Source organism: Antechinus flavipes, chromosome 3 (assembly GCF_016432865.1).
Source record: "Antechinus flavipes isolate AdamAnt ecotype Samford, QLD, Australia chromosome 3, AdamAnt_v2, whole genome shotgun sequence".
NCBI classification, from domain to species: Eukaryota; Metazoa; Chordata; class Mammalia; order Dasyuromorphia; family Dasyuridae; genus Antechinus; species Antechinus flavipes.
Window position 1 is genome coordinate 90,141,461 of NC_067400.1, and position 52,126 is coordinate 90,193,586.

Sequence of the window (52,126 nt, forward strand, 5' to 3'; positions counted from 1 at the left end):
TTCTCTATTCCCCCTCCTTTTCAATGGCTGCGCTCTTATAAAGGTAAAGTCTCGGTTATTAGTTGTGTTTCTACTTTTGTCCTTGTCACTTATAATACTCTGGGGCTCCATCTTTTCCCGCCGTTCTCTCTGGGGGGAATGAACTGCCAAAATGACCCCAGATTTCCAACCCAATAGCCTTGAAACTTGTGGGGATCAAAGAGGGTTCTGGGAGGGCTCCCCAGAAATGAAAGTGACCCTTTGATTTGATGTGAGAGAGAGCTGTTGAGATGGCGAGGATGGCTGTCACTTAAGAGGTCTGGGGCCCTTGCCACACTCTGGAGCAGCTCCCCTGTGTAATTTCCCTTTTCACGTGTTAGTTTCACAAGAAGGACTCGGAAAGCTTTGCAGAGGTTGCATTTCCATTGCTTCAGCTTTTCAGGCTCCAGAAGGAAAGTTAATTACTTCATGAGTGGGACTGAAAGACTGAGTGATTTCTCCTCCTGGGGGACCTGCCCGCCTCTCACTGCTAAGAACACTGCATCTCACGCCAGCCTCTTGCGGATGAGGCTCCCCTCCTGCACACATGAAGGGCTTAAGCTTGGCTTGTCAGAAGTGATGCAAAATGGGCTGTCCGCACCCAAGCATCCTGCTGTAGGACAGCCTTGTATTCTTTAGAAGCAGAGGTTCTCTATTTAACGTGTATAGGCCTACTTGCCATCTGGGGGAGGAGGTGGAGGGAGGGAGGGGAAAAATCGGAACAGAAGGGAGTGCAAGGCATAATGCTGTAAAAAATTACCCTGGCATGGGTTCTGTCAATAAAAAGTTATTAAAAAAAAAAATAGAATCAGAGGTTCTTCATCTAGTTGGGGGCGAGTACGGGAGATGCCAGAATTTTAAAACAAAATCATAATTATTTTAATATAATTGGCTTCCTTTGTAAAGCCTGCACATTTTATGCAAAATAGTATTCTGAGGAGTCGTCTATAGAATTTCACTCGACTGCCAAAGAAACTCTTAGTTCTAGATTTTAGAATAATTATAGTAGCTTATGTTTCTCATCAGTGAGGTCTCATCCTGACTTTGAGGAGTCTCTAGGTCTACAATCACTCCTGAAAACCTGAAATAACATTTTAAAATATATGGTTCCTTCCTTTTTTTTTTTTTTTTTTTAACCTCTGGTGCAAGCGATTGTCTAAGAGTTCTTGGGACAGAGCTATTTACATTTACTTGAGGCCACTGTAAAGCAGCCCAGAAATTTCAGCTGTGGTTTTGAGTAGTTTTAATTTTCAATTTCCTGCTAGTTCTTTTCCATCGTTGGTTATAGGCTCCTTCTAATGAAATTTAATTAAAGATAGTAGTAATATGAAAAGAGCTCTACGCTTGAAATCAGATAGCCTGAATTTGATTGAGTCTTGTAGGTACTTTAAGCTTTTCTGAATCTCAATTTCCCCATCTTTAAAATTGGGAATAATAGTTCAGTCTACCCCACAGAGTTATTGTGGTAGTCAAATATCTGTTCAATCAATTTGTTCATTAAAAATAATTTATTATGTTGATTGCTTTGCAATATATAGAGTATTCCATACATATTACCTTTTATGTATCATATTATGTAAATATAATATATAAACCATTATATAAATAGGAGCTGATACTCTATGTTAATCACAGAACCCTACGTAGTTGATTTCTGATTAACTTTGTATTTCTGAGTTATATTTTTCCTGTGATTCAAATCAATTTGCTTTTGTCTATTAACTCCATCAACATATGAATTCTGGGTTCCAGATACAATATATTTTTCTTATTTTATCCATTTCCATAAAATTTTATTCTTTTTATTGTCCTATGAAACCATTGTGTTATACATAAGTTACCTATTATAGTAATAAGTGATAATTGCTCCTACACAGAAAATCTTCAAACTTCATTATTAACAATTTTTTTTTCACTCACTAGTCTCAAAACATCCTCTACCAGGACTATTTTCACTAGAACTTTCTTCTCTATTGACTACATTCCGCCTAAGAACTGGGAACTCTTACAGTGGAAAAAGGATAACAGAATGGGAGAAATTAAAGAAGCAGAAAATCATTACAATAAAAGGGAAAGAATTCTGAACTCTGAATTTGAGTTTTTTGTATACTACATGTCAAATATTTTCCAATTGTTCACCCATGCAGTAAGATCCAGTCTTTGGAATTTGGAGGTAATTTTAAAATAGCTGTTTCTAATCTTTTCTGCTCATTAGTTTGTTAGTGAGAATCACTATAGAAAAAGTGTTATTTATAAACCTCATAACCCTAAATAAGTAGTCCTCTTCTATCAGTAGCCCTAATCATTTGATTAAGTTGATTAGCAGAAATGGGCAGAGAGAAAATGAAGTTGCTTTCAATCAATTGATTACTCCCATTTTACTACTTGAAGTATGAAGGAATTATTTTAGGGGTTGGTAAGTATTAAGACTTTAGGTGGCAGAAACTAGAAGAGATTGTTGAGATCCATTTTGTTTTGTAATTTTCTTGCTAAAGTAATAGAAGCAGTAGATTTTGTTTCAGTGATTGTACTTATAAAATTTCAGGTGCTGAGATGAATCGTTACCTGAATTTTTGGATACTTTCAGCTAATTATTACCAGCAATGTCACTTTTACCATCTTTCTCATCTATCCAGAAGAAAAAGGCTTAACCTAAAGCAGTACATTTTTAGGCCAAATTGGAACCATATATATTATTCTCCATTACAAAGAAACTGGTCAAGGCAATATTGTCAGCAAAATACCAGGATACTGTGGAAACATAAAGCACTACAGAAATATGTGGAGGACTTGAGTGGAGAATATCAGAAACTTGATGGATTATTGCATCATATTTCTGTGAGTGAAGGTGATCGAAGGACTATGAGTAAAAGACATGCTGAGTTGGCTCAGTTTACCACCATCTATAAGGAAATTCAAGAGTCTGAAAAAGCAATTGAAGAATTAGAATCAATGTGTAAAAGTAAGTAAATTACATATATATGCACAAATATATATTACACATATGCATTATTATTCTTATCACATCATTTCTTCAAAAAAATTTCAAAAGTCCCTGTTACATATTTTTAAATGATTTTTATTGTCAATTTAACACTTAGCTTTAATGTTAATAAAACATTTTACAAATCTTTATCCTCTCAACAACTCTGGGAGTTTGATTTTCATCATTTTACAATTGAGGAAACTAAGACAATCAATTTAAATTATTTGCCCAGAGACTTGGCACAACTAATGTCTGAAGACCCATCTGTAGTTCTATCCACTATTGCCTTATATAGTCAAATATAGGACCTTTTGAAATTTATTCTATCCACTGTTGTCTTATATAGTTTTAACTTTAAATTAATTTAAAATTTTGAATTTTTAAATTTTTTAAAGCCTCAAAGTACCAAAATTATTAAAAGCTTCTAAGATAAGTGGAGAGAATATAAATTCTGACAGGAAAAGGCATGTGTTCTCTGATTAACACATTAAGGATATGCTGTGACTTACAGGAATCCAGAAGACCTGAGTTCAGATAGGATCTCAGATCTTTACTAATGGTGTGACCCTGGGCAAATCTCTTAATCTGTTTGCCTGTATCCACTGGAGAAGAAAATGTCAAATCAGTTCAATATCTTTGCCAAGAAAGTGCATAGACAAGTATTGACCTACTATAATCCACAATCACAAAGACTTGGATGTTACTAAACAACAACAATGCATTGTCTGTCACAGTATAAATATTCTACATTACCTAATGATAGTGCTGATGATTACTGTAATAAAATTAACATTTTTCTGAGTTTTCCATTTAGACTTCATGCATTATAACCTGGGACAACCAAACTGTCACATTTACCAAGATTCAGAACTACATAAATATTGCATACTTTGTGGTCAACCAGTCAGTTCCTATAATTGACTCTATGATTTAAGCCAAATGAATGAAAAAAAAGCATTTATGAAGAGCCTGCTACATGTCAATCACTATGGTAAATCCCAGGGATACAGAGAAAGGGAAAATCAGTCTCTGCTCTTAAGGATTTCACAGTCTAATGGGGGAGACGATATGTAAATAACCACGTAAAAACAAGCTCTATACAGAATAAACTGGAGATAATTTTGGAAAGCATTAGTATAAAGAAGCAGAAAAAGGCTTCTTGTAAAAAGTGGAATTTTACCTCATACCCAAAGGAAGGCAGAGAAGCTAGGAGGTAGAAATGAGAAGGGAAAGCACTATAGGCATAATGGACAGCCATAGAAAATGCATGGAGTCAGGAGAATATTTTATACAAGAAATATTGTGGATTGTTTAAAAATTTTATATCACTGCAACATATCTAACATATATAGGACTGCTTACCATCTAGGGGAGGAGGTGGAGGGAGGGAGGGGAAAAATCGGAACAGAAGCGAGTGCGAGGGATAATGTTGTAAAAAAAATTACCCTGGCATGGATTATGTCAATATAAAGTTATTATAAAATAAAATAAAATATAAAAAAAAATAAAATAAAAAAATAAAAAATTTATATCACGGCCCATTCAGAAAAATGGCAAAGCACAGATGCTGCAAGTTTAGATATTAATAAGGACTGGAACTTGGGAGCCTGATAATAGCTATGTAGAGACAATTTGGCCAAAATGGTGCTATACTGAAAGGTGGGAGAAATAGATTTTGTTTAGTCCCCGTTTTAGGATCTTGGGCAAGTCCCCAGAAAAGACTTATTGATCCAGTCCAAACTCTTCATGCTACATATAGATAAGGAGGCTGGGGGTCCTAGAAGGTGAAATTGTTTGCTAATCTTTCACAGTGAGCTAATAGCCAAACTAGAATTAGAATTGGTTTGATAGGTTCATAGTTGAGAAATGGAAGGCGTTTTCCAAGTCCAAACCCTTCATTTATAGATGAAAAAACTGAGACTTAGAATCGATTAGATCTAGGTAGAAAAGGCAGAGCCACTTGCACCCATGACCATAAGTTAGAATCTCCTTCATGTTACAGATGAATCGAGAGGTCAGTGACCTGCCCAGGATCAGACAACAAAATAGGTGTCCGGGGGATTTGAACCGGACCTTCCCCATTCTGAGCCCAATGCTCCAGCCTCCAGCCTCCAGCCTCCAGCCTCTCTTCTCAGAAGCTCTTTGATGGCATCCCTAGCGCCATGTTGGTCACTGCTTTCCACTGCCCCATGCTTCCTCCTTGGGTTCCACATCTTTACTATGAAGAAGTTGGACCAAAAACTTGTAACTAACATTTCTGTTGTTGCTTTTTAGGTTTAGACAAACAAGATGAGAAACAGCTACTTGAACTTGCTTTGGAAGAAAGAGAAGTCATTAATCAAAAGATCAACAGGTTGTGCAGAGAGGTAATCTCTAATCTCATGGACATCACACAGTTCAGTGCTTTTACTAAGAGTTCTTGACTTTGGAGTTCATTTTGTCTTACAGAGACTGCATGATTTTATGTCATTTTTATCGCTATTCTCATCAGTAATAATAACAATTGGTCATATTTGGTACTTGTAGGTTTGCAAAGTGCTTTACAAATGTCTCATTTTATCTTCACACCAGCTCTAGAAGCAGGTACTTTTACTAATACCTTGTTATATTTGGGAAAGCTGAAGCAGACAAGGAAGAAGCAACTTGGCCAGTTTCATGTAGTTATTTAGGATCTGAGGAAGGATTTAAATGTGGGTCTTTCAGACTCCACATGCAGCTCACTCAAAAGGATAAAAGCAGGACAGTGGGGATGGATTTAGTACAGTCTAGTGGAAAGAGCAATGGATTTTGAGTTGGAAGGCCTAGACTTGAATCCTGACTAGGTCATTTACTACCTGTATGAGCTAAGCTAGAGCATATCTTTGGTCCATTTTTTCAACTGTAAAGCAGACTGCATCAGAATAACTCCAAGGACCGCGTCCTCCCACTCCCTCCTCAAATTTACCAGTAATGAATCCCTTCTTTTTCAAGAGCTGGCTTGGCTTAAAAAAAAAAAAAAAAAGAGTAGAAAATATGATCTGCTGCCCAATGGCCGCCAACCTACTTTTATTTCCCATCAAACTAGAAGTCCTGGAAATGGGATGAAGTAGAGATAGCAGAGTTAATTTATTATTATCACAGATTTAAAAATGAGTATAAAATCAAGACAGTGAAGATTTCTGGCTTTCAATACAGTGTTCTTTACAGTGTGGTTTACAATTTAAACTCTATAATCTCGAAAAATAGCTGGGAGAATCTCAATTACTTCTGGTAGCTCTTATTAGTTTCATTTGGTAAGGTGACTGGGCAGCTGTGAAATGTTTTCCCTTCTGCTCTGGTTTTTTTTTTTTTTTAATTAGGGTTTCTCCATTTCTAGTTGTACCTCAGAAATTCTCTTTTTGAGTCTGAGGGTAGATTCCAAGAACTCTTTTCAAGCAGAAAGTAAATGTGAGAAGAAGTCAAGGCAGGGTACCCTGATCTCACCCAGGGGAAAAGATAATGAACAGTCATATTAAAAAAGTCTTTATCTCCTCCAGGGAAGGGTTTTTGAAGCTTTATTTTTTTTTCCTTTGGGTGAATGAAGCTATCGTTTTGGAAATAATTATAATAAATCCAAACTAAGATTAATTGAATACAAAATTTTGTCTTTTAAACCAGGGTCTTAACATTTGAGAAAATTAAAATGAGAGAATAGCAGGGAAAGAGAATCTCTTGAATTCATTGTCAATGAATTGTCAATGTGAAATGACCACTTATTTCATATTCAGAATCATCTTTATCACAGTCTATTTGGCATTTAGAAATAATGAACCCTAGTTACCTTACTAATTAAGTGCTTTGAGATTATTGTACAGGACCTCTTAGGTGCAATTATTTGAATAATTAATTCAAATTAATTCAAAACATTCACTTTGAATAAGTGAGTGAGGGAAAAATAGACATATTCATAGCACACAAAAATTACAATGTGTTTTCCCCATCTTTTAGCTTTTCCAGTCTCTAGTGCCAAAGGAGAGAGATGACAAGAATGATGTTATTTTAGAAGTAACATCTGGAAGAACAACTGGAGGTCAGTAAAATCATTTCATGGAAAAAATTCAAATTCTCAAGTATCAAGTATTTTTCTTTCATTTGTCTTCACTCAGACTTTTAAGATATCTCTTTGAAGGAAGGTAAACTTTTAAAAATTAAATACATGCTTTAAAAGTTTTTTTTTTTTAAACTAATGGATGCAAATCAAGGCAATATGTGACTTGTGAAAACTGATGTGAAATACATTGCACAATTTCTTCCTATGTTTCAGCACTTTAATATATTTAAAATCAGGTTAAGGCAAGCACCAAAGGCACCTTTAAGGAGGGATCAAGAAAAATATCATATAGTGGTTTAGTGCCTTGTTTTCAGAGCAGTTTTATAATAAAGGGGTAGCCTGAAAGGTGAGTGGCAAACAAGGAAAGGTAATGGCATCTGCTTTCTCTTGGGCTCTGCTGGATTATGCTCAGGAACTGGAGCTCAGCTGTAATCAGTCAGTGATAGTTGATATAGTTGACCTTAAGAACACTGGAGGGGAAGAATGTGTGAAGGATGAAGGCAGAAGTCTACTTGATTATCCTACTGAAATTATTCCCTAGGAAAATACCAAATTGCCCCATCATTTGGGGGAAGTTAAGCTGAAATGACACATATAGAACTCTGCTTAAGTAAAGTGCCTAGGGGGAAAGTCCCTGTGAATTTTATGTATATGGGTGTGTAGGTGTGGGATGTATATATAGATATTTAGATATATCTAAATATAGATATAGATACACATGAGAGAGAGTACTGACTGAATTTTTCTTCAAGCCTACACTTTTTAGCACGTTAAGTTTTCCCTCCAATTCTTTTTTTTAATTGTTTATTTGTGTTTTTTAAAAAGCACTCCAGATTTTATATACACTAAAATTTAGATTGAATCCTTATTTAAAGAATAGGTTTTTTAAAAAAATGACCTGATTTATGGGACTTTTTTCCAAGGAAGAAAAGGTGAAGTAAAAGGAGGAAGAAGTTGTTCTGGAGGGTAGGACAAAAAGAGTTTCCTAATTGACCTCCTACAAGATTCTTAAGTCTTCCCTGTTTTATTTGCCCTAGTGCCTTGCTTTGTTTCACCAGTGATGGTGGCAGAGAAAATAAACAAAGTTTTCCTATCTTAAGCCCACCTAATACTACTTCTTACAGAAGCAAAAGAAACTTTAAGGGCTTCCCTTTCAGATGTTTCCCCATTATTTACCTTTTTTTATTTTCTTTTTAAAAATCTTCCTATACATATATTGAATTTAACATTTCTTTTAAACATGTTTAATATATAATGGATTACTTGCCATCTAGGTGAGGGGGGGAGTGGGGCGGAATTTGGAACACAAGGTTTTGCAAGAATCAATGTTGGAAAATTATCCATACATATGCTTTGAAAATGAAAAGCTTTAATAAAAAAAAGAAAAAAAATTATAATAATTATTTTTTGAGAACATTGGTTTCACGTCCCAATAATCATCACTTTGCCACAGAAGCCAAAAAACACTGACCCTGTTTGATGTGTGTTCCATTCCACACCTATTGTTCATCACTTCTTTCCTAAGAAAATAAGACATGTTCCCTCTTGAAGCACTATTCCTCCAGTGTATCTGATTCTATTGTTTTTGTCACATAAAATTTCTTTTTTTAAAAGCTTTTTATTATTTTATTATTTTAATTTTCCAATATTGACCCTTACCAAACCTTGTGTTCCAAATTTTACCTTCCTTCCCCTCACTCCCACCCCTAGATGGCAAATAACCCAATATATGCTAAACATGTTAAAATAGATCACATAAAATTTCTAAAACTTTAACTTGCATTTTAAAAACCTTTCTCTATGAGCCACCTCTGAGTCCTGCCTGTTCAGTCACTGTGGAAAGCTAACAGGTACAAAACCAACAGCAGAAATAGAGATAATAAGAGCTAAGACTTGTATAGCATCTGCTATGTGCCAAACACTATGCTCAGAGCTTTTACCCTTTGCTGTACCTGACAAAGGTCCAACCAATCTGTAAAGACTTCCAGGCTAGTCCCAGTAATTTTTTTTTTCCCCTGAGGCAACTGGGGCCAAGGGACTTGCCCAGGGTCACACAGCCAGGAAGTGTTAGGTGTCTGAGGTCGGATTTGAACCCAGATCCTCCCAACTTCAGGGCTGGAGGTCCTTCAGCTCTCTCCACTGGGCCTCCTAGCTGCCCCCAGCAATGTATTTTTGATATGCAGAGCTTAGCCCAGTACCTGGCTAAGTGCTTCCAACAGGCTCATTGCCTTGACTTGGTGACTGAGAGCCAGATTTTTAGCCATGGCCAAGGTCATCTTTAAGACTAGAGAGACTGCAGTCTGCCCAAGGGGCCCAGAACTCACACCAACAAAACCTTGGGTCCTTTCAGGTAAGCGGGGACCGCAGAGGAGGAAGGTATGAAAAGCTCCGGTTCGGTTTGGTTTTTCCTAAAAACTTGTGCTGCTGCTGTGCTTTTTTTTAGGTGATATCTGCCAACAGTTTACCAGAGAAATCTTTGAAATGTACCAGAGCTATTCCTGTTACAAGGGTTGGGACTTTGAGACTCTGAACTACACTGCAGCTGACTATGGTACGCGCTATTGCTCCTTGGAGTCTGCCCCCCTCGCTCTGATTTTTATCATCACCTCGACTTGAACAATTTTTGAACAGGAGAATTACAGAAACTTTACAGAACCAGGAGAAAACATGACTCTTTCCTTCTAGGAGTTTGTCGTTTGAATAGGAAAGACATTAAATAAGTATGAATTGAATGCCCAGTGTGTTTGACGCTGGGCCAGTGGTTCTGGACATAGGAATGCACGCGTGGACAAGGCCGTCCCTCTAGAAACTTAAAATTCAATTAAAATTTGTCGGACACCGTCTGACTCTGTGAGTCTGGACAAGTCACTCGCCTCGCAGAGCTCTAGGAAATTCTGAGTCTGAGCCCGCTTGTGCCCGCCTGTCCACCAGCTGGTTCTGGACAGCAGACTGGGCGGGTATCTGACCATCGGCCTGCTCCTCCCTGTGGGCCCCCCGGGCTTCTCCCAAACAAAACACCACTGCCCATTAGGTACTGTCCTCCCAGTTAGAATGCAGGCTCCTGAACCCGGGGACTGTACGGCCTCATTCGTATCCTTAGCACTTTGCACAGCGCCCAGTCCACAGTCATCTTAGAAAAGATGCTGATTTGCATGGATAGTGGGAGTTTCTTCTTGAAGGCGGGTCCTACGATAATGAAATCACAGGGATGATAATAATGACAGCAATCATTCAATCATTTATATAGTACCTACAAAGTGCCAGGCTCTTTGTACTAGTACTAGTACTAAGCACTTTGTAAACTTTTTCTGGTTTGAGCCTTACGTCTCTGGGAAATACATGTGATTATTTTCCTCTTTTTACAGTTGGGGAAACTGAAGCAAAAAGAGGTCAAATGGCTTGCCCGAGATCCCACAGCTAGTATCTGAGCTTTCTGACTCCAAGCTTCGTGTTCTGTCCACACACCACTAGCTAAAATCACAGCTCCAGTTCCTATCCCTATCTTTTGTTTTATTTGTGGAAAAGAAGACTAAACATGAAACTATGGTGAATAATCCTAGACATAATTATAAGCTATGTACTGAATTGTATATGTGAAATAATAGCAATACTTAAGTTAAAATTTGGCTTCAGACATTTGCTAATTGTGGGACCCTTTGTTAGCCTCAGTTTCTTTATTAGTAAAATGGAGATTATATAGCACTTACCTCCAAGGATTGTTGCAAGAATAAAATAGTTAATGTTTATTTTTAATGTGTTTTGCATACCTTAAAAAACTATATTTATACTGGTTTTGATGATGATGATGATGATGGTAGTGGTGGTGGTGGTGATGATATTTGTAATGACTGAAGAAGTCAGCCCTAGCTAAATGCTATTAATTTTTCTCTTGATCTAGCTGGAAATAGAGGGGCAGCCAGTTGATGCAGTGGATAAAGCACCAGCCTTGAAGTCAGCATGACCTAAGTTCAAATCTGGCCTCAGAGACTTAACTCTTCCTGGCTGTGTGATCCTGGGCAAGTCACTTAACCCCAATTGCCTCAGCAAAAAAAAAAAAAAAAAAAAAAAAATATATAGCTGGAAACAATCAGGAATTGATTGTACTGTAGTTCATTTAAAAGTTTTAATTCTTATTAGATTAATTGACATTATCAAATAGTGTTACTGAGCATCCCTCTTGCATCCAAGTCCCCTGTCAACAGAGCAACTCCATTCAGACAAAGCCCTGGCTTTTAAGGGTTTATCATATACTAAACTAGATCTTAAGTAAGAATTACTGAGATGTCAAATCAGTGTGCTTTTAGAGGTGAATTAATGCATTTCCTTGGAATTTTTTTGTATTTGAAGGTGGCTTGCACCATGCAGCAGCTCGAATTTCTGGTGACAGTGTCTATAAGTATTTGAAGTATGAAGGTGGGATTCATCGAGTTCAAAGAATTCCTGAAGTTGGCCTTTCCTCAAGGATGCAGCGCATTCATACTGGAACAATGTCTGTTATTGTTCTTCCTCAGCCAGATGAGGTAACCTCACTATGAAGCCAGTCTAAATAGACATTATGTACAAAATTTTCCTTTTTTGGAGAATTGGTTGTTTTCATGATCTCAAAAAGTGCCCCATAACCCAAAGGAGAGCCTTCAGCTTTTTCCAATGTGAAGGATATTGTCAGTGAGCCAGGAAACATTTGTGAAAGGCTCAATATATGTGAGGCACTGTGCAAAGTTCTCAGGGTGCAAATCAAGGTAAAATTATGATCTTTATCTTCAAGGAGCTCACGTTCTAATGGGGGAGACAACCAGCAAACAGTTGTAAACATACAAGTTCTAATCAGTGTAAAGGGGAGGTGATCTCTGAGGGAAAGCCATAGTGAAGGGAATGGGGAAAGCCCTTTACAAGAAGGTGGGACTTGAGCCCAGTGTGGAAGGAAGTCAAGGAAACTGAAAGGCAGAGATAAGGAGGGAGAGAATGTCAGGCACAGGGGACACTTTATACTTTCTCAAAAGCTCCATATTAGCCTTTATCATTTTTATTATTTTATTTTTATTGTTATTTTATATTTTTAAATTTTAAATTTTATTATTATTATTATTATTTTATAATACCAGGCTCTATACAAACCCTAGAAGGCTAGAAAGTCGCCAGCGGGCCACATGTGGCAGCTGAGGACAATTATCCCCCTCAAACAGGGCTATGAAGTTTCTTTATTTAAAGGCCCACAAACCAAAGTTTTTGTTTTTACTATAGTCCGGCCCTCCAACAGTCTGAGGGACAGTGAACTGGCCCTCTATTTAAAAAGTTTGAGGACCCCTGCTAGAGAGGGTTGTGATCTGCTAGGTGAAAAAATTGCACATCATTGAAATTACAGGGTTATTTTTAAGCATTGATGCAAATTTCAGCCTTTTAGATTGGGCAAATCATTTAATTTACTTTTTAAAATTTAATTCACTTTAACTTAATTTATTTTAAAAAATTTTTGAAGTATTTTAGGGTTTGTTTGTTTGTTTGTTTGTTTTTGGGGGGAGACAGCTAGGTGATGCATTGGATACAATGCTAAGCCTGGAGTCAGGAAGACCTGAATTCAAATACTCAGAGATTTATTAGCTGGGTGACTGAGCAAATCACTTAATCTCTGTCTGCCTCAGTTTTCTTTACTGTAAAGTAGGGAAAATAATAGCATGTCCTTCCCAGAGTTGTTGTGAGAATCAAATAAGATAATATTTGTAAGAGCTTAGCATCTATTAGACACTTGATAAATGCTTGTTCTGTTGTTCTCACCTTCTGTTTTGCATCACTATTAATATAAACCAGATATGGCTCCCTTTGTACTCCCTTGTAATAAAGAATAGTATATACAATACTCCATACCCATAGTCTCTACCTCTTCACTGAGCAAGGTCTGTGTTACCTGTTTTCCATGATCAAGATTAATCACTACAATCACTCAGAGTTTGCTAGCCCATCCCCTTGAAGATTACATCAGGAGCTTTCTAAAAACCCCTAACCCATTTTTCTTTGATGGTTATAATCAGGTAGAAAAACAGTTCCTTTTATTACTTTCTCTAACTTTTCAAGAAGGAAAATATCAGTAAGAATAGTCAAGATTTTATCTCTCCATAAATCTCATCTTTCTTAATGTGAATTTCCTATTATTCAATTTTGTTCTATCCTTAGTCTGAAGAATATTTTCTTTATTTAGAAAGCAAATAAAATAAAATTTGTCTAATTCTACTTTTTCTCTCTAGTCCATTATCATTATTCCATCTGCCCTGAACAATGGTCTATTCCTTCTGTGACTTTCACAGTTACTTATATGCAAGCATATAATTATAGGTCAGAAACACAGTGACCTAGTCAGTCTAATAGAATGAAGGCTACTTGGCCAAATAAGTATCACTAAGACTTAGTTGGTTGGAATTTATGACTATAATTTGGCTCTGGAAGGTTTTATGGGTGCATGTATATCAAAAGATAGAATAGATACAAGAGATGGGCTTTTAGAGTAGCATAGTATATTATGACTATCTCCTTCTTAGAAGACATGTTAGAACTTGAGAGAGAAACATGAAAAGCATTTGGGTGAGGATTAACAGGGTAGCAACAAAAACGCTTGTCACAGGAGTATTCTGGAGACTGACAGAAGAACAGAGTGAGATGAGAAATTTGGGAAAGATTATAAACAATATTGCGTGTTACAGTATTGAAGTGTCGGAGCATCAACTGATGTTCTGTCTGCCAAAAAGCAGAGGAACTAATCAATTTGTGACTTGCCTTAATGATAAATTCATCCTTTAAAAGATAGAAGAAGTAATGAAGGGAATGGCTATGCTATTCTCAAACCCGACCAAGAGAAAGAAACCTATTTTTGAATTAGGAATTATAGTGGGGGGGCACATGAGCATCCCCTCATAGAGTTATGGATTGAGGGAGAAGCTGGTCATAATCTCCTGCTCTTGAGATGTTAGAGCCAATTCCAAAGACAGGCTAGTGGAATCCAGTGATATACTTTTGCAGGGCAAGTTGGCTAAAAAAAAAAAAAAACAACAACAGCAGAAAGCTCTCAAAAAAATAAATTCTGAAGACAAGCAGAAATAATTTCTCAACAGATAAAAAAGAGGAGCTGGTTGAAAAGGCGGATTTGCATAAACTGGACAAAAAAGTAGCATCAAAGTAGATTGTAACCTATTCATCCACCAAAGCAGTTCTCTGCCCATCTTGTGCCATTCTTGTCATATCCTCCTATAAATCCACCACATTGCTTTCCCCAGTATCTGGGGAACCAGCTTCTCATTCTCTTGCTATTGGGTGGATATTAGTTAAGCCTGTTGAGACTTCACTGGTTATTCCTTGCTCTTGTTGCATGATTGGCTTACCTTTTTTTCCTGGGATCATAGAATCATAGATTTAGAGCTGAAAGGGACTTAAGAGACCATCTAGTTCAACTCTTTGATTTGATTTGATTTGATTATTTTATTTTATTTTATTTTATTAAAGCTTTTTATTTACAAAACATATGCATGGGTAATTTTTCACCATTGACCCTTGCAAAATCTTCTGTTCCAAATTTTCCCCTCCTTCTCCCCACCCCCTCCCCTAGATGGCAGATAGTCCCATACATGTTAAATATGTTAAAGAATATGTTAAATCCAATATATGTGTACATATTTATACAGTTATCTTGTTGCACAAGAAAAATTGAATCAAGAAAGGAAAAAAAAAAAACCTGAGAAAGAAAACAAAATGCAAGCAAACAACAACAGGAAAGTCAATTATTTAATTTTATAAAATAACTGAGAAGCAGAGAAGTGAAATTACTTGCATGCAGTTAGGAAAGGGCAAAGTCAGAATTTGGACCCAAGTCTTCTAACTGAACCCAGCACTATTTCTACTGTACCACATTATTTACACTGCTTCTGTATTTTCATTTGTAATGTGTTGTCAATTGTTTAGGATGTTCATTCACCTCTTTATTATCCTTCGGGTTACTCTTAACTTCAATTCTTTGAAAGAGAAGAAAGGGAGAGGGAGGAAGAAAAGAAGGCAGAATGAAGGAAGAAAACAAGTATTTATTAAGTGTCTATTATGGATTTTAGATATAGTAATATCACTAGAAGACTATTGATATACAAAAATACTTTGATATTTAGGAGTATAATGTAGTATTCTTCATTATAACTTTGTAAAGGACAGAGAAGCAAAGTTTATGTAATATTAGATTAATTTGATAACATTCAAATTTTTATTTTATTTCATTTATTTATAATATAAATTGCTTTATGAATCATGTTAGGTGAGAAAAACCAGAGCGGGAGAGAGGGAAAAAAAAACCAGAAAAAAGAAGTGAACGTAGCATATGTTGGATTTAGTCTCCTTAGTTCTTTTTCTGGGTGTAGATGGCACTATCTATCTAAAATCTATTGGGTTTGCTTTGAATCACTGAACCACTGAGAAGAACCATATCTTTCATAGCTGACCATCACACATTCTTGTTATTATTGTGTACAATAATAGAACAGCACTGGTTCTGCTTCTTTCACTCAGCATTAGTTCTTGTAAATCTTTCCAGGACTTTCTAAAATCAGCTTGTTCATCATTTTATATAGAGCAACAATATTCCACTGCATGTACTATAATTTGTTTATCCATTCCCCAATTGATGAGCACTCAGTTTTCAGTTCCTTGCCACTACGAAAAGAGCTGGGTCCTTTTCCTTTATGCTTTCCTTGGGATACTGACCCAGTACTGTCACTGCTGGGTCAAAAGGTTTTATAGCCCCTTAGGTATAGTTCCAAATTGCTCTTCAGAATGGTTGGATCAGTTCAAAGTTCCACCAACAATCTATGTGTCCCAGTTTTCCCACATCACCTTCAACATTTATTATTATCTTTTCCTGTCAGCCAATTTGATACCTGAGATTTGCTTTAATTTGTATTTCTCTAATCAATAGTGATTCAGATTATTTTTTCATATGACTATAGATAGCTTTAATTTCTTCATCTGAAAATTGTCTGTTCATATCCTTTGACCATTTATTATTTGGGTTTTATTCTTATCTTGTGTTCTTCTAAATTTGACAAAGTTCTTTATATAGTTTAGATGAGACTTTTATAAGAAACACTGTAAAAAATTTTTCCCAGCTTTGTACTTCCCTTTAAATCTAGTTTCTATTGGTTGATAACATTCAAAACTAACATCACTAAATAGCAAGAAATTGGAATGCAATGCTTACGGTAAAAAAAAATTTTGTGGATTTTTTTTTCTTATTAGTCTCAAGTAATGGTAATAAATTACTTTATTGCAAAGCATCAGTTTACTGAAAAAGTTTTAGTAAAAAATTATTATTATTGGGCAGCTAGGTGGTGCAGTGGATAGAGCACCAGCCCTGAAGTTAGGAGGACCTGAGTTCAAATGTGGTCTCAGACACTTAATACTTCCTAGATGTGTGACCCTGGGCAAGTCACTTAACCCAATTGCCTCAGGGGAAAAAAAAGAAAAAAATTATTACTATTATTATTATTACATAGAAAATCTCATTAAGGATAGCACTTATAAATGTCTTTGATTTTAGATAGACATTAAAGTGGAACCCAAGGACTTGCGTATAGATACATTCCGAGCCAAAGGAGCAGGAGGGCAGCATGTTAATACAACAGACAGTGCTGTACGAATTGTTCATATTCCCACAGGTAAGTATGTCTTTGTTCTTTTGGATGCTATACTTTTTTCCCAGTTAGAATTCAGTGAATTCCCAAGGTATCTGAGCTTCTATAAAATTCTCTCCTATTAATTGAATTCAACAAATATTTGTTTGTTTTTAATCTTTTTTTAAAAATTGTTATAGCTTTTTATATACAAAACATATGCATGGGTAATTTTTCAACACTGACCCTTGCAAAACCTTCTGTTCCAACTTTTCCCCTCCTTCCCTCCATTCCCTCCCCTACATGTTAAATATGTTAAAGTATATGTTAAATATAATATATATATATATATACATATTGTACAGTTATCTTGTTGCACAAGAAAGATTGGATTTTGAAAGAAGATAAAAATAACCTGAGAAGAAAAAAATAAAAATGCAAGCAAACAATAACCAAGAGTGGAAATGTTATGTTGTGGTCCGCACTCATTTCCCAGTGTTCTTTCTCTGGGTGTAGCTGGTTCTGTTCATTACAGATCAATTGAAACTGATTTGGATCCTCTCATTGTGAGGGCCACGTCTATCAGAATTGATCACATATAGTATTTCAACTAATATTTATTAACCACCAAGGGTGATCAAGGCATGGTACCTGACACTATCCAGAGGAGGAAGTACCTTTACCAGAGATACAGACAGGATAGATGCCTGATCAGAGATCCACAAAGGCCCTTTAAATATTGAAGGATTGACCAGGCAACATGGGGATAAAAAGGCAGTTTAAGCAGGGCTTAAAAGACACAAATCTTTCTGGTAGTTATTGGAGTATGTCTTACCATAGCTGCTTGACTTAGCTCCAAATGCCTCTTCTATACCTTTCCTCTGATCGAACCCTAAACTTTAGACTTCCTAGAAATTCCTCCTTAACAAGGATTAGTTTGGGGTTCTTAGCTTTTTTGTGTCATAGATAGATACCTTTAATACTCTGGTGAAGCCAGTGGTCTCCTCAGAATATTTTAAAATGCATATAGCAAAATAAGTAGGAGATCAAAAATCAGTGAAAATAAAATGAAATAAAATAAAGTGAAAATAAAATACTGTTTTTTTCTTAACCAAGTTCAAAGATTTCCCCTAAATCTCTCAAAAACTCCACTATTTAAACTGATCAAAGGTTAAAAACCCCAGGATTAGTGTTATCTTATCTATTCCCTAACCGTGGACTTAGACCTGTCCCAAATTTGAACAAACGCCAACCTTAGACAAGGAAAATGGAAGTCCTATGATGGATTCACCATCAACACAATCTTATTTTAATCTGACTTTGGTCTTGGCACAGATTATATGTTTATTCTCTGTAAACTTCAGCCTTCTAACGGCTGGACCGTTCCACACTTCCTGCCCGACTTCTCTGACATAGACTCTGTGTCTGTTTGAACCCCAATAATTGTTGGCTCCTGGAGCCTCAGCCAACCCCATGCCCCATTCTTGCATAGATACACGCCCCTGATCATGGAGTATTTTTAGATCTTGGCTAGCAGCACTCACATTCCAGCTTTCCTTTCCCTGATGAATTGATGTCTTGCTGTTACACCTCCTTTTAGATTTAAGCCTTCATGATCCACCCTGGGAATACCAGTTCCCTAGCTGTGATCTCACATTTAAATCCCTGGCTTTTACCTAAACCTGCAAGGTGGCCTGAACTCTGTTCCTAACTTTCCTGATTTGTTTCCTAATTCTGGAAGTTCCCAGGCTTTGCAAACAATTTCTAATGAATATTTATTATATCATATATGATACGTATTATGATTTTAATTTTAGGTATTAGAGAATATAGGCCTGGAAGAGTTCCCAGAAATCATTTTGTCTAACACTTTTACTTTATAGAAGAGAAAGTAGAAACCCAAAGACTTTAACTTTTCCAAGTCAAAGTTAATTGTCTAAGTGAAACTAATCCCCATTTTCCAAATTCATTCTCTACCTCCATGTTTTAAAAATTATTTACTTTCTCTAAAAAAGAAAAATTCCTCCTTTTAGGGAAGTTTTACCAATATTTCAATGTCTGCTAGCCCACATATTGAAGCTCTTGGCCAAATATTCTGAAGTACTGCAGTGTTTATCATGAAATAGAAGATTACCTTTTTATGCGTTTTTAAGGTTCTAGGGTGGGGGGAGTATCAACTATAAATTCTCCCCCCCAGGCATGAAATAGTAGAACTCCAGCTTCTGGAATGAGTCCTGTATGTGAAGCTAAAAGAGCTGGATTCAAATCTCTACTCTGCTATAACTACCTATAAGATGATGCACAAGTCATTTTCCTTCTCTGTCTCCAACCCCTCTTCCCCCCATCTTTCTTCATCTATAGAATGTGGTTCTTCACAGCCCCAAATTCCTTATAGGCTCAGGTACTATTGGATCTCCAGTGCCTGACAATTCTCCATCTGACTCTTTTTCCCTAAGTATACTATAGGAGCAGGCTGAAATGTTTGTTTAGGCTTAAGCAGGTTGAAAAGATTAAATTTAAACTGTTTTGAGAACAGTTAAGTGATACAATGGATAAAGCACCAGTCCTGGTCAGGAGTACTTACAAGTCACTTAACTCTGATTGACTCAAAAAACCAAAACAAAATGCAAATCTTTTTAAAAAAGAGTAAGTTTTCCTATTTATAATTCTTTATATATATATATATATATAGTGCCTGTCTTAATATTTTATTTTTTTAATTTTCAAAACATTTGTACACATAATTTTTCAACATTGATCCTTGCATAGCCTTGTGTTCCAAATTTTCCCCTCCTTTCCCTTCCCCCTCTCCCCTAAATGGCAAGTAATCCAGTGTATGTTATACATGTTAAATATATGTTAAATCCAATATATGCATTGTTTTAATATTTTAAGTAATTAAGAATTAATTATTCTGAGTTCCTTTCATACCATTAAAATGTAAAATTTGAAGAAGATCCATTTGGTCTGAAAATTCTCTCTCTTATTCTCTTATGTCTTATAAGATTTTCTTTTTTAATTGCTAAGTAAATACCTGTCACCACTTTTCTGGGCAGTGAACAAGAAAGGCTAACAAAAGTATTTTTCACCAAATCTCCTTTTTTTAGATTCCTTACTGACCCAAAATTTTCAAATGTCCATAGCTCTCATTATGGATTTTTAAGTTTTTTTTCTTTCCAAAGTCATCTGGTCCTGATAATAGTACTTGGGGTGAACTTTCCCTCCCAAAGATGACATTTATTTCATTTAAATGAATACTCTAAACATTTGTGGATTGTAAAAGTATATTTAGATGGCTTCTGAGATCCTCCTCTCTTTGGAAATAACTAAGTTTTGATCAGTTTGTACTTGAATGAAAAGAAATGGATATCTCTGGGGCTTTAGCTGATTCACAAGTAAGAACCAGCAAGGTTCAAGTAATAAGAAATGGAACTTGAAGTCAAGGAAAGTTCATTATTCTTAAATTTTCAAAAAAAAAGTTAAAGGAAATGTACAAATGCAGAAGTTTCTTTTTCTTTTTCTTTCTTTCTTTATTTAGGCTTTTATTTTCAAAACATATTCACACATTTTTTCAACATTGATGCTTGCATATCCTTGTGTTTCAGATTTCCCCCTCTTTCCCCCCATCCCTTCCCTTAGATAGTAAGCAGTGCAATGATATGTTATACATGTTAAAATATATGTTAAATCCAATATGTGTAAACATATTTATACAATTCTCTTGCTGCCGAAGAGTTTCAATTAGCCACGTGCCTGTGGCAGGCAAGTCTGACTATGTCTGTAATCCAATACTATGACCATATGATAGGGAGAATCTAGGACAGGGGTTAACTTTTTTGTATGTAATGGACCCCTTTGGCAGTTTGGCAAAGGCAGAGGCAAAGGAGAAGGTATTTTCTCAAATGGATGTCTTCTCAAAATGTTTGTTTTTAAATTTGTAATTGTAGGCAATGTTAATTTTCTGCTGGAGTTTAGTGAAAATAAATATTTTTTTCATGTTAATGAATTCCCCTGGAATTTCTCCACTGGGGGGATTGCTGGATCCCAAACTAAGAAGCTCTGATGTAGGTGCTGATTCAGAAAATAAGGGGGAAACCTTAGTTCCCTAGTAAGAGTAGTGCTGGCCACAAGCAACAAATTATCAACATACTTAGAAAAAGGAAACTAAATCATGCAAAAAATGGAATGTCCTGTGTCCAGAAAAACCTCCAGCAACAGGATCACTGCCAGGTCAGTGCCAAGAAGCGATAAAAAGGGCAGTAGGAGGAGGAAGTAGGTGCAAAATGAAATATGACACATCTTGAAGACAAGAAGAAAAAAAGATGAGCATATCTGGGGTCAGACACTGGGATCTGGTTTGATGAAGACCCATTCCAACATACACTGCCCATATTGTCTGTGGCTTAGAACTTAGATTAGCTTGAGTTACACAGATCAGAACTTTATGTGATAGGGTTTCTTTTCATACTTTCCCCCTTATTTTCCTCCTTTAGTTTATTTTTATTATTATATTTAGTTTATTTTTTTTAACTTCTGCTACTTAGACATGAACTTTAAAAAAGAGGTGTTTCTGTTTTTAAAGTAATTTTTTATTATATTTTGTTTTTAACGTCAATTTTCCCTGTATCCATCTCCCTCCTTCCCCCCCCAAGAATTATTCCATATAAGAAAGTATATCATTTTTAAAGAATATAAAGAAGAGGGGGGAAATCAGCAAATAAAATCTTTGGTACAAATTAGTTTTGGGGATATTTAAATTGTCATGGGGAACAGAGAACATGTCTGAAATAAAATAAATACATTAAAAAATAATCTGAAAATATATGCAGTGTTCCACAGCTAGATATCTCTCCTTCTTTAAGGGAAGGGAGGAGGTATTTTCTCAAATCTCTAGTTTAGAGCCATACTTATACTTTATAATTTTGCAGTATTCACTTTGTTTTGTGGGTGGTTCTTTCCATGTACGTTTTTGTAGTCATGTATATTGTTTTCTTGGCTCTTCTTCACTTCATTAGTTTATGGAGATCTCTTTAGACATCCTAATCATATTTCTTATAGTTTCTTACAGGGGAATAATTACCCTACATTCATGTATCCCATTTCAGTTAGCCATTCCCCAATTCATGAGCATCTAGTTGACTTTCAATTCTTTGCTAGATGTTTTTTCTTGTATTAATAATTGTATTTAAGATGTGAGAGGGTCCCAGGGTACTCAAGTCAATTTGAGGAAACATATGAGGTGTGAAAATGTAGATATAAGTGTTTTCCCAGTTCCTGCATGGGGATTCTATGACATGACATATGTTTGTCTCTTTCTGTTTCCATTGGGCCTGTGTGCATATTGATTCCAGCCAAAGTCTTTCCCCCACCTTTATTATCTTAGAGATTTGTTATGATTGGCCCTAAGACAGAACTAAGAGAAATGGATAGAAGCTGGCAAAGAGCAGATTTCAGTTATATAGAAGGAAACGCTTCCTAACTATCTGGAAGTGGGATGGGCTCTCTGAGGAGGTAATAGGTTCCCTGTCACTGGAGAGCTTTTCACTGAAGATGAACACTCATTTGTGAGCATAGGATTTAGAACTGAAAGGTTCCTGAGAGATCCTATAATCTAATCACTTCTCTTTATAGATAAGGAACTCTAGGTCTCCTCCCAGAGTTGCTCAGGAAGTATGTAATTGGAAAGGAGACCCTTTAACTTGAAATAAGAGTACTTTCCTGTGGTGTTGTTCTTTTTCTATAATATGATGGCAGTCTCTGGGAGCAGGTTTCTTGGGGAGGTTTCCTGGAGGCAGCCTTAGTTTCGGTCAAATCAATAATCACTCCAAATACAGCCAAGAGTTAAAATCCAGTCCTTTATTGTGTCCTTAAAAGTCTTTTGCTTTAGCCCCTAGCTTCCTCCCAATGTCTCCAGCCAGCACAAAGGTGGAATATGGAATGACTCTGTCTCCGCCTCTGAGAGTGGGCTTCTGTATGTGGTCCTGACTTATATGCTGTACACTGAGTACACACCAATCATTATATCACTGGGAAACCATTATTTGTTGTAGGATTAAATCAATTCTAAACTAGTTTTAAACATAGTCTCCTCAATTCCTCTTAGTACCTTGTTTCAAGTTCTGGCCCATAACATCTCCTTGTAGGATCAGATCAATCACACTGAACCATGCTAAATTAGAGAATTATTGTCTCTATCAATTCTAATGACTTAACACTTTGTAAGGATTCCAACACTTTCTATTCTGGTTTTCTAGTCTAAAGCACCAAGCAAATTATTATAACATGCTTAATATGCATGTGGCCATTATTTGCTTCTGATTTTTCAGGATTAGTTGTCGAATGCCAGCAAGAACGATCACAGATCCAAAATAAAGATACAGCTTTGCGTGTCTTAAGAGCTAAACTCTACCAGCAGACTGTTGACAGAGAACAAAGCAAAAGACAGAGTGTTCGAAAACTGCAGGTAAGATATAGATAATGAACTTTTTCCTACTGCATAAAAAGTTAAAACATTAAAGTCTTTATCATGTGTAATACTTTTTCCATATTGAATGTTGTCATGCTCTGATAACAAGAAATTTTCTACTTGTAAATAGTATAATTATATGCTATGCTATATAAATATTGTTATATATCATATATCATATTATATCCATAACAGCTAGCCTTTCTATTTGGGCAGCTAAGTGAATCAGTGAATAGAACATCAGGCCTGAAGTCAAGAGAACCTGAATTCAGACCTCAGATACTTATCAGCTGTATAACACTGGGAAAGTCATTTAACTCTGTTTGCCTCAGTTTCCTCATCTGTAAAATGAACTACAGAAGGGAAAACCACTTCAGGGACGTCTTTGCCAAGAAAACCCCAAATAGGGTCACACTGGCATATTATGACTGAAATGACTGAAAAGAACAAATCCCTCCTAGGAATTGCCCAGGATTGAAAAGTCTGCTTTCATCCAAAGGAGATAAAATATGCTTCTTTGCTAAGTGCTTTTTATCCAGACTATGTTGCCTTTCTCTGACCTGAGTTATTCCTTAGCTGTCCAGAACTGTTCCTGTATTTCTGCTAGTTTGTTTATTAGGGAGAACTGCAACCTGATGATGGCTCCTGTCATAATAGTAGAAGGAGGCTACTTTTTCAAACTTCTTTTTCCCTCCTTATGTTTTTTTTTTAAAGCTTTTTATTTTCAAAACATAAACATAATTTTCAATATTCACCCTTGCAAAATCTTGTGTTCCAAATTTTTACCTCTTCCTTTTCCCCCAACCCATTCCCCTAGGTGGCAAATAATCCAAAAAATGTTAAACATGTACGATTCTGTACATATTTATGATGAAGTTTTTATTGCCAGAAGATAATTTTTTACTGACACAACTCAAAAAGATTTTTCAGAGATGTAAAGGGATTGATGATTAGTAGAGGGGAGTGCCCCTGCTGATGAAATCATAGATTGTATGAATTATTTAAACAGAAGTTTCTGCATAAATAATTTTAATTCTTTTTAAAAAGAAGTTAACCAATCCTTATTTTTGTCATATGGGGGAAAAAAGGTCAAGTTTGTAGAGATAGGTTTTAATTCCAATTCTCCTACAATCTTGATATGTGTGACCTTGTTAATGGCTTACCCTCATTAAGCCTCAGTTTCCTCATGTAAAATTAATAAGTTGAATTAAGTGATTTCTAAGGTCCATTCAAGATTTAAGATTTGGGGTTTCAATGTACCTTTTTGATTTAAGTGCTTTGGAAAAGAAAATCAGTTATAAGGATTAGACAAATTGTAGCATATGAATTAAGACATTGATTAATGCTTGTTATGACACAGGTGGGAACAAGAGCCCAGTCAGAAAGAATTCGGACATATAACTTCACCCAGGACAGAGTCACTGACCATAGAATCTCTTACGAAGCTCGAGATATTAAGGTATTTCCTCTGAATTTGCTTTATTTACTCATTTCCGGTTAAAAACAAATAATTTTACATGGCTGTATTCTAAATGTTAACAAATTATCTGATCATAAAAAAGGGAAAAGGTCCCATGTGTGCAAAAATGTTTGTAGCAGCCCTTTTTGTGGTGGCAAGAAACTGGAAACTGAGTGGATGCCCATCACAGTTGAAGAATGGCTGAATAAGTTATGGTATATGAATGTTATGGAATATTATTGTTTTATAAGAAATGATCAGGAGGATGATTTCAGAGAGGCGTGGAGAGACTTAACATAAACTGATTGATGCTAAATGGATCTAGTAGAACCAAGAGAATATTGTACACAGTAACAAGATTATACAGTGATCAATTCTGGCAAATGTGGCTTTTTTCTACAATGAGCTGATTCCGGCCAGTTCCAATGATCTTGTGATGAAGAGAGCCATCTGCAGCCAGGGAGAGGACTATGGGAACTGAGTGTGGATTACAACATATCATTTTCACTTTTTGGTGTTTGCTAATATTTGTTTTCTCATTTTTCCCCTTTTTGATCTGATTTTTGTTGTATAGCAAGATAATTGTGGAAATATAGAATTGGAAAAAAAATTATCTGGAATCAATATGCCAATTTGTATTTACAGTCCCTCAAATTTGTGATTTTCAATTAGCTCACAACTAGGACTTACTTTGAGAGATATCAAGAGTCAAAGTAAAGCTTACATAATTTTTTTTTTTTACTCTGAGACTGGGTCTCTGTCTCACCCAGGTTGGAAAAACAGTGGTCACTCATGCGATTAGTTAAGAAGTTTTATCCTATCCCATTTTTCTGCCCTGAACTGGTTCACTCTTCCTTAGGCTGCTTGATGAGCCTCTGTTTTTTGTGGGTTCTCGGTACCTGATATTAGTGCTGGATACCTGATCTCAAATGATTCACCAGACTCAGCTTCTGACTGACTCAGACTCAGCAGCAGTAATAATTACAGGTGTGCACCCACCGTATCTGGCTCAGTGCTTCATTTTAAAGTTATCAGCCCTCTTGTTTAAACAAACCTGTTTGTTGACTCATATAAAGTTGTTATGTCTCCAGGCTCTCTTTGTTTTACTTCTTTACCAATACTAAAACTTAACACTGTGAATTTTTCCTCAGGGTCTAACAATATGGGGAGAACTCAAGGCTAAAGATATCTCTAGAAAGCATCACAAATACTCAAATAAAAATTATCATGTAGATAGTTTTGTCTGCTGAATTGACTAGTATAGACTCCTGTTCAGACCATATTTAAAAAAGGAAATGGATAGGCTAACAAGGATATAATCTTTCCTTTAAACAATTTATAACCATCCTCTATTTTTATAAGTACTTTTTATTCCTTAGCTGTATCTGCTTTTAGAAAAAAATAATTTAATTAACATATCTTCTCTAACTGCTCAAGATATTTATGTATGTGTGCATGTATACACATGTAACATGCATATTATATACATATATACATACACATGTTGTGTGCATATCATTTCAAAGTTTCCATTCTGAAAATGACATGTGTGAATATATATATATATATGAGAAATCAGTGTAAATGTGACATACTCATCTCCATTTCCTTCTGATGGTATAGGTCACTCAAGTGAATAAACTGTAGTTTACTTGTCCATGTGCTTCGCATGATTGTATAGTTGGGCATTAGCCAGTAAGGACATGTAAAATGTTTGCACAAATCTATAATTTATATAAGGTCATCATTTGAATAGGGAATGCTCTTAGAATCAAAGACTTGGCCTCTGTCTTCCTATTCCTTCTTAAATTCAGCAGAGAAGGTTTATAAATTATTTTTGAAATCTTCTGATTCAAACAAACCATGCAAATCCAAACTAACTGCAAATTCAGTTTATAAGGAATTAAGTACCTATTATATGCAATAGATTGTGGATTCAGAGTGCTGTTTAATCAAATGAAATAATGCAAGTAAAAAAGTATTAGAAATTATAAGGTTTCATTATTGTATGTTTATGTATCTGAATTTAGATGATAAGACATTGTGCTCTTGGAATATTATATACACTGGAAAAAGTTCAAAAGTAAGCATAAAAGTGGGTGTATGATTGAAGGGAAATTGCAAAATATCTGGATCTACTCCCCTTGGAATAGAGATACAATGGAAATGAATCCTAAGAAATCTGAGAAATAAAAGATGTTTTTGGTAGAAGTGAATGTAAGGGTTTAAGTCTATTCAGAGGCAGAATCATAGAATGTTTAAAAGTTGGATAGATGCCTAGAGCACATTCATTTTCCAGATAAGAAACATGAGATTCAGAGAAGTTAAATTACTTGTCCAAAATTAACAGAGGTAATTGGGAGAAGAAAAATCCCAAATGTTCTGAGCCTTATGGCCACTATCTCTCACCTTTGATTCAACAGTAATGATCTTCAACTATGCAAGTCATATTTTATTTTAGTCACTTATTGAAGGGCCTGGCATCTTGGTATATGGTACTATTTGTTGATAAATTAACCAGCACCAGAAAAAACTGACTGATAAACTAGACAATTTATAATTTTTTAAAGACTACTTAAATTTCAGATTTTTTAAAGCACTTTTGAACTAATGTTCCTTCTGTAATTTTACAAAGCTGTAGTCACCTTTATTCATAGTTTCTTCTTGATTTTATGTGACTAAACAGATTTAAAAAATCATTTTGTCACTTGATCCTTCTCTTTAATTTTTACCTTTTTCTAATTCACCAACTTTTCATAAGTAACTCTCTTTTTCAGAATAATTAATACTTATTTCTTTTGTCAGGAATTTCTATGTGGTGGGAGACCTCTGGATATGCTGATCCAAAGACTGCTAGTGTCAGCAAATGAAGAAGCCCTTGTTGAAATTTTGGATAATCACTTTAAATCTTTTGAAGAAAGGAAGTAAAATAAACTTTGTTAAAAAAAAAAAAACAAAAAAAAAAAAACAAAGAAACTTGGGTTGGTTTGTTCAGTTCAATTATTTGGTTTGTTTTTTGGGTTTTTTCCTCAACTCCTCATGACTCCATTTGAAGTTTTCTTAGATTAGATTTAAGTTAGAATGCTTTGCCATTTCCTTTTTTACTTCAGACAAACTATGTTGGAGTTCTTGTTCTTCTCAAAACACAGCCGATTTAGCTTAGAGCCCTCCAAATGTCTCAAAATCCAAAGGTTCTGTCCTTTAGCCTCTGCCTCTGCTTTCTTCAGCCTCCAACCAGCACAGAGATGGAATGAATCTCTTGTCTCCTTCACTTGGGGCTCGGCAGCTTTCTGGTGAGTCTTTCAGACCAGCTTGGTCTCAGTGGGGGAAGTGCAGGAGCCCAGCCACCAACCACAGTGGTGTGAGATGAAGATGAATCTGGTTGTCCGCTGAACTCTCAACTCGTAGCTTTATCCTCTGAAAACTCTTCTTCTGCCACCAGCCAGCCAAATAGAAAATATTCTCCCTTGCCTCGGAGAGAGGGCTTCTGGCGTAATTCAGCTGAAATCTCCCAAAGTACTCTGTGTCTGCACCAGAGTGCTCCTCTCCAACCAACTGAACTCTCTTCTTCGACCAGCCAGCCAAGTGGAATATATTCTTTTTTTTTTTTTTTTTGCATCCTGGCTCAGATACTTTTTTTTTTAATTTAAATTTTATTTTATTTAATAATAACTTTGTATTGACAGAACCCATGCCAGGGTAATTTTTTTTTTTACAACATTATCCCTTGCACTCACTTCTGTTCCAATTTTTCCCTTCCCTCCCTCCACCCCCTCCCCTAGATGGCAAGCAGTCCTATATATGTTAAATATGTTGCAGTATATCCTAGATACAATACATATTTGCAGAACCGAACAGTTCTCCTGTTGCACAGGGAGAATTGGATTCAGAAGGTAAAAATAACTCGGGAAGAAAATCAAAAATGCAAATAGTTCACATTCGTTTCCCAGTGTTCCTTCTTTGGATGTAGCTGTTTCTGTCCATCATTTATCCATTGAAACTCAGGTCTCTTTGTCATAGAAATCCACTTCCATCAGAATACATCCTCATACAATATCGTTGTCGAAGTGTATAATGATCTCCTGGTTCTGCTCATCTCACTCAGCATCAGTCCATGTAGGTCTCTCCAAGTCTCTCTGTATTCATCCTGCTGGTCATTCCTTACAGAGCAATAATATTCCATAACATTCATATACCACAATTTACCCAGCCATTCTCCAATTGATGGGCATCCATTCATTTTCCAGTTTCTAGCAAGTGGAATATATTCTTGAATAGATCTCTCATCACTGGCCTTATATCTGACTCTTCTGAGAGAATGGGATTAAGGGTTTTCTCCCATAGTGCTCTCTGGTCCTAAGAGCTTTAAGGGAGGTGGGAATTCACCAAGTTACAAAGTTTACTTTGTGAATCTGGCATACTTGTGAACTCCGATGAGTAAAGGTGTAAACACCTTCTTGTAAGATTAGATCAACTCTAATTAGTTAGCAGTTTGTAAAGATTCCAACAAAACTAGATTAAGTGACTTGTCCAGGGTCTCACACTATTGCCTCAAACCACAATTAAACTCAGTAAGAGTTGTCTTAAGACTCTAGAACTGGTACTCTATCCACTGTCACTTAGCACTTAGTAGGTTCCTCTAGCCAAGCCCAAGAGAAATATTCAGAGAAAATGCTGCTAAAAGGTCATTTTATTTCTAAGTCATTTTTGTTTTCTTTTTGGAGCCAATTACACTTTGAAACCATTTCTTGTATTTGACATTCAAATTATTTAAAAGTTTAATCTAAATCTTTGTTTTTTCCTGAGGCAATTGTGGTTAATGACTTGCTCAGGATTACACAGCTAGGAAGCAGTAAGGGTCTGAGGTTGGATTTGAACTCAGGTCCTCCTGACTTCAGGGCAGATACTCTATCCGTTGTGCCATCTAACTCCCCCTCTAAATCTTTTAAGTAATCATTCTAATACAATTTTACACATACTTATTAATCTACTGCTAAAATATTCAGAGAACAATGCTAAGAAATATAGGAGATATATACCAAATAAAACTCGAACACTTTATTTTTCTCCTGCCTCTAAGAAGCTGGTGCCTGTCTTCCATATTACAGCCTCCTCCTCTGCCCAAGTCCTCAATCCCAATTCTCCCCCATCTCTTCTGAAAGCTTGCCCTGTCATGCAACCAATTTTAACAAACATTAAAAATCTATATAAAGATTTTCCCCTTAGTTTTGTATTTTCCTTAATCTTGTTTCTGTTGGTTTTGTTTGTGCAAATTTTTTTTAATTTAATGTAATCAAAATTGTCCATTTTGCCTTTCATAATGTTCTCTAGTTCTTCTTTAGTCATAAATTCCTCCCTTCTTCAAAGATCTTATAAATTATCCCTTATTCTCCTAATTTGTTTATGGTATCATCCTTTATGCCCAAAGGTTTCATTTCTAGAACTGTGCCAAATTTATAAGAATGACTTGTAAGTCATTCCCCAATTAATAAATGGTCAAAGGATATGAATGGATAATTTTCAAATGATGAAGTCAAAGCCATTTATGGTTATATGAAAAAATGCTCTAAATCACTATTGATTAGAGAAATGCAAATTAAACTAACTCTTGAGGTATCACCTCACATCTTTCAGATTGACTAAGATGACAGGAAAAGATAATGATAAATGTTGGAGGGGTTATGGGAAAACTGGGACACTGATGCATTGCTGGTGGATTGTGAAATGATCCAATCATTCTGGAGTATAATTTGGAACTATGCCAAAAGGGCTATAAAATTGTGCATACCCTTTGACCCAGGTTTGTATCCCAAAGAAAACATAAAGGAGAAAGGACCCACATGTGCAAAAATATTTGTAGCAGCTCTTTGTGGTGGCAAAGAATTAAAAAGGATTGGTTGTCCATCAATTGGGGACTGGCTGAACAAGTTATGGTATATGAAGTTAATGGAATAATATTTGTTCTATAAAAATTGAACAAGCTGATTATAGAAAGGCCTAGAAATATTTACAAGAACTGATTTTGAGCAAAACAAGCAAAACCAGGGATATATTGTACACAATAACTGCAAGAATGTGCTAAGATCAACTATGAAAGCCTTGTTTCTCAGTGGTTCAGTGATTCAAAGCAATTCCAATAGACTTTGGACAGAAAATGCCATCAGCATCTGGAAAAAGAGACTGAATGTAAATCAACACACACTATATTTACTTCTTTTCTCTTTTTTATCTTTCCCTTTTACCGCTTTTTTCTGTCCCAACATGATTCATAAAGCAAATTTAAAAATAAATTTACTAGAAAAAATAAAATAAAACCCCTCAATTTATCATCCTGTATCTCTCCTCCTTTTCATGGACAGACTCTTAAGAAACAATTCTCTACACTCACTGCCTCCACTTCTTCAGCACCGGCTACTTCTCCATCTTTTGCAATATGGCTTCCAACCCACCACTATACTCAAATTGCTTTCTCTATATTCCTCATCTCTTAACTGCTAAAAACCAACGCTTTTTCCTCAGCCCTTGTTCTCTTTGATTTCTGCAATTTTTGATATAGCTGGCCACGCCTCCCTTAGTTTCTATGACACTGCTCTGTTCTCATCCTACCTGTATTACTGTTCTGTCTCCTTTAAGGGATCATTACCCCACCTCCTCTCTCTTTAACCCAGATGTTTCCTTAAGGCTCTGACCTGGACCCTCCTCTCTATATCTGCATATGTACATATATGTATGTGTGTGTTTATATTTAAAGGAGCATTCTTAGCTATCATATCTCAAATCCGGGACTGGCTGTTAGGGAATTTTACTAGCTTCTCACAGTGAAGCTAAATTCAGAATTTCCAAAAAAAAAAAAAAATTTAATTCTAAAAAATTTTAAATTAAGAGAAATCTTCAGAATCCAAGGAGAAACTTAAGCAGCTGCTTCTGGAAGGGAGGAGGAGGAGTTACTAATGCTTCAAGGCCTTTTCTCCTATTTGAGATCCATGAAAGCCACGGATCACCACCATCCTGGACCCCAAAGCAGTATTTAGAATCAGTAGATAACTTCATCGAGGGCGATTAAAACTAGAAAAATTAACCAAACTAACAGAAATTTTAAATATACCCTTAAAGACCCTGATGTTTTGTTATGGTGGACGTTTTCTGGAGTGACGTCATATTTAATGTCAGCTCTACCCCGCCCCTACTCAGAGGATCAGCCCCTCGTTTAAAAAAAAAACAACCATTTTTAAGAGAAACTCAACAAGCCAAGTGTTGCCAATAATAATGGCAACGTTCCACACCTAGTGTCTCTCAACTCTGTATTTTTTTTAAAAATTAGTTTTAATTAACGTTATAACCAAATGAAAGGCCCAATGTGGCGGGGACCTTTTCCACGAAAAGACCCGTGTACACAACACAATGAAAGGAAAACTCCCGACGTGCCCTCCTCTCCCGACCTTTCCTTGACCCCAGCATGCCTTGCGCCTCCCAGAGGCACCTGGGAACTGTAGTCTCCCGGGGGCCGCCCCCGTCACCAGGACAGCAGCTGCAGCTTTCTCTGCCCGCTGCTGCCGAGAGCGCGGGGGAAGAGAAGGAGGAGGAGAAGAAGGAGGAGGAAGAAAAGGAGGTGGGAAAAGAGGAGGAGGAGGTGGGAGAGAGACGCGAGCAAGAGAAACCTGCGCGTCCGGCTGGGGCGGCTCGGCGAGAGAAAGGAGTCAGCGGCAAGACTCGAGCAGGCACTGCAGCCAGCTCAGCGTGGTGGCGGCAGCTGCCCTCGGAGCGAGGAGACAGCCCGCAGAGCCAGTCCCAGTCCTAACCCCAGCCCCGGCCCGGCGCCCGCGCCTCCGCCACCGCCACCACGCAGTCCCGGGAAGAGCCTCCACGCCCCCGCCGCCTGCCCAACCCCCGTGGGGGAAGGCGGCCCAGGAAGATGGCCGGACCTTCGGTCTCGTCCTTCTTCTCCGGACCCGAGGAGCTGGAGGACACGGCCCACGCCCCAGCTCTGCTGGCCCAGCTCAAGTCTTTCTACGATGCCCGGCTGCTGTGCGATGTAACTATCGAAGTGGCAGCTCCCGGCGGGGGGCCTGGCGCAGGCCGGCTTTTCGCGTGCAATCGCAACGTGCTGGCAGCCGCGTGCCCCTACTTCAAGAGCATGTTCACGGGTGGTCTGTTCGAGAGCCAGCAGCCCCGCGTGACCATGCACGACGTGGATGCCGAATCGCTGGCGCTGCTGCTGGACTACTGCTACACAGGTCGCGTGTCGGTGAGCGAGACCAACGTGCAGCGGCTGTATGCCGCAGCTGACATGCTGCAGCTTGAATATGTGCGCGAGGCCTGCGCCGCCTTCCTCGCCCGCCGCCTAGACGTGGCCAACTGTGCCTCCATCCTCAAATTCGCCGATGCTTTCGACCACCCGCAGTTGCGCGCCAAGGCTTTGGCCTTTGTGGCCCGTAATTTCTCCCAGCTCAGCGGGGCGCCTCGCCCTGGTGGGGAAGAATCCCTGGCCGAGCTGAGCCTGGCCCAGCTGCAGGAGGTATTGCGCCTGGACAGCCTGGACGTGGACAGCGAGCGCATCGTGTGCACTGTGGCTGTGCAGTGGCTGGAGGCCTCCCCCCTGGAGCGGGGCCCCAGTGCCCCCGACGTGCTCCGCTGCGTGCGCTGGCTCCATTTTGGCGACCGGGACCGGGCCTACCTGGAAGGACTGCGGGCCAAACCCTTCATCAAGCGCTACTGCCCCGGGCTCATCGAGGCTGCCCTGCGTACTCGCTATGGGGATGTGATGGTGAAGACCCCACAGCCCGCCCTGCCGGCCCCGAGCAGCGCCACTGGTCCTGTGGCAGAGAGCCCGGCCCGCAGGATAGGCATGATGGCCAAAGAGATGGTCATCTTTTTCGGACACCCCAAGGACCCCTTCTTGTGCTACGACCCGTACTCGGGGGACATCTACACCATGCCATCGCCTCTGACCAGCCTCGCCCACAGTAAGACCATCACTTCCTCTGCTGTCTGTGTGTCCCCAGACAATGACATCTACCTGGCGCCCAGCCCAAGAAGCAGCTCTGGGTCTATAATCCGGCCCAGAACAGTTGGCAACAGCTGGCCGACCGCCTGATGTGCAGAGAGGGCATGGACTTGGCCTACCTCAATGGCTACATTTACATCTTGGGAGGCCGCGACCCGGTGACCGGGGTGAAATTGAAGGAGGTGGAATGCTACAGTATCCAGAGGAACCAGTGGGTTCTGGTGGCCCCGGTGCCACATTCCTTCTATTCCTTTGAATTAATCATGGTTCACGACTATCTTTACGCAGTCAACAATAAACGGATGCTCTGCTACGACCCCAGTCGCAACCAGTGGCTGAACTGCGCCTCGCTCAAACGCAGCGATTTCCAGGAGGCTTGTGTCTTCAACGAGGAGATCTACTGCATCTGTGACATCCCCGTGATGAAGGTCTACAACCCGGCCCGGGGAGAGTGGAGGCGCATCAGCAATATTCCCTTGGATGCGGATACCCACAACTACCAGATTGTCCGGCATGGGCAAAAATTACTGCTCATCACCTCCACCACCCCGCAGTGGAAGAAGAACAGGGTCACCGTGCACGAATATGAACCCAGTGACGACCGCTGGGTTAACATAGGTACTATGCTGGGACTTTTGCAGTATGACTCGGGCTTCATCTGCCTTTCTGCCCGGGTCTACCCTTCCTGCCTTGAGCCTGGACAGAGTTTCATCACGGAGGAAGATGATGTTCGGAGTGAATCCAGCGCCGACTGGGACTTAGAAGGACTCAGTGAACTGGACTCGGAGTCAGGAAGTTCCAGTTCCTTCTCAGAAGATGAAGTCTGGGTACAAGTGGCACCCAGAGGGAATGCATTTATGCAGCAGGGTTCATTTTAAAGATGTTGATTGGGAAGAATAGTTTATTGGTATGGAATGTATTTTAGTAGTTCACCCACCCACCCACCCACCATTTTTCCCTCTACCATCCAATTACAAAACAAGTTGAAACAGCTGATTTGGTTTAGTAGGGGACAGTGTTTGGAAATATTAATGTATTGTATTATTACAAGATTTAAGCATAAATATTTTAAAAACATTACAGATCAAAGAAATGCAACCTATTTACTAATTTACTGTGCTAAAGAAAGAAGTCCAGGGTTTACCTTTAATTGTAAAATGCTATGCAAAATAAGCTAGATGGTAAGGTAACAAGGCTCTCTGTTTTCTCAGTATTTAATCATCCGCTGTGCTAACGGATTGATTTGATTTTTGTTAGTATGTTTATGCTTTGATAAGCCTGAAGAATTTAGCTTGCTATTCATTTTAAAACTGTGAATTGCCATAAGCATTGTAACATTTGAAAGACTGGATTGTGATTTCATATTAGGAACCTGGTGGAAATAGGATTGTTGGAAAGAATGTTTAAAGGTATACTTTTTCTTTCAGATAATGAAAATAGTGGATTATCCAAAGTACCAATGTGATTTTTTTCTTAGATATTTTAAAGTAAAATGCATTATTTGAAATCTTAGATAAATTCCCAAAATTTAGGCTACAAAAAGGTGATTTTATTTGCCACAAAATTTAGAATAGACTTCTTAGTAGCCTAAAGAAAAAATCAGGACTCCACTATTTGAAAAGCAATTTGAGGATCAGTTGTGAAATGTGAAAGTTTGTGAATTTGCCAATGATACTTGCCTTCTTTAAAATGACATTCCTTTCCATTAATGTCTAGAAATCATTAAAAACCTTCCTAAACCAAAAATTAATTTGCCTTGTAAAACCTTGATATTTTGAACTATATGCTATACATATATATTATATATATTCAAATCATAGCAACAACTTTTTCACAAGACAATAGTTAGGGTATTTTGAATTTTATTGCAGTGGTCATTCCTTGAATTACCATAAACCTTATATACTTCCCTAAGAAACTTTGGATATAAAATTTTGGTGATGGCTTTAGAAAGCTTTTCAGTGGAAGATGGATTGTTACTTTATGGTTAATGTCAGAATATTGAATGTGAAAGTGTGTATAAGCTAAGTATTTTATTGAATTTAGTAGTAATTGTGACTATTGACTATAACATCAAGTGCCAGCAGATATGAACATTTAAAAAAAAAAAATGCTGTGTATAAGGCCTGTTTTCGTGTAGCATTGAAAAATACTCTACCAGGTTTGTAAAAACACTATAAAAGTTCTTGATTATCAGCTATGAGCTATTTTTCTATTAAAAGTTGACAATTTAAGAACACAAACTGGATGATGGAGTTTTTTTTTTTTTTGGATCCATGTTTTTCCTTTTAAGTATTTACTTGCAGACTTTAAAGGCTTAACCTCCAAAAGATTACATGTTTTGATTTTTTTTTTTTTTTTTTTTTTTTTTAGGGTATGTAGACCTGTTTTATGTTAATTCTGTGAACCATCCACCCTTATTTTTTTCTTTTATTCTTCTGGAAAGAATAATGTAAGAGAAACCCCAAAAGATAGATTTCTTTTTGAATTGTAAGAAACTCCTGAATAGACCTATGTGTAGTTGCTACTTATATTCTAAAGGCTTTTCTATAATTTAATTGAAAGAACATTTTAAGTCTTATAAATTATACGTAGAATAAATGTGTTTTATATATAATTATCCTCTTTTCAAAAATATTGTAGATTTTTACATAGGGGAGTCTTTGGTTACTCATTCTTATTCATGCAGTCTGCCAGAGGCAACAACTCACTACAGACTTTTGCCTTGGTCATGGACCCCATCTGGGACTCTTAACTATTCTTGCATCTTGGACCTCTTTAACAGTGTAGTGAAACTTAAGACCTCCCCCCTCCCCCCAAACAGAATAATATCTTTTTAAATGCATAAAATAAAATCTATAGGATTGCAAAAAAAGCAAAAATGCCAGTTATATTAAAATAGTCAATAGAATAATTTTTTTTAATTATAAAAACCACTTTAAAACTGCATCTTAAATGAAATTTGAAATCTTGACATCTTTATGAAAAGTCAAATTACAAGGGCTTATTTGAAAATAATCTGTAGTCAAAGGAGGTTTTAGTTTTAACAGTATAGCTACAGATGACTTTTTGCAATTGTGCCTCACTCAAATCCAGTATGCCTCTCAAGTCTTCTTCAAGAACTAAGGACAAACAAATAAGCTCTTACTTGTTAAGTCTGCCACTGAATTACAGGAAATGATTTTTCAACTGTGTAAACATATTTTTGGCAAGAGATTTGCTTCCAGCCAGGTCTAGCCTTTTGTTTTGAATGTTGAAACAAAATTAAAATGGCAGTATAATCAAAAGATAGTGATTATGACCAGAACTATGTGTGCCCAACTTAAATAGTTATTTGCAAGGGTAAATAAGCAATTATATAAGCTTTTGGAGGAAAACCCTTTCAAAATTGGCAATACTCCCCATTTTAAAAAAAAAAAATTTTAATATAACCCTTTATTTTGTAATGGAGTTCTGTGAGAAAAGCTTAAATCCATTTACTTTCAAAATTCCCTTGAGATCAGCGATATTAACCTCATTTTATAGGAGCAATGATTTGCCTAAAGACAATAAATACTAATAAAACTGTACAATCCAGGTTTCTTGATTGCCCATCTAGTGTTTTGGTTGAAAACCTGCTTGCTTACTTAGTAATGAAACTGGCACTGGAGTTGGTTTGTTTTGGTTTTTGGTGACAAGAAAACATCCTTGGTCCAATTTCCAGGTGTCGGGATTAATGCTGACATCTTTCTACAAAGCTTGGATTTCAAAAGAATTGTGATTGACACCATTCCTTAATCCAATGTTAATTGTCCTGTGCACATATGTGACGTGTTTAATTTGAGGAACTAAAGAATTTAATTCCTAACTAACAAAAATATTCAACTTCAATAGTAAAGTGAATTGATGTTGTCAAAGGAACGACAATGTAGATTCTACTCTGTATGAGGTCTTCTGTTTCAGCTGACCTATTAAAGGGAGAAAAAGAAAAAGTTTGAGCCTGGGGGTGGTTCCATTCATGCAGTATTTAGAGTTAACTCTTTTGTCCCTCTTATGTGATTTGGAGTTACTTATAAGACTTAGATTACCAACCTCAGTGAAAGATCTTTGCCAATGTATCTAAGTACATAATTGTAATGGCTCTAGTTTTTCCTTTCAAGACAAATATTTTTATAAAATTCTTATAACACTTGAAAAGAAAGATGCTAGCCAACCAATGTCCCATCATGGGCCTGAAAGCTCCTGTTTTTGTGGGTAATTATATCAAATTATGTTATCCATTAAATAGGAATATCAATCCTTAACTCAAGTTATATGTGAAATGTTTTTTTCCTAAAGAAAAAAGTGATTTTTACATGTATTAGAAAAAATAAAATACTATTTACATTAAGAAAAATACTTATCCCTTCATTCCTCCTTCCCTAGCAATTTTGACACTCATACTTGTAATCATTCTAAATTAACTTGGTCTATTAAATCAAAACAGCTAGAGATTTGGTGAGACCAGACCAGAAATACTTAGTGACAGCATCATTATTATGTAGCAAGTAATGAGTGAAAGCAATGTGGGCTGTTTATCTCAGAGAAAACAATGACTAAGGGTAGACCTCGGTGCTTCTTTTTCTTCCAAAGAGATTACTGTATTTTTTAAAATATAATTTTTTGATCTTGAACAGCTATAAAATGCAGAACAACTATAAAAAGAATCCAAGCAAGAAACAATGACAGATAAGAGTCTAAGTTCTAAAGATTCTCTACCCCAGAAGAAAATTAATACTCTTTTTGGTTGGCAAGGGAAAAATCAAGTTCCCCATGAAGAGGAGAAGTGAGGAGGAAAGGAGAGAGATGAGGGAACAGGGAAGAGAAAATGGTCAAAAGCAGAAGAAAGAGGAGGAGTTAAAGTGGTAAGAAGTTGCAAGCACAGATGATCTGTTCAACGCCAGTAAGAGACAAGTAATGATCAACTATGATAGACTTAACTCTTCACAGCAATACAGTGATTTAAGACAATTCCAGTCGATTTGAGATGGAAAAGGCCATTGACATCCAGAGAAAGAATAGAGACTGAATGCAAATCAAAGCAAATTATTTTCATATTTTTTTCTTTTTTTTTTCCTTTTGTTCTGATTTTTCTTTCATAACATGATTAATATGGAAATATATTTTAAATGATTGTACATGGTTTAAACTATATCAGATTACTTGCTGTATTGGGGATGGGAGAACTAACAGGAGGGGGAAAATTTGAAACTCAAAATCTTACAAAAATGAATGTTGAATATTATCTTGACATGTAATTGAAAAAAATGTTATTAATGAAAAGAAGAAAGAAAAAAAGAAGTGACCACAAGAAATAAAGAGGAAAAGCATCAGAACTAGAGTAGTTTTGCAATCTAGTATGGATCCAGGTAGGAAAACTATTCAACCAGCACAGTAGGAGAATTTGCAGATGGATCTCAGGGAGATTTTGAGGTTGAATGGTAAAAAACAAATAATAAATTTATTTTTATTAACCACTCACTAAAACTGAGCATTTCCTTCAATTATGAACTTTGGAAAAAAACATTTTGAGAAGGGGTCCAGTTTTATAGACAGGGGGTCCATGGCATAAATTTCTCTAAGTATATGTATCAATCCCAGGAGCACAACTGCTTCACAACCTGCTAGAGGTGAAAAGAAGAAAGAAAAGAAACAAGCATTTATTAAGCACCTACTCTGTGTTATGTGCACATTTTACAAAAATCTCATTAAATCATCACAACTTCTCTGGGAGGCAGGTACTCTGATTATCATACCCATTTTAAGTTGTGAGAGATAGTAATAACTGAGGAAGCTCTTTTGTTTATAGGACAATTTACCATAGAACAGTAGGCAAACTTTTTTTTTTTAATTTATTTACAAAGCATATGTATGGGTAATTTTGCCAACATTGACCCTTGAAAAACCTTTGCTTCCAAATTTTCCCCTCCTTCCCCCCACCCTGTCCCCTAGCTGGCAAGTAGTCCAATACATGTTAAATATGTTGAAATACATGTTAGTTCCAATATATGTATACATATCCATACAGTTATCTTGCTGCACAAGAAGAATCAGATCAAGAAGGAAAGGAAAGAAAAACTGAGAAAGAAAACAAAATGCAAGCAAATAACAGAGTGAGAATGCTATGTTGGAACAATGGACAAATTTAAGCATTATATAGAACAGTACTAAAATTTGCCAACAAAATAGCAGGATTATAGAGGTAGAGCCAGAAGATATTTTAAGAGCCAAATTCAAACTCCTCATTTTACAAATGACTCCTCCCAGATAATCCAGCTAATGCCTAGAGCAAAGTCTGAACCCAGTTCTCTGAACTTTCAGCTCAGTTTTCTACTATACCATGCTACTCTCCTACCTGTGAAACAATAAGAACTCTAGTAGTACAGGAAATTTTAGCTTGCCTCAAAAGAAAAAAATGGAGGAGGGGGTTGGAAAAGAGCATAGGAAAATTTTGGATTATCAATACAATATCACATCAACACTGAATGACATCATAGTTCAGGAAGGACAACCGGTCAGTCAGTTAATAAATATTTATTAAACACCTGCGATGTGCCAGCCATGGGCTAAATGGAAATACAAAGAAAGGCAAGGCGCTCATACTCTCTTGAGGGCGAGAACAGGCAAACCGACATGTACAAAAGAGCTCTCTATATAAGATAAATATGAGGCGATTATCAGAGGAAAGAGGTCCGAATTAAGATAGATATTTTCTCCTGCAGAAAATGGAATTTTAACAGATTAAATTCTTGACAGATTTTGAGTAAAAAAAAATTGGAAAACATGTGGCATTGTCTTTGGTGAAAAGATCAAAGCGTCTCTATCTCAGATCCAATGCTAATTGAAGAAAGCAGATTTGATTTTTTTCAACCAAATATAATTTACTAAAATATAAATTTTTAAAACAAATATAATTTTCTAAACTATTTTTCTGAAAGGCGACTTTGTGGTTTAGGAGGTAAAAATAAATTAGAAAGCCAAATTTTTGAATTTAAAAAAGAATTTTAAAAATTTATTCAGCACTTACTATGCCTCAGAGACATAAATTCTAGCAAGCAAGAAAATCCCTGCTTTTGCAAAGGTGAATGTTGAAAACTATGCATGTTTTGAAAATAAAAAGCTTAAAAAATTTTTTTCTAACCCCAAGAAACTAACTAAAATAGAAGAGGGAAAAAAAAGCTTTAAGGAGGAGAGGGAAGGAGGTACTTTGCTTCAAGAATTTTACTGGGCTGTGTCAAATGGTGGTCTTCTCTGGTGCCCAGTGAAGAGGGAGTGAAGGAGACAGTTTGGAATTTAAATTGTAACAATTACAAAAAAGAATGCTACTGGGAAGGAAAGATATCTTGTGAGGAGGACGGGACTGTAGAATGACACGATTTAGAATCTGTGATAGAATTTTTTTTGATCATATTCTAGAATTGGAGACAAAGCAAACCACAAGTCTGTAAAACAGTTTTGTGACTTTTTCAGAGAATTTATTTACAGTGAATTAACAGTTTTTAAAGGCAGTGGTGAGATCATGGGTCACTAGCTGGGGTTGGCAGAGAAAGCCTAAAGTATAGATAAGATTATTTCTTGAGGCAAGCAGCAAAGGGCATTTTGGGGGGGGGGTCAGCTCAATCTTATGGAGGTCTTATGGCACCCCACCTTACTGTATCCAGTCAGAAAGCCAAGTTATGTCAAACCTCTGAGGTTAAATTTCCCCCATAAATCTGCCCATGGACCACATCATCTTTGTTGAATCCCTTTGAGATCAGCCCACCACAGCATTCTCCCTTGTGATGTCTTTCTTCCCATCCCCTCTCCCATGTCTCATAATGTCCTTTCTCCCTATCCCATTCCTCCTTCTCATCTCATGGTATCTTTCTCATAGCTAATTTTTTTAGGGTCCTAAATTCCTCTATGATGGAATACTCCCATGTCATGGTATAATCCCTTTCTCCTGGTTAATTGTAAATTCCACAGGGAAACTTGTTTTTTCAATTATTAATTCTTAAAAAACACATTTCTTGCTAATTATAGGCTCTCCCAAATTTATTTTATATTTACCGCTCCTGGTACCTATTATACCTCTTCATTTTGTCTGTAATGCTTTTATCATAAATAAAGTTACCTTTTGACGAAGAGAAAGACCATTGTGAATTTGTCATATGATCAAACTCCAACATTTAGTGCCCACATCAATCTCATCATTTGGTGCTAAACCTCAAACACATCAGCAGGTTAATTAATGGGTTGCAACAAATCCTTCCTGAGAAAGTCAAAAGAAATGAAGTACATTCCAGTTTGGACAGATGAATTATGACACTTCTTACTATGTGCTAATATTGTAGGATTGCATAAATTAAATCCAAAACAATAAAAGTGAACTTGCTTCTTACAGAGCACATGGCTATGCATAAATGAGTTTTTTTCCTGATTTTTTTCATCATGATTTTGTATCTGTAGTGAAAGAAACAAAAGATGAATTGATAAAACTATAAAGTCATTTTTTTTTTCAAGAAACCCATCCCTCTTCCTAATTTCATGAGTATAACAGAGGATGTCACCAACCTCTTAGTTACCTAAGTGTTACTTCTCACTCTCCTTATATAACTTCCTTCTTTCCTTTTTTTTTTTCCTGAGGCAATTGGAGTTAAGTGACTTGCCCAGGGTCACACAGCCATTAAGTGTTAAATATCTGAGGTTAAATTTGAACTCAGGTCCTCCTGACTTCAGCGCTGGTGCTTTATCCACTTACACCAACTAGCTGCTCTCTTCTTTTCTTTTTAAAAAAATTTTTTTCTTTTCCCCAGTTACTGGAAAAATATTTTTTTGGGGGGAGATTACACATACATTCATTTTTTTTCTCCCTTTTTGTCTGGTTTTTCTTGTATGTGACAGATATGGTAACGTGTAAGAGAATTGTACATGTTTAACTTAGATTGCTTGTTGTCTTGGGAAGAAGAGAGAAGGAAAGGAGAAAAAATTGGAACACAAAATCTTACAAAAATGTTGGAAACTTGCTTTATATGTATTTGGAAAAATAAAATACTATAGAGGAAAAAAAATTTGTTATTCTTTTATGCTTCGTTGGATTGTTTAATCAATTCATATTTAAAGTTATGGGAATTAGATTTGTATTTTCTTCTATTTGTTTTCACTATTGTGATTTTTATTTATTCTTTCCCTTTTCTTCAGCAATTGCAATAGATTTCTTATGGAAAGTGACATCCACATCCAGAGAGAGAACTATGGAGATGGTATTATTTGTTTGCCTTTATTTTTTCTTTTCTCAACTTTTTTCCTCCCTTTGGATCTGAATTTTCTTATGCAGCATGATGAATATGGAAATTTGTTTAAAAGAAGAACTACACATATTTAACCTGTATCAGTTTGTTTGCTGTCAAGGTGGGGGTGGAAAAGAGGGAGAAAAAATTGGAACACAAAGTTTTGCAAAGGTAAATGTTTAAAATTATCTTTGAATTTATTTGGAAAAACAAAAGCTATTAATGTTTTTAATAGCATTGTCTCTTAATTTATTTTAAATTAACCTATTTAAAAAATCCTATTTCTCACAACTCTTTCCCCCTCAACTTCAACCCCTTTGCTCCCATTTGCTATTTCTTTCTTTAATTTTGCTTAACTTAATAGTTTTTTTTTTATTTCTTCCTTTTATCAAATTATCTAATTTTCTTTTTTTTCTGTCTCATTTAAGGAGTCAAGTAAAATTCCCTTTCCTTTTATCCCCCTTTAACTAGGTATTTGGAGAGGGGAAAGAGATGAGGTTCAAAGGTTAGCTCAGTACTTATATAGCTATAGTTCTTTCAAATTCCATAACTCCCCGCCCCCTACCCCTACCTCACCCCTACCCCACCCCCCAGGTTAGCGAGGGGCTAGGTGGTGCAGTGAATAGAGCAGCAGCAGGAGGATCTGAGTTCAAATCTAATCTCAGACACTTAACACTCATTAGCAAGTCACTTAACCCCAATTGCCTCAGAGCAGGGGGGGGGGGGGGGGGGAAGTTCCATATCCCATACTTTCCCAATCTTCTTTTGCTTTGTGGAATTCTGACTCAAGGTCTCTCTTGCTCAAGGTCTCTCTTGCTCAAGCTCCCAGGACAGGAACTCCATTCCTTGTATTAAAAGCTGAAAAGAGCAAGCAAAACAAAACTTAGATTCCAAGATCATTTCTCATGTCCAATTCTAACCTGTTGATCTCAAAAGTGTTCATGTGTTCATGCAAATGACTCCCAGATCCACATATATATTGAGCCCTAATTTCTTTCTTAAGCTCTAGACTCATGTCATGAATACGTATTCAATGTCAGCAAAATTATTCTATAGGACTTGGAAGAGTTGGAGTTAAAAGTCTTTAATTATACAACTGAGGAAATGGGTATCCTATAGAATAAGAACACTCGGAATCAATAAACATGACTCCCCATTGACTGAATACCAAAGGTCACAATCAGGAGTAACTAATCCCCTCACATGAGTGTGAATCTCCACTTAATCATCTTATTTAGATATCTATAATTCAGTACTTATCCTGATTTCCTATCTGAAGAGTAAGTCTCCTTCACTGATTACATCACCACACCTTCCTTCCAAATCTCTCCCTCTAATTATATTTTACAATGAGTTTCTCATTCTAAGTCTTCTCCTCGGAGTACATTTTACAATGTATTTCCTTGTGTTTTCTTATTTTAAATCCCCACTCCTGAGTATATTCTCTCTCATTTTCAAGTCTAAATCCTGAGCTCCTGATTACATTTTCCTTTTATTAGTTTTATTTCCTTGTTCCACATCCCAGTGTCCATTTCTTAGGCTTTAACCACCTTTCTAATTTAAGTTTCATCTCTCTGCATCTTTCCAATTTAATTTTCGTAACTCTGTGGAAACCAAACCCCATCCAATTCTCACATCACACATTTAGAATTAGATATCTAACAGGTATCTCAGACTCAGTGGTCATCATCTTCTCCAGAAAGATAAAATCAACTATGAGACTGACACACTCTCCCTGTGATTGGAGAAAGTAAAAGATGGATACGTGAGAACTCTTCCTAGATCTTCTGTTTAGGAAAGATTCCAGAGTTGATGCTTCAACATTTCCCACAGAATCGCAGGTCTTCATCACGTATCCATACATGTCCTTGTTGAGGTTCAGAAAGGAAACCCCAACAGACAGGGGTCACAGACCAATGTTGTGAGGTATCTCAAAAGAATTTGCAGGCTTGAACCCATCTCCAAATCAAGGGGAAAAAAATATTGTAATTGTAATGCCAATTGAAGTGGGCTAAGTTCCAAAAGGATTTAGCAAAGAATCAAGAGAAAGAAAGAAATTTCTAGGACAAAGTTAGAGAGACCAGAGCTTCATGTTATTTATTTGTTAATTTTATGGCTTATAAGTAGGTTTGAAGGATGATTTATTCATTATTGTCTCAAGAATTTGATTGTTACTGACCAACAGATTATCTACCTAATAGTAATGTTTGTAGGACTATTTTAAGGCTAGAAGACTTTTTGAATCATTGACAGACAGATTGTTAGAAAATGGCACTCTAATGTCAGGGGACATTCAGATCATTGCTATATTTCCCTTAGAAGCTGTACCAGCTTCACCTTCACTCTTCCCCCATTGCCTTTTCAGCTTCCTTTTTTTCAGTATTGTCTTTTCCCATTAGATATATATATATATATATATCTTTTTATTTTTTCAAATACTTACAAAGGTAGTTTTCAACATTCAGCTTTTCAAAACCTTGTGTTCCAAGTTTTTCTCTCTCCCTGCCCCCTCCCTAAGACAGCAAGTAACATAATATAGGTTAAACATGTACAATTCTTCTAAACATATTTCCATATTTGTCAAGAAAAATCTGATAAAAAGGAAAAAAAAAGAAAGAAAAAACCAAACAACATCAACAAAAAGAGATGAAAATACTATGCTTTGATCCCTGTTCAGTCTAGTTTCCATTTTTTAGCTTTCAATTTTATTTTTCTAATTTAAGAATCTCTATTTCTCTAATTTAATTTTTGTGTCTCTCTGAAACTAACCCCCATCCAATTCTCACAACTATGCTATATGGCCTCTCACATCTTCATTTAAAACAAACAAAAAATCTTTAATATGGATTTTTTTTCAGAAGTTTCTCAACACAATCCACATTTACACCATATAATGGAAAGGAAAAATATTCTTAGAGACAAGATTTGGATTCACTCTAGCACAAGTATGAAATAGGGACAAATCATTTAATATCTCTGAAACCTTAGTTTCCACAAACACAAAACGAGAATAAAAGCTCTTTCAGTTTCTTAAATAAAAGTGCATTGTAAACTTTAAAGCATTATAGTGTCCCCATCATTCTCATCCTTATTAATATTGGAGCTTGTGGAGTTTTTCTCAGGCCAAAATACAGCATCAAAGCAAAGGGATTTTGTTCCAGCAGGACACACATAACAAAAGCAGGAATTTGGCAACATGAGTGCATATTGCCTCCTTAGCTTACCTTTTGTTCTGGCTTAATTTCATGTACGTGCAAGGCAGAAAGAATTATAGAATGTTTGACCCTAAATTAAATAGTTATAAAAAACCAATGTCTCATTCATCCATTCATTTATTTATTCTAGAACTGATGTCTTTATCCTGGACATAAAAGTTGAAAAGATACAACTTAAGCTCTGCCTGGCTTTTGTTAGTTGGGTGCAGTGACTTTTCTAAAGAAATGGCAGGTTTTTTTTCCAGCACAACTCTCCACAGAATTCTCTTTCTCTTCTGTTCTCAGCATCCATCAAGAGACTCGACAGAACAGGAGCAGGCTCAGAGAGGCTCAGATATTGCCAGGTACTTACACATATTCCCTACATGCATATTTGTGACCATCAACTCAAAGCCCATATATGAGACTTTCCTCATTCAGTGGGTGTTCCATGGAGGGGAGGGTTGGGGTTGATCAGAACTTGAGAGAAGAAATTTTGGTCTATTCTCCTACAACTCTGAGGGAGAAGACAGACAGTTCTGGATTCTTTTCCAGGAAAGATTCTTAAAGGGAGAGAAAAACTCTGAGAAGAAACCAATATGGAAAGGAACTGATATTTAAATCACACTTTTATCCCCAGTTAGAGATTTTAGGGACTTTCTCCTTGCCTAAGATTTGGGTCACTCTCTAAGTTGAGTTGCGATATCTTGCTCTCAGGAGAACTCATTCACTCTGTATATTGTCTAGTTTATTCTTATCTCTATACCTTTTCTGATTTCTGTTTGCTAAAAGTTTGGATAAATGATTTTTGTATTTATTACTTGTGTTCAATCACGCTTTTGTCCCCAATTAGAGATTTTAGGGACTTTCTCCTTGCCTAAGATTTGGATCATTCTCTAGGTTGAACTGAGATGTCTTGCTCCAGTAAAACTCATTCACATTGTGTAATATCTAGTATATTCTCATCTCTGTACCTTCTCTGATTTCTGTTTGCTAAAAGTTTGGATAAATGATTTTTGTATTTATTACTTGTGTTCAATCACGCTTTTGTCCCCAATTAGAGATTTTAGGGACTTTCTCCTTGCCTAAGATTTGGATCATTCTCTAGGTTGAACTGAGATGTCTTGCTCCAGTAAAACTCATTCACATTGTGTAATGCCTAGTATATTCTCATCTCTGTACCTTCTCTGATTTCTGTTTGCTAAAAGTTTAGATAAATGATTTTTACTATTTATTACTTGTGTTCATTATGAAGCTGTCATTTTTGTGGGAAGGGAGTCAAGATTTATAGGTTTAGCTCAGGGGCACTCCTTTACCATTAAGGGGAATAACATTGGGAGTGTCACTTGAACCTAAAAAGTATTTTCCCTAGACATAAAATTGAGAGACAGATAGATATAATTCCAGCCCAGTGCCTTTTCTCTAAGGAGGAAAGAATGGCTAGTTTTTGGCTCCAATCTCCTGCTTTCCCTTTTGTCAGAATACAACTTTCCCTTAGAATAAAGTGAGTGGCTGGGAAGATTTTTGATGTGAGCTTACTCTCTTCCCTTGTCAGTCAGAAGTCCAGTCTACTGTTTATCAGGCATAACCAAGTCCTAGACTATCCTGTTTGTATAAAGTGATTTGTAAGGAGGAACTCTTTATCAGCCTCCATTGTCTATCCCGCAGATGTCTGCTGTTTTGTAAACGATTTTTGAGATATTGATTAGCATATTTTTTAAGACAGGTCTGGGACCTGGTCTGCCAGGTGCATTCCATTTGGCTCCTTTTTGATCCCGTCCTCTGAGTTACCTGGCACTTCCTTTCCTCCCTTGAGAAACCCCAAAGCTGTATTTCCCCTATAAAAGATGTGCCCAAGATGAAGATTTTTGCTAAGTCCTTTTTAGGACTAAGTCCACTATGAGGTATTCTCTCTCTCTCTCTCTCTCTCTCTCTCTCTCTCTCTCTCTCTCTCTCTCTCTCTCTCTCTCTCTCTCTCTCTCTCTCTCTCTTTCTCTGTCAATAGTGCCTTTATTTTAATGGTCCTTTTCTCCATAGCTAAAATGCTTTATGGATCAAACTTACCAGTCAATGGCATATTCTCACTTCATGACATTCTTTTAATGTATTCTTAAATTCCTTTCCTTTTTTTTTTTTTAAGTAATTTATTTATTTACAAAGCATATGCATGGATAATTTTTCCAACACTGATCCTTGCAAAATTTTTTGTTCCAAATTTTCCCCTCCTTTCCCCCATCCCCTCCTCTACATGTTACATCTGTTGAAAAACATGTTAAATCCAATATATGTACACATATTTATACTGTTATCTTGTTGCACAAGAAAAATGGGATCAAGAAGGAAGGGAAAGAAAAACTGAGAAAGAAAACACAATGCAAGCAAATAACTACAGAGAGAGTGAGAATGCTATGTTTTGGTCTACACTTTGTTCCCACGGTTCTCTCTCTGGGCGTAGATGGCACTCTTCATCACTGAACAAATGGAACTGGTTTGGTTCATCTCATTGCTGAAAAGGGTCATGTCCATCAGAATTGATCATCATATAGTATTGTTGTTGAAGTAAATAATGATCTTCTGGCCCTGCTCATTTCACTCAGCATCAGTTCATGTAAGTCTCTCCAGGCCTCTCTGAAATCATCCTGCTGGCCATTTTTTACAGAACAATAATATTCCATAATATTCATATACCACAGTTTATTCAGCCATTTCTCCAACTAATGGGCATCCATTTCAGTTTCCAGTTTCTGGCCACTACAAAGAGGGCTGCCATAAACACTTTTGCACATGTGGACCCCTTTCCCTTTTTAAAAATCTTTTTGGAATATAAGCCCAGTAGTAACACTGCTGGATCAAAGGATATGCACAGTTTGATAACTTTTTGAGCATAAATACAAATTGCTCTCCAGAATGGCTGGATGTGTTCACAATTCCACCAACAATGTATCAGTGTCCCTATTTTTCCACATCCCCTCCAACATTCCCCATTACCTTTCCCTGTCATTCTAGCCAGTCTGACAGGTGTGTAGTGGTATCTCAGAGTTGTCTTACTTTGCATTTCTCTAATTAATAGTGACTTGGTGCACATTTTCATGTGACTACATATAGTTTTAATTTCTTCATCTGAAAACTGTTCATATCCTTTGACCATTTATCAAGTGAAGAATGGCTTGAACTATTATACATTTGAGTCAGTTCTCTATATATTTTAGAAATGAGGCCTTTATCAGATCCTTTGGGTGTAAAAATGTTTTCCCAGTTTATTGCTTCCCTTCTAATCTTGTCTGCATTAGTTTTATTTGTGCAAAACCTTTTTAACTGAATATAATCAAAATTTTCTATTTTGGGATCAATAATGGTTCTTCTTTGGTCACAAATTCCTTCCTCCCCCACAGATCTGAGAAATAAACTATCCTATATTCTTCTAATTTGTTTATAATATCATTCTTTATGTCTAGATCATGAACCCATTTTGACCTTATCTTGGTATATGGTGTTAGATGTAGGTCTATGCCTATAAACTCCTTTCCTTGATAGTGATAACTCTATTACTCTCCCAAAATCTGCTTAATATTTGCCATTCCTAGTGCCTACTTTACCTTTTCATTTTGTCTATAACTTCCTAAATAAACCTATCTTTTGGCAAAGAGAATGGCCAATGTGAATTTGTCACATTTTTATTTTGAATTAGGAAATGCAAGTTATCCCAACCTCATCAATATCTATTCATCCCTCTCCTAGATAGACCCAGACATAAGCACATATACACTCTATGAGCAAAACACAAAACTTCTGAAATGAAATTGATTGATACTAGATATTTATAGATGGATATCTGTAACTATTTATTAAATATCATTATAATAGTATCTAAGAGCTAACTGTAGATGTAACTTTAGCTAATTAAATATGAAAACTATGCTGCAAAATAAGAATTCTAATGTGTAATCTGAGTACAATAATTGAAATTAAATCCTTATTTAATTTAATTTAATTAAAATAGGGTATACCATATTTTAAAAAATAAATGTCTAAGTCATGCCTGGATTATTTTGATTGAAATACTAAATAAGGTAATATGGAAAAAAGCAGGACAAACGATTTTGCAATAGAATATTATAGAAACATTTTCCTTGACATTAACTTTTTTAGAGTGATGAGTTTATTGAATCATTAAAGACCATTTCACATTATCCAAATGTATTTAGTCAAAATTTCAACTAAGTTCATTAATCTTTTTCAGCCCTTCTTTGTTATCAATGGTTTTGTGTATAAGAATGAGAAAGGGGAAAGCTGATGGGAGCTCCACTCTGTTACTTAACTTCTGATGTCCCCAGTGAAGACAATGGAGTTTATCAGCTACATCTCTCCTTCCAGCATATTCCAGGGCATTTCAAAGAAGCTTTGTTTTGTGCAATTCATTTTGAGATCTTTCATACCTGTGGGTTGTTGTTAAGATCATTATTTAATAGATTTTCAAATAAAAATAAAAAGTTGTCTGTCCTATATGTATGCACGTTTTATGTTCTAGAATTTGTATTTCCAATATCAATTATTGGAAGAGTCATTAGGATTACTGGTGCCATGCTGAAATGTCTGGACAGCTCTCTTGCCCATTTATGAGGTGGTGAGGGAGACACTAAGAGCAGATTGGGTCTATTTAGAGAAGCTTTAGACACTGCATCCTCAGATTTTTTCCTGTGACCTTTTTGTGATAAATCAAAAGAGGGGTGAGTAGGGCTGGAGAGCAGCCTTTTGCATTTTCTATTCAGGGGTGGATGAACAGTCAGCCTTCAATGCTTTAACAACTAATTACATTTATCACTCTATGACTGACAGTTCAATTAGGCAGTGACATTGGTGAAAGAGAAAGTATGTTTTCATCCCTGTATAGTGAGTTTCTGTTTTCAAAGTATTGGAATTGAAGCTTAAACCTGACTTTAAATTCTGACACTTGTAAGCAATGAGCACACATTTGTGTGTGCCTCAAATCTATTTCTGAAGCTCAATTAGTGAAAAAAAAAAAAATTCTAGAGCTATTGTTTTTAAAATTCTACCAGAGAAATATTGCATAAAAGTGTAAAACATTATAATTTATTACATTTAAATACCTATTGCTTTTTAAAAGTTATCTTTTTTTTCTAAGTATAATTTTGGTTAGAAAAATTTAATGGATATTAAACACCCATTTTTCCAGTTATGAAAAAAATGAAATATATTTAAATAACTAAAAGCATCAGAAGGATTGAGGTAAATATAAAAATGATTATTTTTTTTTAATGAAAATGGAGAAAGGAAGACATTATCTTTTATTCTTAGAAAACATACCAGCATTCCAACATTTTTCTTGCTTGAATCTTCTTCTGAGCACTAGTTGTGTGAAATTGATTTATTTCCACTCTGCTGAATCCCAGCTCATTAGCAACAATTGTCCATTCAAAGCCCAGTTGTTTAGCTAGTTCCTGAACTGACTTCAGGTTAATCACAGCATTCTGGTGTATTGGGAAAAAACACACAAATTCTTGCTTCATTCTATTAATGTGTTGTAAAGGGAAACCCAAAAAGGATCTTAGAAATTGTATTTGACAATGATCAGCCAAAAAAAAAAAAGTTTCAGTTGGAGGACTTTTTTTTCTCCAAAGGCTAATTCAGAAAAAGAAATAAGACCTTGTAAACTATGTTAATTCTAGCAAGTTTCAGGAAGAGGTTTATGTTCTAACTTGATTTTATTCTGTTTTCTTGGCTTATGTTTCCATTTGTATGAAAGTACTCAAACAGAGTTTGTAGCGCTGTCTGTGGAGCCATCATCTTAAAGCTTTTTCAGCTTTAACAGAAAGGTAGCATTTTACATTATTTATTTCTGGAGGTAATTGAATCCTCCTGAACTCTTCAAATAGGTCAACTAGACTTCTACAGCTTTTTTAATATTTTTCTCCCTTAATTAAAAAAAAAAAAAAAAAAGGAAATCACAAAATACACTACATATTAGTCATTGAGGTGTGGCATTAAAT

At 36.4% G+C, this 52,126-nt stretch overlaps 2 protein-coding genes across 2 annotated transcripts; both read left to right on the top strand.

The window, feature by feature from the left end:
- Window positions 1–2,057: 2,057 nt before the first annotated feature.
- Window positions 2,058–28,283, top strand: MTRF1 (mitochondrial translation release factor 1). The gene is made up of 10 exons (XM_051983879.1): window positions 2,058–2,191; window positions 2,564–2,980; window positions 5,279–5,370; window positions 6,971–7,052; window positions 9,517–9,624; window positions 11,421–11,593; window positions 16,636–16,753; window positions 23,035–23,171; window positions 24,535–24,633; window positions 27,439–28,283. Exons 2-10 carry the CDS (start codon window positions 2,572–2,574, stop codon window positions 27,559–27,561), a joined length of 1,341 nt encoding a protein of 446 aa, XP_051839839.1. The 5' UTR covers window positions 2,058–2,191; window positions 2,564–2,571; the 3' UTR covers window positions 27,562–28,283.
- A 3,806-nt stretch (window positions 28,284–32,089) lies between these two features.
- On the top strand, window positions 32,090–35,880 carry LOC127557046 (kelch repeat and BTB domain-containing protein 7-like). Its single transcript, XM_051990527.1, is given in 3 exon segments — window positions 32,090–32,194; window positions 32,432–33,650; window positions 33,653–35,880. Coding segments are annotated over 3 exon segments (2,187 nt in total). The 3' UTR covers window positions 34,516–35,880.
- The last annotated feature ends 16,246 nt before the right edge of the window (window positions 35,881–52,126 follow it).

Bases quoted from the DNA above. Each gene is read 5' to 3' on its own strand.
- MTRF1 (XM_051983879.1), top strand. From the start codon at position 2,572: ATGAATCGTTACCTGAATTTTTGGATACTTTCAGCTAATTATTACCAG. The intron at 11,594-16,635 runs GTAACCTCACTA...CTTTGATTTTAG, and splicing joins TTCTTCCTCAGCCAGATGAG to ATAGACATTAAAGTGGAACC. The intron at 24,634-27,438 runs GTATTTCCTCTG...TTCTTTTGTCAG, and splicing joins ACGAAGCTCGAGATATTAAG to GAATTTCTATGTGGTGGGAG.